Source organism: Triturus cristatus, chromosome 4_2 (genome assembly GCF_964204655.1).
Source record: "Triturus cristatus chromosome 4_2, aTriCri1.1, whole genome shotgun sequence".
NCBI classification, from domain to species: Eukaryota; Metazoa; Chordata; class Amphibia; order Caudata; family Salamandridae; genus Triturus; species Triturus cristatus.
Genome location: NC_140586.1, coordinates 777,834,770 through 777,906,858, shown reverse-complemented (window position 1 = coordinate 777,906,858; position 72,089 = coordinate 777,834,770). Strand labels below are relative to the sequence as shown.

Sequence of the window (72,089 nt, the reverse complement as noted above, 5' to 3'; positions counted from 1 at the left end):
ATCTTCCAGCAATTTCTGGTTATAGATGATCCAGTAATGCATCTTATATATGATCTAGTCGAATTGCAAAATAATTTCTCAAAGGCTTATTCATGACTTTACCTACAATAAGAAAACCTCCACCATCCTGGTACCTGAATGTGGTGCTGGGACAGCTCATTAAAACACCATTTGTGTCCATTTACAAGGCAGACTTGAAGTACCTTACTTGAGAAACTGAACTGCTAGTGACTCTCACTTCTGCCAAACAGGTAAGTGACATTCACACCTTAACCTTCAAGGAACCTTTCCTACAATTCGAATCAGACAGTGTAATACTTTGAACCAATCCTGGGTTTATTTCCAAGGTGCCATCAGACTTCCACCTGAACTAGCCAGTGGTTCTATGAACATTCTTCCTCAAACGATTGCATAAAAATCTCTACATTCTCTTGATGTCAAACCATGTCTAAACTTTAGCTTGCACAGAACCCATCAAATCCATAGAGGGAACCAAATGTTTCTGGCTTACGGGGCATCAGAAAAGGTCCCCCAGTATCCAAACAGACCATCGCCAAATGGATTGCATCCACCATACAATTTTGTCACTCGCAAGCAGGAAAGCCATTGCAGGACAAAGTAAAGACCCATGGTACCAGAGCTATTTCCACATCTACAGCCCTTTTTGCTAGTGTGCCCATCCAGTATATCTGCCGAGCAGCATCGTGGTCCAGCAGGCATACATTTATGAAGCATTATTGCCTGGATGAGACTTATGCGGCTGTTGGAAAAGCAGTGTTAAGACATCTGTTCCAATAAGGTGTGCCTTTTTACCTTTTTTCTCACCGTTCACTAAATATATGATTATATGCTATTATTGTTCTTCTCTTGGTATACAGCTTATTATTCTGATTCAATGATGTGACTCTATGAAAGATCCAATATTGAAAATTAATTACTTACCTGTAAATGTAGTTCTCCAGTATAAGTATCTTTCATACATTCACATGCGACCAGTGGTGGCTCCTTCGCTATGGCAGAGGAGCATCGCCCCAGTGCTTTCAACAGTGCTAGAAGCAAAAACATCAAATGATAATAACTTTCAGTTATTATCATTTTATGCTTCCTTTTGCGGGGCTGCTCTGCTAACGGAGCAGGGCAGGGAGGAGTGGTTTGCCCACTCCTAAGTGCACAAAGACTTCTTTGGTCGGCCCTCTGGGGCCACTCAAACCAGTCATGCGCACTTTCCCACTTCTCCATGCAGGCTGCATTATAGCCTGCATGGAGAACATGCCCACCCCTCCAGCCCCTTGCTGAGCGCCTTGTCACAATGATGCATTGCAGCATTGGGATTGGCTTAGGGGAGGGAGCCTGGCTGCCTGCTTCTTGTTCCAGATGTCGGAGCGGGAGATCAGGAGCAGAATGCGTGACCCGGTGGCGGAAAGGTAAGTGAATTTTGTTTTGTACTTCCACTTCAATCGCGACCCCCCCAGAACCCCCTCCCACGCTCGCCCTCCTACCCGCGAGCTATGCGAGCCGCAACTGCATGATACCCACCCTCCTTCCCTGAGAGGCTCCTCTCTGTACTTATATTTATTAAACTAGTGCTCGAATATCTGTGGGGTTCAGCCTCTCCTGGGAGTGTTCTAGAGGGGGCTGTCACCTGATTGGCTAAAGTTTGTAGTTTGGTCCTTCTTTAAACCTATGGTTCATTGCCCTCTGTCTATGATGGTAATATACATTGCTTTATTATAGTACCATGGATCTCCCACTTCGTAGACGGGAAATGATTCAACCATGTAAATCTATGAAAGATGCCAATACTGGAGAACTACAGTTACAGGTAAGTAACTAATTTTTTTACTCCCTAAAGAAAGAATGAGAAGTTGTGCAGTTATATGCTGCCATTCTGATTTTATTTGTAGAAGAATTTAAAAAAACGCTAATGTTTTTTAACAATGAACTTAAAAAAGAAACAAAACGTGCATTTCAGTGTCTTATTTTAACTGCTTTACTGTGAAATGACTGCAGACCCATTTCACAGATCAGTTAAAATAAGGCATTGGTGTGCACATTTTTTCTTGCCTTTGACGTGAATTTTTCACAATACTCAAGACCTGGTACTTCTTGTCCCTGCATCAACCCCTTTCTAGGCAATATCATCTTACTAGTCTACATAACACTGTTGTTGACATTTTAGAAACATAATACATGTACTACTTCACATTCAAAGCAATGTTCCCCAGGGGCGTCTCAGTTATTGTGTTTACTGGAGCCTACCCACAGGACACAGTGGTTTACCTGCTCGCAAGAGTGTAGGCATGAAGAAATATGTCTGATCCTACCTGGAGGGGAGTATTTTTAAAGCTTCCGCTAGGTGGGAGCAGACATGCCTTCCCTGCTCACAGGGACGTGGGCAGGGAAGGCTTGTCTGCTACAAGCCAGTGGAGGCTTTAAAAAGGCTTTTGTTTCCCTGTCCACACTCTTGTAGACAGGGAAGCACACATTGCTCCCGCCTGGTGGGAGCAAACACAAATAGCTGCTCCCACTGCTCCTCCAGCCTCCCTTAAGGTATTGTTTGGTGGGAATCCTGAGTGGGCACTGAGGTACTCACTGACAAGCATCTGAAGCCCCAGGGGATGTGGTCCCTGAGACCACTATAGGCACGAGAAGTGGGGCCGGATGGACCCTCACCTTTGTAAAAAAGAGAGGCCCAAGGAGGTGGGGAGCCTGGGGCCCATAGAGACTAAGGGAGGGGCGTTGTGCACCCCCATCCCCTAAAATATGTTTTCGCTCCTGGGGATGGGGTCCCTAGAGCTCCTATTGACTCGTGCCTCCCTTCCCTTTACTTGTAAAGTCCTTTTTCTATCTGCACATTGGGGTTTACTGCCTCAAGAGGGTTGCCTGCACGGTCTGTAGCCAATCCCGCTCCCCACAAGGCCATTGCCTGTGCGTAGAGTGGGGGTTGGCTTTACATAAGATGATAAAAATATTACTTTATGTTAAAGAAAACCGAGAACTTCACTGAAAAAAACGTATGTTATAGTTAGGTGAAATTTTCAGTGACAATGAAACATTTTAAACTAATTAAAAAAACACAGAAATTCACCTCAATATAAGTATCTCTAATAACTATAACTCATGTCCTAAGGTAACTATAACTCGCGCCCTCACCATGCACAGCTAACAACCCCACATATTACATCACTCATGACATGTTCTATAACATCATTCATAACAGCACTGCAACATTTTAAGTGAAATCAGTGATGAGAAGATTGTGCAAGGTGGGGGCGCAAGTTCAAGGGTAGACAGGGTGTCTGGGGTTACTGGGTAGAAAGGGGTTAATTGTCTCAAAATGTAACAATTAAAGCCTTTCACCACTGGAATCCTGTGACTTAATATTACTATCAAGTCCCAAAATGAGCATTAACTACAACCCTTTAGGACTTGGCCCTCAGGGTACTAAAGTCGAGTTGCCCAAGGCTTATTTAGGGAGAGATTAACAAACCAACCAATATCACTAAATAAATCAATGTTCAGTCAGTGCTTTCACTTATGAAAAAAAAGACCTTACTTCTTCAGAGGAAAAAGTAAAGAAAAAATACTTTATTTCAACTTCTGAGAGGATGTGTCTCTATGGTGAGAGTTGCCTACTTTGGACCTGGGGAACCAGGTTGGAGTTTCAACGTAGCCTCGACATCTTTTGATGCTGGGCAAATCACTTAATCTCACTGTGCCTAAAAAATGTATGTGACCTTGTGTAAGGTAACTAGACATAATATCGAAAAACAAATATCGAGTAGCCAGAATATCGAGTTTTTAATATCGAATGGACAGAATATCGACTTGCAAAAATATAGTGGTGAAGAATATCGAAAAACAGGTAAGAAATATCGATTGCAATAATATAGAAGTAAGTAATATCGACAGTCATAATATAGTTGTTAAAAATATCGCATTTTTTATAGTGTTTTAAGTGTTAGTATATGTGTTAAAAGTATGTATTAATATTGGAATGTATGTTTATTTTTAAATTAATTAATTTTATGTTTTTTTATTTTTTTGTAATTTAATTCCGTAGCGGGTTGTGGGTTTATAGGGGAGTAGGGTGGGAAGTAATTTAATTATAGTACATTAAATAATAATTTATAGGAATTATTAATTATTTTTAATTTAATTTTGCGTTTTACTTCTGTAGCGGGTTGTGGGTTTATAGGGGAATAGGGTGGGAAGTAATTTAATTATAGATTATTAAAAATTAATTTATAGGAATTATTTATTTTTAATTTAATTTTGCGTTTTACTTCTGTAGCGGGTTGTGGGTTTATAGGGGAATAGGGTGGGAAGTAATTTAATTGTTATTAGTTAATTATTAATTGGTATTGAAAATTAATTGGTTGTTGATGAATTATTAATTGGTAAATAATTAGTATTAATTGGTAATTAATTTGTATTAATTGTTTAATTGATAATTATGTTAATTGTATTCATTTAATATTTGTAGCGGGCAGTGTGTTTATAGGGGAATATGGTGGCAAGTAATATAATTGTAAATAAATAATTATTTAATTTATTTGTGTATATTGTTAATTAATATATCTTTAATTTAATTTTGCGTTTTACTTCTGTAGCGGGTTGTGGGTTTATAAGGGAATAGGGTGAGAAGTAATTTAATTGTTATTAGTTAATTATTAGTTAATTATTAATTGGTATTGCAAATTAATTGGTTGTTGATTAATTATTAATTGGTAAATAATTAGTATTAATTGGTAATTAATTAGTATTAATAGTTTAATTGATGATTATGTTAATTGTATTCAATTAATATTTGTAGCGGGTATTGTGTTTATAGGGGAATATGGTGGGCAGTAATATAATTGGACAAAAATAATTATTTAAATAATTTGTGTATATCCTTAATTAATATATTATAAATTAATTATTAATTGGTATTATTTGCATTTATTAATGTTTGTTATTGAAAAACAATTGTTTGTTAATTAATTATTAATAGTTAATTAATTAAACAAAAATGTATTGGTATTTATAAATGATCAATTCTTGTGTGATTGGTAATTAATTGTAATACTTGTTTTTGTATTAATAATTAATTAATTAAAAAAAAAATACATTTATTATTTTCTCTACTATTGCACTTACTTGAGTGGGAATAGTAATTTTTACCCCTACGCTATCCAATGCTTTCCCTATTATTGCACTCTCTGGAGTGTGAATAGTAATTTTTACCCTCCCGCTATCCAACACTTTCCCTACTGTTGCATTCTCTGGAGTGGGAATAGTAATTTTTACCCCTACGCTATCCAACGCTTTCTCTAGTGTTGCACTCACTGGAGTGGGAATAGTAAATTTGACCCTCCCGCTATCCAACCCTTTCCCTACTGTTGCACTCTCTGGAGTGGGAATAGTAATTTTTACCCCTACGCTATCCAACGCTTTCCCTACTGTTGCACTCTCTGGAGTGGGAATAGTAATTTTTACCCTACCGCTATCCAACGCTTTCCCTACTGTTGCAGTCACTGGAGTGGGAATAGTAAATTTGACCCTCCCCCTATCCAACGCTTTCCCTACTGTTGCACTCTCTGGAGTGGGAATAGTAATTTTTACCCCTACGCTATCCAATGCTTTCCCTACTGTTGCACTCTCTGGAGTGGGAATAGTAATTTTTACCCTACCGCTATCCAACGCTTTCCCTACTGTTGCAGTCACTGGAGTGGGAATAGTAAATTTGACACTCCCGCTATCCAACGCTTTCCCTACTGTTGCACTCACTGGAGTGGGAATAGTAAATGTTACCCTCCCGCTATCCAATGCTTTCCCAACTGTTGCACTCTCTGGAGTGGGAATAGTAATTTTTACCCCTACGCTATCCAACGCTTTCCCTACTGTTGCACTCACTGGAGTGGGAATAGTAAATGTTACCCTCCCGCTATCCAACGCTTTCCCTACTGTTGCACTCTCTGGAGTGGGAATAGTAATTTTTACCCCTACGCTATCCAACGCTTTCCCTACTGCTGCACTCACTGGAGTGGGAATAGTAAATGTTACCCTCCCACTATCCAACGCTTTCCCTACTGTTGCATTCTCTGGAGTGGGAATAGTAATTTTTACGCGCCCGCTATCCTATACAGAAAATATTGAATATTTTTAATTAATATCACGTTAAGATATATATATTAATTTTTTTTTTTACTTACTTTAATTATTCATTAAGTTTACTGTTATTTTAAGTATTTTTAAGTATGTGTCAGTTAATTATATGTATTATTTTATTAATTTAACATTACTTTTAAAACATTTAAAAAATTCGATATTTTGACTAACTATATTATTTACAACGATATTTTGGATTCAATATTTTTGTAATTTCCTGTTTGGAGATATTTTGGTATTCTATATTTTGGCATCGATATTTTTGTAAGTCTATATTTTTGTAGTCGATATTATGTCAGTGATCCCTTGTGTAATGCAATAAGTGCATTTAAAGCACTTTGATACATTTGGATTGAGTTTGCACTATAGAAAACTGCAAAAAAAATGTAAAAATCGAAAGCCCAATAGCAATACACAAAATCAGAGGGTACCTCTATAATTACACCTATTTCCCATGTAACAGTCACAGTGATTTTGTGAAACAGCCTATAATGTTTCTCTAGCACAGATATCAAGTGGCATCTCAATGGAAAAATTTGCCTTTCACCCTTTTTTTAGTTTTAAAAGAAAGTTTATTGAGATTTAAGTACAACAAAATTGTAATAGAACAACATGTGTAGATTCAAACTAAAATGCTATCATTGCCATAAGCGAGGGGAAGAAATAAAGAAAGAAAGGAAGGAAAAAGAAAGGGAAGGGAGTAAGGATGATCAATTAACAGAGCAAAACACATATGTTAAGAACGTAATCATTGGTATACAGAAATATGCAAAAAGAGTATACAGATATACTAAATGTACAAGAACTTCTCCAATAACAATGCACAAATAAATATAAAACACTCTATATGTATATATACTTGAAACCATCAGGAATATTTCACAGAGGTTTGGGAAGTTCTTCCGCAGAAGGAGTATGGAAGGGTAGAGATCGTGCAGCTACATTTAAAAAATGTGTGATTGGCACCAATAATAAGTCACGTTTAATAGCCAGTGTAATGGGGTAAACATAGGCCCTGTCTAACCTATGGTGATAACAGACCCCATACCACCAAGCTTGAAAAGAGACTTTTGAGGCATCCTTCCAAGATTTAGTGATTTGTTGAAACGCTACAGCTATAAGTAGATCAATAATGGAAGTACTAGTAGTGGAAGAGGACCATACGTCTGAGATACTGCCTAAGAAAATATGTGAAAAATTAAAGGGAAAATGTGTAGAAAAAATGTTGTTGATCTGTTGCCACACATCATTCCAAAATTTATAAATCACGGGGCATGTAAATAACATATGTTTAAGATCTGCCATTGAAGCTGAACAAGACCAGCAAGTGGAAGGAATAGAGGGGTCAATCATATTTAGTTTAGCAGGAGTAATCAAAAGTCTATTGTATATAAAAAATAATGTTTGAGTTGTATTAGCTGCTCTAGATGACTTCCTTATCTTAATCCAAATTTTTTGCCATGTGGAAACAGAAAAAGAGTCCTCTAAATCTGATTCCCAGTCTTTTTCTACTTTAGATTTATCTCGAGTGTTAGAAGTATCCCGTAACTTCTTGTAAACTTGGGAAGCAGAAGAAGAAGCAAGCAAATAAGGGAGAGGAAGAGGAGAAGAGTTGGTATGGGTGATGGAATCAGAAAGGGAATCATAACTATTTTGTGCAGCTGCACTCAGTAGGTTATATTTAAATTCAAAGGAAATTGGTAAAGAAAAACAGGATTGAAGAATAGAAAAGGAAGCACAAGTACCTTCGTGAAAAAGTTGGTGAGTCCAACTAAGACCAAGGTCCATCCAGTCCTCCCAAAAAAGCATCCTATTTCTTATTTTCATAAGGGGGTTATACCACAAGGAAGATTGCAAGAAACGAGAGCGATCATCTAAACCGTCCAGGAAAAGAGGAGAAAACATTTTCCGAGAGTTTTTAAGAATAGGAAGAGAGAATCTCTTGGGAATATGAGACAGTGATACAAATTCTTCAAAATTGAAGGGGTGAAAGAAAGAAGATTCAACGTCTACCCACAAAGGCTGAGAAGCGATATCAGACAACTGGGCAGATAATAGGGAAACAGAATGCTTAAGAAAAAATGAGATATGATAAGAAGCAAAATCCGGAAAATTAACTCCACCCAACTGCTTAGGACATTTAAGTTTTGCAAAAGACATCCTAGCTTTCTTCTGGTGCCATAAGAATTTTGATAAGATGGAGTAAATATTTTTATAGCAAGATTTAGGGATATTAATTGGAAGATTAGAAAGATAGAACAAGATTATTGGAACTAACATCATTTTAATAGAGTCCAGTCTGCCCCATCAGGATAAAAACAAGGGATGCCACCGAGTTGTAGAGTCTTTTAGAGTTGTTGATAGATTTTTAAGGTTTAGTGTTACAGTGTCCTTAACTGAGGATTGAAACCATAATCCTAAATATTTGATCTTAGAAGGGCTCCAATGAAAAGAGGAGGCCCAAAAATCTACATGGAGACAAAATTTATTTAGAGGGAGGATTTCACACTTATCAACATTAAGTTTATAACCTGATACTTTCGCAAATTCAGAGACTTCAGATAAAAATGATGGAATAGAGGATTGGGGGTTGGAAATAAATAAAAGTATATCGTCCGCATAGGCAGAAAGTGTCAAATGTTTATCCCCATAGGGAAAAGCGGTGATATCTTTATTCTCTCGGATTTTTGTCAAGAAGGGTTCTAATGCTAAAATAAAAAGAAGAGGAGAAAGGGGACACCCCTGTCGTACACCTCTAAAGAGGGGAAACGAAGAGGAGACAAGACCGTTAGCTAATATAAAGGACCTAGGAAAGGAGTACAGTAAAGAGATGTAGGCAAGGAATTTCGGGCCAAAACCAAACCAAACAAGGACTGCAAACATAAATTGCCAGTTAACCCTATCAAATGCTTTCTCGGCGTCTAATGCAATAGCAGCTAAAGAAGATTGGTAGGAGTGAGATTTACTTAGTACATTAAAAAAGAGTCGAGTGTTGTCAGAAAGGTGACGACCCTTAATGAAACCGCATTGTTCTCTACCAATTAATTTAGGTAAAATCTTGTCGAGACGAAGCGCTAGAATTTTTGCAAATATTTTGTAATCCAGATTGATTAGAGAAATAGGCCTATAGTTTTTACATAAAGTATGATCCTTATTTTCTTTAGGAAGGAGACAAATTAAGGCTTCCTGAAAGGAGCCCCCAGATTGTTTGGACGATATAAAGAATGAAAATAGCTGATGGAGTTTAGGAACAAGCAAATTGGAGAAATGTAAATAGAATTCTATCGTGAACCCATCTGGTCCAGGAGCCTTGCCTTTTTTAAGCACTTGAATAGATTCCAAAATGTCTTTAGGACCAACAGCTGCTTCTAAAGGGGCAAAATCGAGATCTGGAAAGGAAGGGGAAGGGATAGAGGATAAATAGTGATCAATGTCAGTTGACAGAGGAGGAGACTCCGGAGTATAAAGATTTTGATAAAAGTTAGTGAATTCCAGTAGAATATCTTCATCCTTATGAAGAGTGATATTAGATGAAGAAACAATAGATTCGATTCTAGTACATTCTCTTTTAACTTTAAGATATTTGGCAAGAAGATTACCTGCCTTATTTTGTGCAGAATAATACTTGGCACTGGATTTGAGTAAAAATAAATTTGCAGATTCCGTGGAGAGCTTATTAAAGGAGAATTTGGCTTTGAGAAGCTTATCCAAATCAGAATGAGACTTCGTTAAATAATAAGAATGTTCCAATTGCTTAATTTGCAAGTTAAACGATTGTAAGGAGTGAGAGGCAGCACGTTTTTTACGAGAGACAAATGAAATAATGAAGTCTCTAGAAGCAGCTTTAAAAGTGTCCCATAACACCTGAGGGGATATTGTAGGAGACTCATTTTCTGTAAAAAATAGGGATGAAAATTCAAGGAAGGCTGGGGTAAATTTGGGATCTAATAGGAGAGAGTTATTAAACCTCCACCTTCTAGTACCTTTTATGGGGGGGAGTAAATCCAGGCGTAAAGAAACTGGGGCATGATCAGAAATTAGAATAGAACTTATTTCAGAGTGGCGAATATGTTGAGTCAAGGCCTTAGAAATAAAAATGTAATCAATCCGGGATTGGGAAGAATGAACCGGTGAGTAGTATGTGTATTCCCTAAGTGTAGGATGGCAGAGTCTCCAGGAGTCAACAAGAAAACGTTGGGAAATAGTGGAAGTAAATTGAGTGTGCATGGAAGAGGGCGAGAAGTGGCAGTTGGACCTTCGATCTATAATAGGATCCACAATTGTGTTACAATCCCCCCCCCAAAATGAGATAGTCATCAGAAGATTGCATCAAAGATGTGAGCATCTGGGGCCAAAATAATTTATCCTGTATGGTAGGAGCATATACATTAAAAATAGTTATAGGGATATTATCAATCAACAAAGATACAGTCACCCACCTACCATCAGAGTCATTGGCTTGGCTTATAACTTTGATATTTAACTGTTTATGACAGAGAATAGCAACACCATTACGTTTCCCTGAACCAGGGGATGCGAAAACGTGACCCACCCAATTACGACGTAATTTGGTGATTTCGGCTTCTTTTATATGAATTTCCTGTAATAACACAATATCCCCCTGTAAACTTGCTAAATGGGATAAAACACGTTGCTGCTTAATGGGGGAACCCAAACCTTTAACATTCCAAGTAAGTATAGTTATCGACATCTAAAAAATATAACTTATATCAAAAAGTTGTGTGAGAATCAAATATGTACAAAGGCAATAAAATACAAAGCATCTTATAAAAACTTGAGAGAAAATGACATTGCTCTTAGAGGAGTAATAATAGAGTAAGGAAGAGAAATAGGAAATAAGAGAAATTCTTGGAGAAAAGAGATTGTTAGCAAAGAGGCATGAAAGAAATAAGTTGAGAGTTAGAAATAGGGAAGAAGAGAAACAACAGAGATAGAAAAAGGGCCAAAGGAAAGAGCAAAAAGAATAAATAATAAGTGGGAAGGGAAAGAAGAAACATGTAGTGCAAAAAATAAAAGTACAAAACGACAGACACAAGTGATGAGGAAATAAGATAACAAGTAGACATACCACAAAAAGGAATGAAGAACGGGGTTGGTGAAGCCACATAAGGAAGACGGGACACTGAAACGGGAGACTCCAGGACGACGGTAAGGAAGGGACATCAGCTAAGCAAGTTGAGGAGAACAAGGAACGACGAAGGACCACAAAAAAAAATCGCTACCTGATGGAGGAAAGAAGAAGGAACAAGTTAATCCGACAAAATGGTACAAAAGACATTAGGGGAGAAACTAAACATCACTAAAGGTGAAACAAACAGATACTACTACAATACATAAAGCCATCATGACTGAGGCACTTCCATGGACTCTGTTCTGCAGCTGTTCAGAAATTGCTGGAGTAACATTGGATCCTCATAACTGGTAGTTTTATTATTATGAGTCACTTTAAAAAGACAGGGATGGAATAAACCGTAGCGTGCGTTTATGCAGGTCTCTTCTCCAAGAACTTTTTCAGACGGTCAGCAGTCGCTTTAGCATAATCCTGGGCGAAGAAAAGAGTAGAACCATTCCAAGCAATTTTCCCTCGCTGTTTGGCAGCCTGAAGAACTCGGAGTAGATCCGTATACTCCAAAAAGTACAAAATGACTCCTCTCGGCTTAGTAGATGATGAGGGAGAAGAACGGGATAACGTACCTAAGCGATGTGCTCTTTGGATATTTAATGAGGGTGTTTCAGGAAGACCCAAAAGAGTTGGTAAAAAAGATTTGAAAAAAGAAATTGGGTTAGCACCTTCAAGGCCTTCAACTAATCCGTAAATGCGCAGATTATTGCGCCTATTTCGATTTTCCAAATTTTCAATCTGTTGCCTAAGTTGAACAACCTCCTTAGAAAGAAGAGGAACTTGAGCCGTGAGATTTTGAACAGAGTCCACCCGTACTTCTAGGTCTCCAACTCTCTTTTCAGTGAGAGACCAGTTGGCTTCCAGATTCTGAAGTCTGACGTTAGTTTCTTCCATATGCGGCTTGAGAGCGCGAATTTCGTCAAGAAGGAGCTCCATAGATATCGGGGATGAAGAATTGGTGGGAGAGGGTGGGTTAGCTTTTACCCGTTTGCCAGAAGTAGATGGTGACGCAGAAGGTATCTTGGAGCTTTGTTTAGCGCTTAAGCGAGGAGTAAGTGGTGCAGTAGATTTTGGAGCCACCAGAGTCTTTGATGCTATCCTCAGTATGCTCCTGTAAAATATCGAAAGGATTATAGATAGGCTGTCCGGTTTTAGGTTTAAACCTATAATAACTGATAAAACTCCACCGGAAGGGAAATAGCCCTCACGAGTATAAACATATAAACACTGAAAAAACCCCTGCACAACCACAAACGAAATGCTATTCGAAGAAAGGGAAAGGAGAGTGAAAGAGTAATTTTTATTTCTTACTGAAGGGGCCAATACAATGTAACTTTGTTATATAAGGTAGCAGTAAGAAAAACTGGGATAACGTTATTGCTTGAGTTTTGTTGTTTAGGGATGTCACTAAAATATTGTTACTCCTTCCTTTTTTCAGTTATGTTGTCTTTGGTCTAACGATATAAGGGTTTGAAGAATGTTTTAGGTGTTGTTTATTTATTTTATAAACTGTAGAGAATCAGGAACTATCAAACTCATATTAAATGTTTTGGCTACGTGTGAGTCTTTCACTGATGGGAAAAATGAAGGTTTCAGAAGAATCTTTCCCAATATGTACAATCACATTTACCCACAAAGAATGTGTAAAAATCCTTGATACATCAGCTCCCCCTTTCTAGTGAGTCAGGATCGATAGTATGTGAATTGCCAAACACCCCAGGCTTTAAACATTCATTGCAAGGTATAGTGACAAGTATATGTGAAGAGTGCAGTCACAAAGCATCTGAGATGCTGGTGAAAACATGACACCAGACTTTTGGAAAACATGCAACGCAGTGTCACTTGGAATGCTGCTGCAAAAAGTTCTTACCAAGTTCCACAATGATTGGAGTGATATTGTTTTAATTTGCACTGATTCAGCAACGTATATAAAAAGGTTGTGTGATGACCTGTAAAAATTGATACCTGAGCTGAAGTGCTTCCCTGTAAGAGATCCTTGCCACTTGTTAGATGGTAGGCTGAAAGCATCTTTCCAATTTTCAGAGTAAATGAAGAGTGCTATTGACTTTTTAGTCCATTCTGGTGCACTGTTTTGTTATGCACGGAAACTAAAACTCAAATATTTCTCATGTTGTCCTTTGTGTGGCATCAAAGAAACAGTCATCCCAACTGTGTCACTTAGCTGGTGGTTCTCAGTCCTAGAGACCATGAATGCTATATTATCCACATGGCAACCGTTTACTGAACTTTTGCTGAGTGATGATGCCAAAGGCAATAAATGTGAGGATCTTTGGTCACATATTGATAGTGATTTTAAAAAAAGTACACTCTACTGCATTCTTAGATTTTTACTGCTGTAGTGGACATAATAACAAAACTAAAGTCTGAAAACACCCTAATCTACCAAGTGTTCAGCATAATTGGTGTAGATGTGCAACATCTCCTGGAGAGTAGGCTGGGCGACACTTTTAGTGACTTTTGCACTGCAACATATTCCATGTTAGAGTGCTTGCCACTTGGTAAGCAAAGAAATGTTGAGGAGCAATTCAGGAACATTCATTTTACCATGTATGAGAAATAACCCTTCACCAACCATGGCATTTGAAGTCAAGGAAGCCTCACTGTGCTACTCTGCACAAGTTATAGATCCCTTCTGTAAAGGGAAATTTACTCCGGAGTTTCAAAAGTGCTGCCTCATTTTTTACAGCTTCAATAACTCTAAGGGTGTATGCGTCCAGTTCAATGCATATGTCACAGAGAATCACAATCTTCAGGTGCACCAGTATTGGCATGGAAAGCTATGTCAGTGGCCAGAGTTAGCAAATTGTGTACTGGCTATTTTGGTGTTGCCTGTCTCAAGTGACAATGTTGAGAGGGCCTTTTCACAGATAAAAGTTTACATGGGAAGGAAAGAGTGAGCGTGCATGACCAAAGACTCACTGAAGAAGTAATGTATGGTGTACTACGATAAGTTTGATTTGTAAAAATGTATTTGGACCTCCTGAACACTGTACGTACACTATCTATATACCATGCACTATCAGTGCAGAAAGCAAGCAATAATAAAAGCAAAAAGTTCCATAAACACCGGAAAAACACTGTTTCTGTTGTATTTAATGGCGCAAAGATGTGTAATCACTGATAACCACTGTATATTTAAGGTATTGAAATCACTTGAAAACACTGAAAAAACCCCACCAGAAATTACCAAAAATAGAAACTGAAAACAGGAAAGCCTAATTATAGACCTCTAAACTCGCCTCGGTGGAAGGACGAGCAACACTAGAGTTGCCGCGAGGCATGGTGATATTTAAAAAGACACTCAGAGTCCCTTGAAAATAAACCAAGTGAAGACTTGGGAAAAAATGCAAAGAAAGTGAAAAAACACCAGTCCAGACAAATGTCAAAAATAATGTTCCACAGTAACTGCAAGCATAGAGGAAATGGCAACGATGGAAGGAACACCAGAAGACCAAATAAAATAAGCGTTGCCCAAAAGAAAGAAAAACATAATGACAAAAAAGGGTAGCCAACTGTTAACCAGCATCGTCATGCAGCCCCAGGTGTGAAGCAAGGGGTCGATGAAAAAACAAAATGGCGGCCGCGACGGTGAGGGAACAGAAAAAACATTAAATTAGGCTTGCTAGGCTCACCCTTTGAAAAAATTAGTGGCAGCATTCCGACGAGCGGCAGTTCCGATTGCCGGAACAAGCAAGTCCGACGTTTTTTAGTGATGAAACATTGCCGGCAGAAGTCGCGGACCCTCACGTCTCGGCGGAGCTCCCGAGAACAGCGGCCATCTTCTGAGGCTCCGAAGCCACGCCCCTGCCTTTCACCCTTTTAAAGGTGTTTTAGGGAGGACCGTTCTCTCGCTGGCTGGTTAGCCCTTTGCCTAAGAGGGGCATTTATGCATGTTTCCCTTCGGTTCCAACGTCACAGCACCACTTATGTCCTTTTCGGTGTTCGTAAGGTGAAGATATTGGCGGTAGGGGGACAGCACTGCTCATGGTGGTGGGCATCCTCGTATGATGCACCAACCCGAGATTGCCAGGACTCTGCCCTGACTCGCAGTTTGGTGGATGTTGCTTTTGCTGGATGTTCCTTAGGCCCAGACATAAGTCTGGCACCCAAATAAAGCTAGGAGCACACCCTGGGTAGCAGCAGTGTTGTTAAGGCATCAACCAATGCATTCTCTGGCGGGGGGGACACCTTGGCACAGCACAGAATACTGCCACAATACTTTCATCATCTTGCACTTTTAGACACTAGGGGGCATATCATCAAGGGCACTATCGCCGCTTTAGCGGCACTTTTTGCCGCTAAAGCTGCAATATTTTTATCGCCCTATCAGCAAGCTGTCGCTAACAGCTGTTAGCGACAGTTTACTGGCAATGGCGCCCCTTGTCAGCACGCCTCCCATCGCATCGCTAATGAGATGCAAAGGAGGCGTGTCTGACAAGACTCCCTTGGGAAAGTATCGCTAACCCATATGTCATATTGACAAGGAGGGTTAGCGATATTTAAAATTACGTTACGTATGCCTTAACGCAGGAATTTAACGTCTGTTAAATTCCTGACTAAGGAATACCTAACATGGGGGATGGATTGTGTGGCTAACACCACAGGCCCTATCATCTAGGATATCGCCATTTTCCACCATGGAAAACGGCGATTTCCCCACTATCTCTGGAATTTTAATCGCCTCGGCAATGCGCGTTGTTGATAACGTGCTAACCGGGCGATAAATTCCAGAGATAGCCGGAGATAAATATGCAAGCGCAAAGTGCGCTTTGCGATATTTATCGCCGGACCTTGATAATATGCCCCCTAGACTGTTCCGCATAGCTACCTGTTAACCTGTGGACAGGGGAGGTGTCCCTACCAGTGTACAATGGAGCACAAAAAGAGAGGGGATCTTCAAAACGACTATCTGTTTCCTTTCCTCCTACACACTAAAGAGTCAGGTACTTTAAGAAAGGTCTTGTCGGTGCTTTGTACATCAAAAGTGTCAATTGAAGGATCGGGGCTAAGTGTGAGTTTGTAACAGCCGTAAGCCCTAAACAAAGGCATATAATTTACCCAGAGAAAAAGGAAAAACCACTCAGGTAAATCCACACGAGACAGGATTCAAAGTGTAAACCATGAAGGGCTATTCAAAAATCGAATCAATACAGAAGGCAGAAGGCAAAAGGCAATGTTTTTCAATCAAATTAGAATAATGCAAAATGTGAATATATGCGAATATCATTGGGTGCGGAAATTGAGCTCTACTCAAGTCAAAAACCAGCACATGGTAAATAATGAGCAAAATGTCGGAAGTACTGCACAGTTCAAGGCAAGAAAGAACATGAAAATAATTCTAACTGCAGATCGATAAATAGACCAACATAGAATCTGTTCTCTAAAGGGATCAGGAAGGACCCTTGGAAGGTGATAAGAGGTTTAACACAGGGTCTTTGTTGAAGAATTGCTAGGAAGAATCGTAGCTCACCTCTCAGATGGAGAGGTTTTATTAAGGGTGGGCGGAGTTTGTGGAGTGGCACTACTTGGAGCTCCACGGAATTGAAAAAAAACTCTGTGGAACTCCGCTCCGCTCCCCTCCACCTACAATAAAAATGTTAAATGTAGGAAATAAACACTTACCTACTCCGGCTTCTCTGGGCTGCCCTCCTCCTCGCCATGGTCTCCTCCTCAACGTACCCATCCTCGCCAGTCACAAATCTTATACGTTGTGCATCTTGCGAGGACTGCGCATGCACGCATGCGTGCACATGCACAGTCCTCCCAAGATGTAAAAACAAGGGTTTGTGACCAGTGAGGATGGTAGACGGCGAGGAGGAGAGACCACGGCGAGAGGAGAGACCATGGCGAGGAGGAGGGCACGCCAGAGCAGGTAAGTGTTTATTTCCTACACTTTTATTGGGAGTGGGTGCAGGGGCTAAATCCACTCCGCCGCAGAATCAGATTTTTTGCCTGAACTACCATTCCCAAAGGAGTGCGAAGTTGGCAAAACTCCGCTAGTGGAGCAGAGTTTGACGACCAGTGCTACTTTTTTTACTTTTTTCAGCCGAGATACCATACAGCCACTGTAGTGAGACAAAGAAAGTTACATTTCTAAATACAATAGTAAAACAGAAAACACATCACATGGTGTGAATGTCTTTTGGTCTGCATCTAATAAATATGCTGTAGCATGCCTTACATAGAAAAAATAGGCATATTAAAAAACCATAAACAGCACCTCCATTCAACTGAGGAAGTGGCCTTCATTTGTTTACAGTTGTAAATCCGTCCTTTTCTGGAACCTCAGTACCAGAAAAGTAATAAATTTTTATAAATGTATTAGAGCCAACTAGACCATTGAGCTAACAGCATTTTGAATATGTAATACGTTAGTGAAGGTCGTATCTGAGACGCTCTGTGCCCAGGCAGAGAAAGAGAATAACAAAATATTGTTAAACTATGTGCAGCGGTGCTGCGCAATTAAAATGAAACTACGACTAGGCCCACTCAGGCTAAGTTAAGCACTTCAACACATTAAAACTAAATACAAACAATAAATGTATGTATAATTAATCTTAATTACAGCAAAATAATATCAATTTTAGAATTCTCACCCAGAACTTTCACCCTCTGATGGTAAATCTTCATCACAAAACCAGGCTACAAACCCAATTCATAATTTTTGCATTGCTTTTTCTGTCTTGAATTCTCCAGTCCTTGCAATTCATCAAATACCTCAGCCTTGATATCTTCCAATTCATATTCAGACTTCTCCCTCTTTTTATCAGTCCCTATTTCTACATTCTTAATCTCACGTTGAAATGTTTTCTACAAAATACTACTCCAAAGAACTTAAGAAAAAGTAATACATCTATTATGCACAAGACAATTATGATTAGTGGAGTTAAATCTTTTCTCAACAAGCCACCTGCAATATCACCAAACCAATTGCAACAACACTCAATTGATCATCTTCTGATTAATCTTGGTTAAAGCTCCAGCTGTGTTAGTTGCAGGTCGATCCACCAACATCTACAGCTTTCTAATCGTCATATCATTCAAAGCAATACCAATATGAGGAATCAATACACTAATTATATCCATAAGAATGTGTACAAAACTACATTTTACTCTCTGGAGTCCACTTTCACTCATGTCATTCATGTGATACACTCAAGGGAACACCAAAGCATTCACCCACCTAATTTCAAGATAAGTTAAAATAAGCTGTTTACCACACACATAATAAATGCCTCTATAAATGAGTTCTATACCTTTCAAGAGTTCACTATCAGCCATAAAACTATAATTACACATGCACTTTTCAACACTTTCATATGATTCCAGAGTGTCAGTCTTCTCAAATATCGTACACAAAACTAATTTTCTCTCTTGTTCAATTTTAAGCCTAGGACACAACTCTAAATTTCCAAATCTTCCATACGCTTAAATCTGCAACTCATTCTCATTTGCTTAATTCAATTTCCTACCAAATTGTACTCATCTCTCATTAAAATCTCTAATAAAATTCTGTTCAACACTACTCAATTTGCAATCACTCTTCTCATTGTTAGTATCAGTTACTCTAAAAGGATTATTTACTTTAATATGATCGGAAGCAGAATTAAAACCCACAACGATAGGTAATTTCTTTAAATGGAAATCTGCATCTACATCATTAATCTCCAGGAAGTCTTGATCACAAAGAATTTATATGAACATGACCCACGTGAGTCTGTAGATGAGTGGAAATTGCTTATATGTTACTCACTTTGTAACAGAAACAGAAAGATATGTATAAACAATACAATTTGTTGCATTCATCATCTGTAAATACTCTTTCAACAGACTAGCACATACATTCTCAGAATAGTCATTAATAAACATTTCATTATTAATTTATCTCTTATCTCTAGAAACATTAATACCAATATATGATCCAGTTCCAGATTTGAGTAAAGCATCTCCAACTGAAGAATAAAGGCTAACCAGGATACCTATCAGAATTAGTATCCGGAACACCACAGAAAATATTTTCAAAACTATACAAGAACTCTTTCTAATTTTGGTCATGACTCCTTTCTATAAAAACCTAATAAAATCAAAATCCAAACCAAAAATCTAATCTTTTACTATATATATATATATATATATAAAGATTACCTACTGGCGGTCGCCAGTAGGTAGTTATAGTTAGAACCTAGTTTACATAGGTAACTCATTTTTTGTTTTCCCAATAACTTTGGTGCTGGTTGACGAATCTTCGCGAAATTTTCAAAACTTATGGCCCGCTCCGGTCATCTCCTATGCTTAAAGTTTCGGGGTGATTCACTAAGCGGGGGCCGAGAGAAAAGGGGGGTCCCAAAACATGTTTTCTCCATGTTATTTCCCATAGAAAACTTTAGACACGACTACAGCCCGAACTGCTAAACAGAATTACACCAAATTTAGCAAAAAGATAGCCCTTGGCTCAGAAAGAGACCTTTTTGTTAAATGGTGTAAATCCGTTCTATAGTTCCTGAGAAATTCAAAAAATAGAGGTAAAAAAATGCATTTCCCATAAGAAACTTTAGCTACAGCTCGAACTGCTGAACAGAATTACACCAAATTTGGCAAAAAGGTAGTGCTTGGTTTAGAAAGCGCCCTTTTTTTAAAATGGTGTAAATCCATTCAGAAGTTGCTGAGAAAATCAAAAAATAAAGGTTTCGATATCTATGGCCGTGGAGGATCCGCGGACCTTCCCGACCACGAGCTTTATTCTAATTGACTGTCAACACTCCAATCCACGAAGTGTTGGCAGCCATTTTGTGACTCAGTAGAAGCAACTCAGAAGAAAACAGGGAAACTAAGGTGAAAAAAAAAGAAAAGGGGGTAGGGTAGAAACACCCTGACCCCCTAGGCTTGCTCAGGGGATCCCAGGATTTTTGTTTAAAAAACAGTAGAATGCATGCTAGGTGTGCGGATTCGAATGAAAAATTCTAAAAAATGAAGAAAGGGCTTTCTCGCTTTGTTATTTTTAACCTCCCGGGTGGGCCAGGTGCTGGGGCGATTTGGCAAATATAAAGCGAGGGGCCCGCAAGGGCCCCTGCAGCCTCGGTGACCGCCACCTCCCCGGGGCTCTGTTTTTTAAATAAAAAAATGTGGGGGGGGGGCTCGAGCCCCCCCACATGCCCCGGGGACCACCACCTCCCCGGAGCACTAACTGTTAAAAGGCGGGGGTCCATTTTGGAACCCCGGGGACCACCACCTCCCTGGGGCTTTGCAAAAGTTGGGAGGGGGCCCGTGGGGCCCCCCTCCTGGAGCCTTTGATGGCTCTGGGGACCGCCACCCCCCAAGGCTGGCTCCTGCAGTGTCCCGGGGTGTCCACCCCGGGACACTGCTGTTTGCTATGGTAGGGCGGGAGCACGTCTCCCACCCTACCGTAGCAAACTCTGGTTTGGATTTTGGAAGAAAGAGCAGGGAAACCTGCTCTCTCTTCCAAAATCTAAACCAGAATTGCTTTTCCACATGAGGAGCTGCATGTCAGCAGCTCCCCATGTGGAAAAGCAGTGCCGGCTCTCGCAGGACGCGGAGAGACGGGACCGTGGGGGCATTGGGGCTCCCCCCACGGTCCCCATTGAAGTGTATAGGTCCCGGGGGATGGGGTCCCTGGGGCGAATATAAATTAGTGGTAGAAGCCTGGGTTTTTTTGTCGAAAAATTTGGAGTCGTGACCCTAGTGCGGCACTCAGCGCAGCCGCTGGTGTGAACGCGAGGGGTGCGCGGCTCCCAGCACGGCCCCCTGGTGTGAGTGCAAGGGGTGCGTGACTCCCAGCGCAGCCCCCTGGTGTGAACACAAGGGGTGCGTGACTCCCAGCGAGGCACCCTGGTGTGAACACGAGGGGTGCGCGACTCCCAGTGCGATTCCCTGGTGTGAACGCGAGGGGATCGTGACTCCTATTCATGCTGGGTGCGAGAATCCCAGAAAAAAAATGTTTTTTTAATTATAAACCTAGGTTATATGTTTGGATCTTAGGTGACTCTAAAAAGAGCCCTTGTGTTTATTGGGAAAATTAGGCAACTGGATGTAAGTGCTGATGCAGAGTCTAAAGTTGTTGAGAAGGACTCTGTTTCCCTCATCTGTGAAATGTACACCATCTCTCCTGTAGATGCCATTCATATTAAAACGCAGATTGTTGTTGTATATGGAGCCCATACTATGTTCTCTGAGATAAGCAGAAACTGCTTTATTGACATTGTTTCTTGCTTTCTCAATCTGTGGAAAAAATTGATTGGACCAGTTCCATTTCTGTCTTTGGCATATGTTAGAGTAGACAAAGGCAGTTTTGTGGAAAAGTAACATCAATTCTGCAAAGGTGTCCTTCATTAGCATTTCCAGACTCACCCCAGTCAATGTGCCTAGGTCATTGCCACCACAGTGCACAATCATGAGGTCAGGGGCTTGGAGATGTAAAAAGGTTTTAACCAAAGGCATCAATTGGTGGTACTTTAATCCTCTTTGTCCAATCCATTTAATGTCCACATTTTGCAAAGCTAGATCTTTGTCAATACCTCTGTGTTCAGCATATCTTTTGCACCATAAAAAATATCTGTGTCCCACAATCCACAATCTAAGCATCTTGAAGGGAAGTCTGGATGCACTGAAAAGATGTCTGTAGGTGAAGTAGGCAGTTTGTAGAATAAGAGGTATCTGAAATGGTGGATAAGATGCAGTTTAAAAAAAAAGAGAAATGATTGGCTTTTTAAGATTATTATATAAAGTTGGCTACTTACCAACTTGTTTCCAAATGAAAATATAGTTCCTGTAAAAATATACAAAAAAATTGCAGAAAATAAATCTATAATCTGCCTAATGCCAACACTGCGAGAGTGTTCTACATTCAATGAAGAACTTTTAAAGCTGGAAAATGAACACATAATAAAAATGGAAGCCATTGATAAAATAGAGCATGAAGGAATTACTATTATTTTGACGGAAAAATTGAAAACAAAATTGGATTCTTTAGAAAAATCTATATCGAAAACTGCTGGTTTAGAAAAGAATTTATATGCATGTGTAAACTGTCGGGTTATTTTATGGTGTAATTTGGATGTGGAAAAAGGTTTAGTAAATGGAGCAATGGGAAAAGTTGTTGATTTTGTTAGTTATCAAAAAAAAGATAGAATTGAATGTTTGAAAATCAAATTTGATCAGATTGAAGAAGTAAAACAAATTGCTTTGTTGTTCTGCTAGTTTTTTGCTTTTTAAAGATTTGTATGTTCGTAAAAAACAGTTTCCTCTTTCTTTGGCATATGCGGTGACTATTCATAAATCTCAAGGTTTAAGTGTAGACAGTGCTTTGGTAACCATTGGAAGTACCGTATTTAAAGAGGATATGGCATATGTTGCTTTGTCCCCAGTCAGAACTTTATCTGGATTGCATTTGATTGATTTTGATGAGAGAAAGAGTAGTGCAGATGTAAATTGTGTAAGAGAGTATAATCGGTTAAGGAAACTGTATGCTCCCAATTTAGGTGAATATCCTGTATATGAAAAGTGTGTAGTAGGTTGAAAAAGAAGGTATGAGAATATCTGTAGTGAAGTTAAAGAGAAGAAAAAAAATCAAGATAATGTTGAGATTCCAAGCATAAAGAAAAAGGACACTATTGAATAGATTGTCAGATATCAGTTAGAAAATAGTTCAGGTATCAACTGCTATGCTAATGTAGTGAAAAAAGGTTGTATTTTTTCTGGAAAATCTGCAACAGCAAATTATGGAGAAACAAGAAAAAAGGTTTTGTTCCTTGTTGCATTCTATTTTTGAAAAATTGAAAACTGATAAAAGTAAAATCCAAAGTGTTTCTGATATTCAGAATCTTCTGGATATATGTTCTAGTTCTATGCAATTTACACAGAATGTGCAACAAGATGCTCAGGAATTTCTAATGTATATTCTTGCAGTATTAGAAGATGAAGGAATACAAATTGAAAATCTATTTGGACGTCGTTATAAATGGGAACATGAATGTGAAAATTGTAGGTTTACTTCCACCACGAACATAGACACTGAAAGATTCATATATTTAACAATACCAGACTGTAAAACAGTGTCTTTCAACAAATTAGTTAGAGCAGCATATCAAAACATGGAGTGTAGCCAATGGAAATCAGAAATGTTATCAACACTATTTATACAAAAATTTGGACAATATATAATTTTAATGATACAACATTGTACAGCTGATGGAAGAAAATTGGAAACTTGAATTAAAATTTTGTAGCAAGTCAACTATCAATATCACGAAGAACTTTTGTAGCAGTAGCAATTATTTTCCACGATGGTCCTTCTACAACATCTGGATAATACACTGTCTATTTAAAATGTAATAAAGGATGGACATATTTTAATGATACTCATTTGGTTTTTAGATATTGTTACCAAATTCATACCTAATAATTGTGAAGCCAAAGTTCTAAGAACATAATTCGGCCTATTGGGAATATGTTAAAATGTATTAATACGATTACTTTGGACAATTACAGTATAAAGGATTGCAGGAATATCATTTGGCCTAGAGGAAAGATATTAATATGAATTAAGCACTTTTTCTGGGATATTCTGACAGCATATATTTTAAGAACATCATTTAGAGTATATAGAAATTATAAAGAATTGTTGATTGAATTATTGTTTCGGTTCTTTCATTTTGTAGTAACAAAATTCTCTTACAAAGAAACATTTTATATGTGTGATTTTTATGAAATGCCATGTTATTGAAGATGTTATTTTTATGCAATGTGCAGAGATAGTTGACTATGTTGAAAATATTTTTGACACAGATTTGTTTTTTTTAAACAATCTTATTGATTGTTTTTTTTTTCCCGCTGTTATGTGATGAGTAACATTGAAATCGATATTTATAGTGAAATTCAATATATTCTGAGAACAGCAAAAAAGCCAAACAAAATAATTTATATTATATTATGCTTAAATTATGCTGTGTTTATAAAATTATAATATTATATATTATAACTGTATTTTTTCTTCTCTTTCACAGATCCTATTTCTAAAGTTCGAAATTAAAAAAAACTTAAATTATAAAAAACAACTGCAAAAAATATTTAGAATATTTTTATATCTACTACTGTAAAGGTAAGATGAAGTAATACAAACACTATCCATGCACTACTACATTCAGCTGTGCCCTATCTATATAAACCTCTAACCAGCTACTTACTAAGGTACTACCCATGCAGCCTAGAAATCTCCCTGTCTGTTCCATGCACTTCTACAATCACCCATCCAGCACTATTTACTTATCCTATCACTTTCCTAATACCTAAGCACTTATAAATTCACCATGCACTCTGTTTTCACCACTGTAATAATTCTAGTTTCTAGTCATGTACTTATGGAATGGCTTAGCCACTAACACAAGTACACCTACAATATTCTATGCACTATGCTTGCAGACTTCTAAGCACGTACATACTATTGATACACTCTTGCAAACACCCATTTTCTACCCATGCAGCTTACCAATCCACCTGTCACTCCCATGTATTTCCTCAATCACCCATCCACCACTATCTTCTTATCCTATCACTCCGCCAATACCAAAGCACTTGTAAATTCACCATACACTACTAATGCATACTTTCAGTCAATCATGCTCTACACATATATTCTACCAAACTTTCAAACATTACCATGCAATTATAGTTCTTTTTTTAACCAGATAAGGTAGTTCTGACAAGAACTTTTTTATCTTCTTTTTTTGTTTTGTATTTTTTTTGTAGTTTTTGAACAATTTTGTACTTTTTTGGTGTTTTTTAAAACTTGAACAAAAAAGGAACTAAGTAAACAGTTAGGTTTTAGCATTAAACATCATTCCAAAAACAAAAAAATAAAAGAAAATTAGCATTTATGGTCCTACTGTGCTGCACACACAGCAACCACTGACCGTTCACCATAGCAGATGATGGCTTTGCACTTAGTGCAGTGCTGCTGGAAAAAAGCCAATTCTCGGTGAATGTTAATTGGAGGTGCTGATGTGGATGCTCCGGAGGTGCTAGCAATGCCTGGTGGTGTATTTTTTGCTACAAGTATCATTTCTTCTCGTGCCAGATTCCGGGGTTGAATGGTCTGCAGATGTTTATACATACTCGCTGTTCCACAGGAGTAATTTCTTGTCACTGCCTCACGACAGGACCCTGTCACACAGCATGTGACTTTTCTTGCATTCACCTTCTTTTCTCTGGCAGGAAAGGTGAAAAATGTCCATACCACAGATTCAGGCCTTTGCTTAGGTAGATCTTCCTCCAAGATATCTTCATCTGAAGAATGATGAGGAGCTTGTGAACCAGATGCCATTGCTCCAATGCAATTTTTTAAAAACACCAAAAGATTTTTAAAAACCAGCTCTGGAAGGAGAAGAGATGTCTCTCATCAATTGCTCCAAACAGAATGATTAAAATGGGTGGGGTCCTTCAACTGTTGCAATGGGAAATGTTATCAACCAATCAAATCCTTTTTTTTGAGGTGACATGTGAATCGTGCACCCTACGCTCACGAAGAACGCACCCAACGCGACTCTGTGAAAATATATTTAACAATAATATAAGTTTATTACAAGAAAAAATATATTATTTTTATTAATATCTTAGATACTCTCTTGCCCTAATATGTACATTAAAGACATATACATATCATTTTAGAATATAAAATATTTTACGGGAGTCGCGCGCCCCTGCATGTATATGACGTCACGCGGGGCCCACCACCGCACAAACGCCGTGTACCTTAATGCGCATGTGTCACGAATAAGCGGGAGAAGGAGTCGCTCATCAGTCGCATACCTATCGCGCATACCACGTGAGATACGTATATGACGTAACTGTAAGCCACGCACCCGTCGCAGACCGTACGGGGATTCTTCACAACTTTTCCAAAATGGCAGCTTAAACACGCACACCCACCGTGTTAGGTGCGCTTCGGGTGCGCGACTTCCCAATACATTTTGGAAAAAATATATATAATTTTAAAAAAATTGACATTACATAATTGTATTAAAATAAAAACAAAAATAATTATACGATATAACACTTTTATAAAAAAAAAAAGAATTGCAATTTCCAGAAAAGTATATCATATTGTTTAATAAATATTATATTTCCAAGTTAACAGTTAAAAAACTCTAGAAATTTAGTAAAGAAACATAGGTATAACGACTAATGTACTTGAAAATTATCATTTAAAAAACCTTTTGAAATTCAGTGAAAAAACCATAGGTTTCAGGGTTGTTATAGTTAGAAATTAGCATTTAAATAACCTTTGAAATTCACTGAAAAAACCATAGGTTTCAGATACGTTACAGTTAGAAATTAGCATTTAAAAAACCTTAGAAATTCACTGAAAAAAACCATAGGTTTCAGGCACATTATAGTTAGAAATTAGCATTTAAAAAATCTTAGAAATTCACTGAAAAAAACATAGGTTTCAGGGGCGTTATAGTTAGTTGGACATTTCACTCGTACAAAACCATTGCAATTCCCCCGTTATAGTTAGTTCAGGTAACTATAACTTGCGCACCCGCAATGCACTGCTGATGACATCACATATTACATCACTGATGACATGGTCAGTGACATCACTGATGACATCACTGATGACTTCTCAAATGACATCACTGATGACATCATCCAGTGACGGTGTGTTTCTGTAAAGTTTAAATATGTTCAATATATATAGGGAAAGGTGTATTGAAGAATGAGTGGGTGTATAAGTGTCTGAATGGATAATTTAGTAGGTGCGTGACTGACTGTTTATGTGAGTGATTAAACGTATCTTAGTGACTAAACTGTGTGAATGTCTCTATCCGTCTGTCTGTTGGTGTGTAAGAGTCTGCATGGGTTTGTGAATAGCTATATGAGTGTCTATATGAGTTATTGATTGGTTGTCTGAGTATCTGTATAGGTGTTTGAGTGTTTGTGTGGGTGGTGTGTGTGTGACTCTGTGCATAGATGTGTGACTGGGTGATTCACTGGGTGCATGGTTTGAAGACTACATCTGTGATGGACTGTATGGGTGGGTGAGTGTGTGTGTGTGGGTGTGTTAGTGAGTGAATGCATATCTCAGTGGTACATGTGTGAGTAACTACATATGTGAAAGGTAGTATATATGTGTGTTAGAGTATTTAAATGGCTATAACTGAGAGTGTGTGATAGTGAGAGTGGTTGTATGGATGAGTGTGTGCTTGTCTCAGCGATTGTATAAGAGAGTAAGAATGTGCTAGTATTTGTATGAGTAAGTGAGCTGGTGTGTTTACACCAATACCTAAGGACTTATTAATTCACCATGCACTCTGTTTGGACCACTGTAATCATTCCGGTTACTACTCATGTACGTATGAAATGGCCGAGCCACTAACACAAGTACAGGTACAATATTCTGTGCAGTATACATACAGATCTGTAACCACATACATACCATTGATACACTCTTGCAAACACCCAGTTACTACCCATGCAGCCTAGCAATCCACCTGTCAGTCCCATACACTTCTCCAATCACCCATCCAGCACTATCTACTTATACTATCACTCCGCCAATACCTAAGCACTTATTAATTCACCATGCACTCTGTTTGCACCACTGTAATCCTTCCAGTTACTTCTCATGTACTTATGGAAAAGCCTAGCCACTAACACAAGTACAGGTACAATAGTCTGTGTAGCATACATACAGAGCTATAACCACATGCATACTATTGCTACACTCTTGCAAACACCCTGTTAGTACCCATGCAGGCTAGGAATCCTCCTGTCAGTCCCATACCCTTCTCCAATCACCCATCCAGCACGATCTACTTATCCTATCACTCCGCCAATACCTAAGCACTTATAAATTCACCATACACTCTATTTACACCACTGTAATCATTCCAGTTACTACTGATGTACTTATGGAATGGCCAAGCCACTAACACAAGTACAGGTAAAATATTCTGTACAGTATACATACAGACCTGTAACCACATACATACTATTGATACACTCTTGCAAACACCCAGTTAGTACCCATGCAGCCTAGTAATCCACCTGTCAGTCCCATGCACTTCTCCAATCACCTACCCAGCACTATCTACTTATCCTATCACTCCGCCAATACCTAAGCACTTATAAATTCACCATGCACTCTGTTTGCACCACTGTAATCATTCCAGTTGCTACTCATGTACTTATGGAAAAGCCTAGCCACTAACACAAGTATAGGTACAATATTCTGTGTAGCATACATACAGAGCTGTAACCACATACATACTATTGATACACTCTTGCAAAGACCCAGTTAGTACCCATGCAGGCTAGGAATCCCCCTGTCAGTCCCATGCCCTTCTCCAATAACACAATCCAGCACTATCTACTTATCCTATCACTCGCAAATACCTAAGCACTTATAAATTCACCTTGCACTCTGTTTGCACCACTGTAATCATTCCAGTTACTAGTCATGTACTTATGGAATGGCCGAGCCACTAACACAAGTACAGGTACAATATTCTGTGCAGTAAACAGACAGACCTGTAACCCCATACATACTATTGATACACTCTTGAAAACACCCAGTTAGTACCCATGCAGGCTAGGAATCCTCCTGTAAGTCCCATGCACTTGTCCAATCACCCATCCAGCACTATCTACTTATCCTATTACTCCGCCAATGCCTAAGCACTTATAAATTCACCATGCACTCTGTTTGCACCACTGTAATCATTCCAGTTACTAGTTATGTACTTATGGAATGGCCTAGTCACTAACACAAGTACAGGTACAATATTCTGTGCAGTATACATACAGAGCTATAACCACATAAATACTATTGATACACTCTTGCAAACACCCAGTTAGTACCCATGCAGCCTAGCAATCCACCTGTCACTCCCATGCATTTCCTCAATCACCCATCCACCACTATCTTCTTATCCTATCACTCCGCCAACACCTAAGCACTTATAAATTCACCATACACTACTAATACTTTCTTGCAGTCAATCATGCTCTACACATATATTCAAGCAAACTTTCAGACATTACCATGCAATTATCTTTCTTTTTTTTAAATCAGATAAGGTAGTTCTGACAAGAACTTTTTTTTTCTTCTTTTTTCTTTTGTATTTCTTTTTCTTTTTTTCTTTTTTTTAAAGTTTTTTGGTGTTTTTGAAAAAACTGACAAAAAAAGGAACAAAATAAACAGGTAACTTTTGGAATTAGTTATCATTTCAAAAACAAACAAAAAAACAAATTAACAGCGGTAGTTGCGTTTGGCAGTACAAACAGCATCCACCGACTGCTCTCCATAGCAGATGATTTTTTTGCACTTCACACAGTGCTGCTCCAAAAAGGCAAATTCCGCCCTTATGTCCAAAGCAGGTGTAGGTTGTGAGGCGCCAGAGGTGCTTGCAACTGCTGGTGGTGGATTTTCTGCAGCTCTCCTCATTTCTTCCTGAGCAAGATTGCGAGGATGTATGGTACGCAAATGTTTGTACATGCTGGCAGTGCCGCATGAATACTTTTTGTTATATCCTCTTGAGAGGATCCTCCTGCAAATCTTGCATGTCCCTTTTGTTGCATTCACTTTTTTTTCACCTTCGGGAAAAGTGAAGAACTTCCAGACTACAGATTCTGGTCTCTTTTTGGGTGGGTCTTCCTCTAACAGTTCTTCTTCTGAAGATAGTTGCACCTGCTGCTACTCTCCAGATGCCATTTCTGTTCACAGTTCTCAAAAAACACCCAAAAAAACCAAATAGGTTCAAGTTGGAGAAGAGCTGTTTCTCTGAAGATGCTCCGAGAAGAATGATAAAAATGGGTGGGGTCCTTCAATAGTTACAGTGGGAAATGTTGTGAACCAATCAAATCCTTTTTTTTTAGGTCACATGGGAATCATGCACCCAGCGCGCACGGAGAACGAACCCGACGCGACTTCGCGAAAACATATTTAACAACAATAGAAGTTTATTACAAGTAGAAATATATTATTTTTATGAATAGTTTAGGTAATCTCTTGCCCTAATATGTACATTAAAGACACATACATATATTTTAGAATATAAAAACTTTTACGAGAATCGCGCACCCAGCGCGCCCCAGCACGTATTTGATGCCACGCGTGGCCCACCACCGCAAAAGCGTCGCGTACCGTAATGCGCATGTCTCGCGAATACGCGGGAGAAAGAGTTGCGCATGCATAGCAATCGCGCACCATATGTATATGACGTAACTGGAAGCCACGCACCCGTCGCACACCGTACGCGGATCCTTCACGACTTTTCCAAAATGGCGGCTAGGATACGCATACCAGCCGTGTTAGGTGCGCTTTGGGTGCGCAAATCCCCCAAAAAATAAAAAAAAAATAGAATTTGTAAAAAAAAATCCATTACATAATTATATTAAATTAAAAAAATAAAGCAAAATAATTATAAATATTACACTTTAAAAAAAAAAATTAAATTGCCATTTCGAGAAAAGTATATAATATTGTTTAATAAATATAACATTTACAAATTAACAGTTAAAAAACTCTACATATTCAGTAAAAAAAAGGTATAACAACTATTATACTTAAAAATTAGCATTTTAAAAACCTTTGAAATTCACTTAAAAAACCAAAGGTTTCATATACGTTATAGTTAGAAATGAGCATTTAAAAACCGTTGAGATTCACTAAAAAACCATAGATTTCAAGCATGTGATAGTAAGAAATTAGCATTTAAAAAACCTTAGAAATCCACTGAAAAAACCATAGGTTTCAGTGGCGTTATAGTTAGTTGGACATTTCACTCATACAAAATCATTGAAATTCCCCCGTTATAGTTAGTTCAGCTAACTATAACTTGCGCCCCCGCAATACACTGCTTATGACGTCACATATTACATCACTCATGACATAGTCAGTGACATCACTGATGACATCACTGATGACATCTCAAATAACATCACGGATGACATCATCCAGTGACTGTGTGTTTCTGTAAAGTTTGAATATGTTTAATATATATAGGGAAAGGCATACTGAAGAATGAGTGGGTGTATAAGTGTCTGAATGGATGATTTAGTAGGTGCATGGCTGAATGTATAAGTGAGTGATTAAACGTATCTTACTAAATGCATGGGTTAGTGACTAAACTGCGTGAATGTCTCAATCCATCTGTCTGTTAGTGTGTAATCGGCTGCAAGTGTTTGTGAATAGCTATATGAGTGTCTATATGAGTTATTGATTGGTTTTCGGAGTATCTGTATGGGTGTCTGAGTGTTTGTGTGGGTGGGGTGTGCGTGACTCTGTGCATAGATGTGTGACTGGGTTATTCACTGGGTGCATGGTTTGAAGACTACATCTGTGATTGACTGTATGGGTGGGTGAGTGTGGGTATGGGTGTGTTAGTGAGTGAATGTATATCTCAATGGTACATGTGTGAGTAACTAAATATGTGAAAGGTAGTATATATGTGTGTTAGAGTATTTAAATGGTTATAAGTGAGAGTGTGTTATTGTGAGAGTGGCTGTATGTATGAGTGTGTGCTTGTATCAGTGAATGTATAAGAGCGTAGGAATGTGCTAGTATTTGTATGAGTAAGTGAGCTGGTGTGTTTATAACTGTATAGGTGAGTAAAATGGAGTGTGATTAATTATTTGCATGACTGACTAGCTGTGTGAGTACCTCTATGGATGAGTGACGTGTGAGTGTTTATAGAGGTGTATGAGTGCATACGATAGTCTTGTACTGAGTGATCGTAAGTATGAGTGACTGTACGGGTGAGTGAGTGGATGTGTGTGTAGACCTAAGAATCAGTGAGCGGGTATGTAGTTATAGTTCTTGGAGTGCCTGTGATTTTGAGAATGGCAGTCTGTAATTTAGAGTGGGTGTATCAAAAGTTATATTAGGGTGTGAGAAGATGCATAAAATTATCACATGGATGATGTCATCAGTGATGTCATTTGAGATGTCATCAGTGATGTCACTGACCATGTCATGAGTGATGTAATATGTGACATCATCAGCTCTGCATTGCGAGGGCGCAAGTTATAGTTAGCTGAACTAACTATAACAGGGGAATTTCAATGGTTTTGTATGAGTGAAATTTCCAATTAACTATAACACCCCTGAAACCTATGTTTTTTTCAGTGAATTTCTAAGGTTTTTTAAAGGCTAATTTCTAACTATAACGTGCCTGAAACCTATGTTTTTTTCAATGACTATATATATATATATATTATATATATATATATATATATATATATATATATATATATATATATATATATATATATATATATATATATATATATATATATATATGTATATAGTCACTGAAAAAAACCATAGGTTTCAGGCCCGATATAGTTAGGAATTAGCATTTAAAAAACCTTAGAAATTCACTGAAAAAACAATAGGTTTTAGGGGTGTTCTAGTTAGTTGAAATTCCTCCGATATAGTTAGTTGTACTATTTACATCTCGCGCGCCCGCAATCCACTGCTGATGATGTCACATATTACATCATTCATGACATGGTCAGTGACATCACTGATGACATCTCAAATGACATCACTGATGACATCACTGATGACATCATCTAGTGAATGTGGTTTGGTTCATTATTTAAATATGTATTATATATATATAGCAATTTGCATTGAAGAATGAGTCGATATATTAATATAAATATCTGGATGGAGGATTTAGTAGCAGTGTGATTGACTGTTTACTTGACTAATTTATAGTGTCTCACTAAATATATTTGATAGTGACTAAACTGTGTGAATATCTGTATCACTTTGTCAGTTGTTGTGTAAACTGCTGCACCAGTTGGTTACTAGCTACGTGAAAGTCTATATTAGTTATTGATTAGTTAACTGAGTATTTGTATGGGAGAGTGAATGTGTGTGTGGTTCGGTGGGGGGTGTGAATGCCCAAAGATGTGTGAATAGTTGATTCAGTAGGTATATGAAGTTAAAACTACATGTTATAACAGTTGTTTGGGTGAGTGAATATCTTTATGGGTGTGGTGATGAGCCAATATATGTCTCAATGGTACATGTCCAACAAACTAGAAAAATAAAAGCCAGTGTATGTGTCAGTTGTTGTATATAAATAAGTATACATAAGACTCAGTGATTGTATGAGTGACTGTATCGATAACTGTATACTTGTAATAGTGTTTTTATAACACACTAAGTATGAGTTATTATCTATATGAATAGATGAAGTGGTGTTTTTATAAGTGTATAGCTAAGTAAAAGTAAGTATGATCCATTGTTTGCATAAGTGAGTAGGATGACTTCATAAGGGATTAGGATGTGTGCTGGTGTGTAATGTCGATATAGGTGTATAAGTATATTTGATAGTGTTCTATTGATCATTGACAGCATGTATGAGTGAATCTATAGGTAAGTGATTAGATGTGTGTATAGATCAAGGAATCACTGAGTGGGTGTTTAGAAACTTGTATTGGTGTGTCAATGGTTTTAAATCTGGCACTGTATTTTACAGTGAGTGATGAAAGGTTATACTAGTGTATGATGAGGTGTATCTGATTGTCACATGGATGATGTCATCAGTGATGTCATCAGTGATGTCATTTGAGATGTCATCAGCGATGTCACTGACCATGTCATGAATGCTGTAATATGTGACATCATCAGCAGTGGATTGTGGGCGCGTGAGATGTAGTTAGTACATCTAACTATAACGGAGGAATTTCAATGGATTTAATCCATGGTTTTTTGTCCAGCTTACTATAACACCCCTAAAACCTATTGTTTTTTCAGTGAATTTCTAAGGTTTTTTAAATGCTAATTCCTAACTATATCAGGCCTGAAACCTATGGTTTTTTCAGTGAATTTCAAAGGTTTTTTAAATGCTAATTCCTAACTATATCAGGACTGAAACCTATGTTTTTTTCAGTGAATTTCAAAGGTTTTGTAAATGACAATTTTTTATTTATTAATTGTTATACTGAATTTTTTTTATACTGATTTACTACATTTTTTAAACTATTTATTTTTAGATATTTTTTTTTCATTACATTATAATTACATTATACATTACAATACAAAATATACTTTCTCAGAATGAATTACTTTAGTTTAAATACTTTGCAAATAGGCAATAGACTTTTAAGTACAGTAGTTACAGTTGTTGCAATGGGCAACACAATTTCAAACACAATGCAACATTGAACTCAATGTGAATTTCTAGTCAAATGCAATTTGTTACTTTATTGATTACTTTTCTAACCACAGGACTGGATCCTAGATTCAGTCCTTGGACATCTCCTGTATACAGTTGAGTAAAAGCGTTTTGGTTACAGTAGTGATTTTTAAGGAATATTAAGTTGACACAGAAATTTTTTCACATAGAATCACCAATGTTATCCTATGGCAGAAAATTCACTTAGCAGGTAAGTAGTGTTATCATTACTTTTTTATAATCAGTGGTGGATCCTGGATCCAGCACTGATGAATCTCCTTTAAACAGTTGAAAGAATGTGTTTAAGTCATACAGACGATTTTTTAGGAATATTTTTAGTTTGTGAAAATAGACAATTAGAAACTTTTCTGCTGAAAACTACACAATGGATTCCTATGGAAGGAAATACAAGTTACTGGTAAGTACGGTTAGAATTACTTCCCAGGATCAGTGCTGGGCTAAAAGATGTAGCACTGGGTTCTCGCCTGATAACAGGTGAGTAAATTGGAATTCGTAGTTCGACTGATTTTAGAGGAATATTTGTACGTTTCAAAAATGGACACAGAACTTTTCTGCTGAAAACCACACAATGGATTCCTATGGAAGGAAATACAAGTTACTGGTACTATGCTTAGAATTACTTTTCAGGGTCAGTGCTGGGCTAAAAGATGCAGCACTGGGTTCTCTCCTGATAACAGGTGAGTAAATCGGAATTCGTAGTTCGGCTGATTTTAGAGGAATATTTGCACAATGGTGAAGGAAGGGGCGGGGCCTGAGGTGATATGTGTGCAAACACGCCCTGTGGCGCGTTTTAAGTTGGGGAATTAATTCCTCCTCAATCCTGAGGTCGCCTGGGGGCCAACTAGTCCACCAGGTACCTCTAGTATGCGCCAGGGAGCTGGGTTGCAGAGAGGTGTTCAGAGGCCACGCCCCTTTTTACAACACTCTGCAACGCAGCTCCGTGGCACTTACGGAGGTACCTGGTGGGCTAGTTGTCCCCCAGGGGACCTCAGGATTGAAGAGGAATTAATCCCCCAACTTAAAACGCGCCACAGGGCGTGTTTGCACACATATCACCTCAGTCCCACCCCCTACCTTCACCATTGTGCAAACGTGCCCCGTGGCGCGATTTAAGTTGGGGGATTAAATCCCTTTGAATCCTGAGGGTCCCTGGGGTCCAACTAGCCCACCAGGTACCTCCAGTAAGCGCCACAATGCTGCGTTACAGAGATGTAAAAAGGGCCGTGGCCTGGAGCACCTCTCTGCAACGCAGCCCTGTGGAGCTTACTGGAGGTACCTGGTGGGCTAGTTGGCCCCCAGGGACCCCCAGTATTGAAGGGGAATTAATTCCCCAATTTAAAATGCGCTACAGGGCGCGTTTGCGGAGTGTACTTGTGAGGGGGTGGGACCTAGGGATAATTGCGACTTTTTTTTCTTCTTTTTCTTAAGGGGGGCTGTGTGGTCCCCCCTTCCTTTTACTTTTTGGTGGCCCTGGGGACCCCGTCCCCCAGGGCCTCACCCCCACATTAAAATTCTTTTAAAAAATTTACTGGAAGGGGGCTGCGTGGCCCCCCTCCCGTGGCCAATTCTGGGCCCCGGGGACCCCATCCCCCGCGGCATGGCCAGCTTTTAAAATATTTTTATGGAGGAGGGCTGCGTAGCCCCCCGCCTCTGGCCACTTAAGGCCCCGGGGACCCCATCCTCTGGGGCCGGCTATTGATTTTTTCTTTTTAATTATTTTTTGATTAATGGGGAGGGGGGCCACTAATGGCCCCGGGGACCCCATCTCCCGGGGCGTGGTTCTCGTTGGGGACCGTGGGGGGTCCCCAATCCCCCCACGGTCCCAGCCGGCTCCCCGTCTCCTGCGGGAGCCGGCATTGCTTTTCCACATGGGTAGCATCTCACATGCTGCTCCCCATGTGGAAAAGCAATCTGCTTTGCTTCATTGAAGCAAGAGCAGGTTTCCCTGCTCTCGCTTCAATGAAGCAAAGCAGATTGCAATGGCAGGGTGGGAGCTGCGAGGCTCCCGCCCTGCCATTGCATACAGCAGGGTCCCGGGGGTGGGCACCCCAGGACACTGCAGGAGCCGGCCCTGGGGGATGGTGGTCCCCAGAGCCTGTACAAGGCTCCAGGAGGGGGGCCGTGCGGCCCCCCTCCCATATTTTAAAGTTACCCTGTGGGGTGGCAGTCCCTGGGGCTGGGGGGCCTGAGACCCCCCACCCATTTTAAAGTTTCCCTGTGGGTGGCAGTCCACGGGGCTGGGGGGGGCCGTGAGCCCCCCTGCCTATTTTATGTTAGTGCCCCGGGGGTGGTGTTCCCCGGGGCAGTGTGGGGGATTGGACATTGCACTGGCACTTTAAATATTCAGGCTTTGACCTACAGCGTCATGTGATCAAGGCCTCTGGTAGGCCGAAACGCGTCATGGCGGTGGTGCATTTATGCTGGACTGAATAAAAGAAAATTTGCACTTATCGATGGGTCCGTGTTTGTCTCTTGTACGAGGATTTTTGCAAGCTGTGAGACGATTTCTGTGGCATTTCATTCACCGCGAGGCTTCTACGGTGTGTCACGGACCCCTTCTTCCACTACGGGCCGAGCAGCAGGAAGCACTCTTCTGGTAACCCAGAAGTTCAATTCAAGTTCCCAGTCGGAGCAACTGCAGTAGCCCCCAAGCAGCCGGAACCATCTCTACCGTCAGCCAGAGGCAAGCCTGCTCGGAATTGCAGGCGGCCGTGAAGACTGCGAAGGTAGGATTTGTGGCGCATAGCTCGGTGAAGAAGTGTCCTAGTCACCCAGCGTGCATCGCTATTGAGCGTTGTCAAGTTGTACATGACGTTATTTAAAGTATTCCAACATAGACGCGCCATGGCCGCCAGCGCTGCAAGAAGTGGCGAGGAGGCGGCATCGGAAATGTTTGACGACTCCCCAGCAACAGAGCCAGCTGTCTAAACAATAGCTATTTTTTGTCCCAGAACTCAATATTTCAACAGTTGAGAGGTGTGGCGATGGGGGCTTGCTTTTCCCCAAGCTACGCGTGTTTACACATGGGCATGTGGGAGGAGCAAGTCCTCCACAATCGTTTCACGAAAGTCATGGCTGAAAACATCATTGTATGGTATAGTTATATTGACAATATGTAATAAATAAATCCAATTCCAAAATTAGAGGTAGGAATCTTTACTGGCATCAATCTTCATGTCAACCTCCAGCATTACACTGATACTGGCTCAAGTTAGAACATTGGATTACTATAGCTCCATTGCATCATAACCTGAACATTCTGTTCCAACATCATCACACATCTCCCCCCTATAGGCAATTAAACAATGCAATCTACAAATAAACATGCATATTTTCCTTTGCTATTTTTGAAACACTTTAACAAAACTAAAATTTCATTAATGGAAAACTTTACGTAAATCCCCTTCATAACATTACACAAATGGAATATTTTACATAAATCCCCTTCATAACATTTCATAAATGGGATACTTTACATAAATCTCCCACACTCCTCTTCTTTCCATCCTCAAGAAGAGCTACAGAACCTTCCACCGATATAATTTTGCATGGTTGAGAAAATTTGCTTTCACCTTTCTTTATAAAACCAAACCTCCTTACCACCACCCAGTCACCTTTGTTAAAGACCAATTCCTTAACTGCCTTCCTTTGATCATACTCCATTTTATTCCGCTTTTGACTTTCTTGCACTCTTAACTTCATTCCTTCTCTATCAATCCAAACCTGCTTTTTATCCTGCAACCACATTGGTGACTCTTTCGTTCCAGGCTCCCTTCCCCTTAACGCAACAAAAGGAGAAACTCCTGTCACTGTGTGAGGAGTAATCCTATGACCCCACATCATTCTCCGTAACTCATCTTTCCAGGACAATCCATTTGCTAATGAAAGTTGAATAATTTCCATAATCATGCGATTTACCCTCTCCACCAACCCATTAGCCTGAGGATGGAACAAAGCAACCTTTTCATGGCAGACTCCTATATTTTTCAAGTAGTTCTCCATTTCCACTGAAACTAATTGAACACCATTGTCAGTCAGAAGCGTCTTAGGCACCCCTTCTTCAAGAAAAACTTCCTTCAAAAATATTATCACATTCCTTGAAGTCACATCTGTCATAGATTTGCACGTGAACCACTTACTATGGTAATCTACCAACACCACCAAGTATCGGTTATTACTCCCCAATTTATCAACTGGGCCTAAAATATCCAAACCTACTTTTTCCCATGGTTTCATTGGATGCTCCATGCACCTAAAAGGAGGATTCCTAGTAATCTTCATCTTGTCACTATTGCTACATGCATAACACTCTTTCACCAAGCTTTCCACATCCTTGTCCATCCCTGGCCACCAAAACGACTCTCTCAATCTCCGCTTGGTTAAACTTCTTCCAAGATGTCCCTCATGTACAATCTTTAATATCTTAAGTCTCAACACATTTGGCGGAATAATCCTACTTCTACGCAAAATTCTATCATTTTGTAGACTCAATTCATCTTTAACTTGTAAATAATGTTTGTACTTATGCAACACATCAGACTCACCCCAGCAATTCATGATGACCTCTCTCAATCCTTTATATTCCTCATCTTTTTCCACCGCTTCCTTCCATTCATCTCGGCTTATGGCAAATTCACCATCAACTTCTACAACCAATTCCTCCACATCTACAACACCAGAATCTCCTTCCACTGGCATTCTGGACAAACAATCAGCCAACACATTTTTTTCTCCCCGCACATACTCTACAATAAAATTGTAATCAAATACTGATGTCAACCACCTAGAAATTCGGGGAGTCACACTACCGTCTAAACCCCGACCACCCTTGAATAAATGGATCAAAGGTTTATGGTCTGTCTTAAGTACAAAAGGTATACCCCACAGATAATACCTGTAATGCGCTATAGCCCAACAACAGGCAAGCGCTTCTTTCTCAATTGTGGAATAACTCCTCTCTGCACCCTGCAATCTCCTGGAAGCAAAACCTATAATTTTCTCTTCCCCATCAGACATCTGTAACAATACAGCTCCAATTCCCACATTACTCGCATCACTCACCACAATAGTTCTTTTCCTATAATCAAAATGCCCCAACGCAGGTGCCCCTGCGAGATAAGACTTCAAATTTCCAAATGCTCTTTCACAATCCAAGTTCCAATCAAAAACAACTCCCTTTTTCAACAAAAGTCTCATAGGTTCCACTATCTCACTGAAATTGGGAACAAACTTTGAACAATATTCCGCCAATCCCAGAAAAGATTTCAACTGCTCTTTATTGATCGGAGAAGGTGCATCTTTAACTGCTTTCACAATACTATTTTTAGGTCTTATACCTTCCGCCGATATCTGATGCCCCAGATAATTAACCATTCCCAATCTAACTTGACACTTTCTTTCTTTATCGTCAATCCACACTTCTCAACCCTACATAAAACCTCCTCCATAATCTCATCATGCCCTTTGTGTGATCTCCCCACTATCAAGATGTCGTCCTGGAAACACATCACTCTCTCCAAACCCTTCAATATGTTCTGCATCACTCTCTGGAAAACTGCGGAAGCCGATGCCAAACCGAATGGCATCCTCCGATAACGAAATGCCCCTAGTGGTGTGACAAATAAGGTCAAATGTCGTGAATCTGGATGTAAATTTACCTGATGGTACGCCGATGACATATCCAGAACACTGAAAACACAACCCCCACCCATCATACTTAACATTTCTCCAATATTGGGCAAAGGTTGCCTGTCTACCCATATGTTTTTGTTTAAGTCTCATAAGTCAATGCACAAACGAATATTATTACCCTCCTTAGGAGCTACGACAATCGGAGATAACCACTCTGAAGACTCAATCGGTTCAATAATCTTGGCTTGCAATAATTTTTCCAATTCTTTTTGCAAGGCTTCCTTCATCATGTAAGGTACAGACCTTACAATTCAAACAAACACACAGAACCCCTGTAAGAGAAATAGTCAATCTATCCCACAGAATACAAAAAGTCTACTATAACATTCTTTTTTTGTGTTTTATTATAAAAATATATAGAGTTATGTATTAATTTTTTCTTTTTAGATAGATCATTTCATTTTTCTATTCAGAAACATAATCAAACTAAGAGCGACGAAGCAATGCAGTTATTGAAAAACAAAACATAACATCAAGACTCAAAAAATTAGTGTTATGTACACAAGGGTGAACAGTTCAGTGAAATCATACAAAACAGGGAATACAATTACAGAAACAATACAGAAAAACATAAGAAGAACACAAATGCGCCGACGCGCGTTTCGGAGTCTTCCTTCCTCAGGGCGCTGATGGCATATCCAACCGGTGAAGACTCAATATAATTTGATATGCTAGGCTAAGTCAAGACAATCAAGCATTCAATTGAATAGATTTTCTTTTATGCCTCGTCAGTCTCATCTGTGGGAATAGTGTTAGCTAAATTACATTTTTATCACATAATACTGAGTAAAAACACAGTAAGCAAAACTTAAAAAGTGCTGAAATGGAGAGAGAGATATCTGGAAAACTTCACCAGGATATACTAATGACAGAGAAAACCAATAAGAAGGTATCTTAAGACACAGAAGTCCATAAGTGAAAAGAGGGAAAAAGAACAAATTAAGTGCTCCCATAAGTGAGTATAAAAATTCTAGTAAATACGCACTTGTAGAATCAAAAGGCGACTTCGGATAAAATGTGATCCCAAGAAATTCAGGATCAATCTCAGTGTAGTATCAACAGCAGGAAGACAAAAATCATCCAGAAGTAATGTACACTCATGTACCAAAAAGGAGGACAATGCCGTTAATTCCAGGTCTCTGATCGGATTTAACCAAACTAAATCCAAAGTGCATCAAAAGTAGCTGCAGGGAGAGAGTATAATGTCAATTATCTATAGAACTTTGGTCCTGACTACACTGGGGGTAAAAACCCCCGATAGTAACAAAGTAATTTAACATGAGCACTCAGATAGCTTAGTGCGGTTTAGCTAGGATCGCTGTGGTAACAACTGTATCAAGTCTACAATATATCTACAAAAATAAGCACCTTTGCTCTTAATTCAAACTGCAAGTAGAACTCATTTGAACGAGTCATGCAAGTCCAGAAGACTATAGAGAATTAAAAAACACTTACTAGATGGCAATACATTTTCATAAAGAGGGTAATTTCTCTCGCTCCCTTTTGTGGGGATCAGAAAACGGCCAGCGGTCATTATACGGCTTCCATACCCATGGGCAAAATCTATAGCAAAAGAAGAATAGACTCTTTATAAAATCTCATAGAGTTTAAATGAGGAATAACTCAAAAGTAACCACCAAAACCAAGAAGGCACAAAATACGTGGCCCCCAGGTAGTTTAAAACTAACCCGCTCGAGAATTACCATGAGGCTCATATGAAGAAGGCATATATGGTGTTCAAGAGAACCACTGCAAGTAGAGCCTCTACAAAGTGTATAACAGCCGCTCTAGAATTACCAGAAGGCTCGTAAAGAGGAGGCATATATAGTGCTCAAAAGAACAACTGTAAATAGAGCCTCTACAAGATGTATCACAGCATAGTAATTTACAGAAGTAAAGATACTCCTTCTAAGTAATCAGTCAATAGTCTAAAAAGCTATAGCCCCAAATACTATTGAGCCCTCAATTTAAATCCAAAACAAATATATAAAGATACAGAAAATAAAGCCGTTTAAAGGAAAATAAGGTAAAAAGTAGAATTAGAACCCACATACTATGTCTACTTTCCGAGCCATACAATACGAACAAAGACAGCAACCTGCTCAACGTACTTACTTCTTTTAACGACACAGGCTCACATAAACTGGAATCTCCTGCCACAAACGCGGAGGCTCGCTGCCTCTGAATAATCGTGAATCTCGACTTAACACCATTTAAATAGTAGTGGGTTAATTGAACATGAGAGGGAAACAAGTCTCACCTGGAAGCGGGTGAGGACGTCAAAACGTCGACGCCATCTTAGGATGGGCAGTTCGAAGTAAAAATAAAAAAAATGAAATACAAGCTCTAATTCTATGCGGAACTGGTAACGTGACCGGAGGCTTTAGAAAAATAAATCTAGGGAATAGAATACAGATACCTAATGGAGCATAGAACAGTCATCGCCATCTTGGAACGGGTGAGGAAGGTAAAGTGGCCGGGAGCCAAAATAGTAAATAAAGAGAGCAGGCTTACCATCTTAGATAAGGGTGATTAAGCAGTCTTAGAGACATTGCAGAGGGAAAAATAGTAATATCAGTTCTAATCAAGCATCAGGTGACCAATTAGTACAAAAGTAGAATATATATATATATGTAGTCAGACAGTATTGCGAAAAAAGTGGCAACGCGTCCAAAGCATGGAAAGGGAATCAAGTCAGATGAAAAATGACTGGGCCTCAGAGAATCGCATTTTCCCAGGGGAGAGATTCGTTCAGTCCATCATCACAAGTCTTGAGAGTGAACATCCAGAACACTTCTCTTTTCTTTCTAAGTGCATCTTTGTTACCATCCTTGGGAGTGTGCACGCGTTCCAGGATCAGCCATTCCAGGTCTTTACTTGAATGTTGCTTCTCTAGCCAATGTTTAACCAGAGGAGCTCCCACACGTTTATTGTTGATAGAAGATTTGTGTTCGCTGAATCGAACTCGCATCTCTCTACTGGTCTCCCCCACGTAGCCTTTGCCACAGGGGCATAGAATCAGATAGATCACATTAGAGGTCCTACAGTTCATTATTTCTTTGAAAGAAAAAGTCCTTTTCCCCCATTTTAATGTGGGGGTGGTTTTAACGAAGTCACACGCATGGCAGCCGCCACATTTATGCGTACCAAAAACAGGTGAGTCGCCAAAAATTGAGCGCTGGACCATAGGGTTTTTCACTGGTAGTATAGATTTGACCAGTATATTTTTCAAATTTCTGTTTCTGCGGAAAGCAAAAATGGGTTTAGGCAAATTCTGAGAGGAACCCGAATTCAAGATGTGCCATGAGGAATTAATCGCTTGGCGAAGTTTGTTATTGAAGTACAGACCTTACTTTATGTACCACAGGTTTCGCATTATTTTTCAACACAATCTTGTGTGTGAAACCCTTCAACATGCCAAGATTTTCAGCAAACACTTTGGAGTACTTATTCATTATTTTTTCACCCCAATCATTTTTTGCATTTCCATCACAAGACTTGCTCCCAACATTGTTCTCCACTGTCATTACTGGTTCTGGCGCATTAGGATTTAAAATTATTCCCAAATCTTTCTGGTGTCTCCACCCGAGCAAATTAGATCCCTCATCCATGATATAGACCCTTCCATATACCCCTCTTTGTTCAAAAATAATGCTTGTCCATTGCATTCCTAAAATGTTGATTTTAGAACCCCCGTATCCCACTGCCTTTACATCCGGGGTTGTAAGTTCACACATTTCTCCACCTAAGTTCCCTACAAAAGCATCTTTTGAAATAAGAGTGAATAAACTCCCTGAATCCACCAATAATTTCACAATACCATTTCCCACAGTAATTTCACAATGCGGCTTTTCCAGTTTTTCTGTACTTTCCATTTTTAAGTTCATCGGATTTTTACTGACTTTCGAAACCACATCTACATTATCTTTCTCGCCTGCCTCCATCAATTGGCGATCTCCTAGTTCAATTCCATCAACAGTTAAAACTATCTCTCCACAATTTTCCTCTTCATTTTCTATTTCTTTCACACTTGTTGTCGGAACACTCCCTTTGGACCTACATGCCTTAGCCAAGTGACCCCTTTTTCCACAAGACCTGCACGTAGCATTCCTAGCACCGCATGCAAAGCTTGAACTTATATGCCCAGGACATCCACACCTGTAGCAGATTATTGGCCTTCGCTCTACCTGTTTCATCGGTGCGTTTCCATACCCCTTATATATTGTTTTCTTAACATCTTTTTTCATATCTTTTACTTCAGCTGCTATTTCCTTTACCGTCACTGTTGACGGACTTTCTGAAACTTTTTTCTCTCTATCTATTTCTTTGATCCAATGGTCTGTATCTTCCATGCTTCTAGCGATCTGAATAGCCTCTTCTAAAGTAGGATTCTTTGATAGTAATTTTTCTCTAACCTTCTTATTATTCGTGCATCTGACTATTTGATCTCTTATTAACGAATCACACAATGTTCCAAATTCACACGTGACAGCTAACCCTCGAAGAGTTGCTACATAAGATACAACGCCCTCATCAGCAGTGGCGGCTGGTGGAATTTTAAACTGGTGGGGCGTATTTCAAAAGGCATGAATGTACGGGAGCGAGCGAGCGTAGCGAGCGAGCCCGACGGCAATAAGGGGGGTTCGGGGGGGTTCTCCCCCCGTGAAGAAATTTTTTAAAAATTGGCATTTTTTGGTGCAATTTTCAGCACTATTTATGTGATAAATGGACTGAAAAATCAGTTCTTCTAGGCATTCATAAAAGAAAACTCATACATAATTTCAGAGAATTTCTGTGTTGCCAAGCAAGTCTGACTTCTGAAGATGGCTAGGGGTACTAAGCAAAACCGCTTTGTCTCTACCCATTCCAATAGAAAACACCTAACATAGGTGCATAAACATCCGCAAAGAAACACACTTGTAATTTTGTTCCTACCCGAAATGAAGGCTGGCCACTTCCTTTTCTGCATCAGCTATTCAATGTTGATTGCCCAGTAATCTTCATGACATTAAATAGCTACAAGTATAAGAAATATCCATTCGAAACAAACATTTAATTCTTAGCAAGTCAGCAAAAGCTTTGCATTTTTGAGCGAGGCAATTTTGCAAAATGAAGTAAATATTGTACTTAAAATAGTTCATATAGCGCTCTGAGGCCCTTGGGTCCATCAGTATTTTAGAAAACCACTAAATAAAAATGAGTTATGAAATGAGTGTAATATGCATTGCTTAAAATATAAGAAATATCCATCAACAATCTTTAATTTATTTTAGAAAGAAACAACACAAACTTTATATGTATAAGCAGGCTTGGTAAAAACGTTTTACTTTATTTTTAAATACTTTGCATGCCACTCTCAGTCCCTTGTGCCTGTCAGTACAGTAGAAAATGGCTACATAAAATAAAATATGAAAATAAATAAATGTATATTTTAAGAAATATCCCTTCAAAACCAATATGATATTTGTAAACACAAACACAATTATTTTAAATAATACTATATAAATTCTTTGCATGCCACACTCAGGTCCTTGTGCTCTTCAGCCAGCACAGCAGAAAAAATTGAATTAAAAGAAATTATGAAAATAAATAAATGTACATTTTAAGAACTTTCAAAACCAATATGATATTTTTAAACAATTAAAAAAATAATAATAATATTGAAATACTTTGCATGTCAATCACAGGTAGAAGGGTTCTTGTCCCTGTTAGTACAGTAGAAAACAGTTAAATAAAAATAAATTACGAAAATAACTAAATGTTGTACATATAAAGACATATACCCTCAAAACCAACATATTAGACACTAACAACAAAAATATTTTAAAAAATAATAAAATATGAAAACAAATATCTATAAATTCACAGATACATAAACACACATATATAAACACATATCAACTGTACAGGAGTTTTATGAATATTAAATGGAATGAGTACATGTCCAACAGTACTTCCTAATGTTATCAAACAAAACAAACCGAGCTATAAACACCTGAAACTATGATTACACATCAGATTAATATTTTCTATTTATATAGAAAGTTTGCTCGTCGATCTTTAATATGAACAAACTTTTCAATTGTTCTTTTGTTGAATTCTGGTATTTCCTTTATTAGCTCCTTTTCCATTGACAGCATAGCCAATGCATTAAGTCTAGCTTGAGTCATAGTGTTTCGCAAAAACGTTTTTACCCTCTTTAGTGCGGAAAAACATCTCTCAGACTCTGCTGTTGTCATGGGTGTAGTAATGACAACTCTTAAAAGCTTTATGGTCTCAGAAAAAGATTTCTCTAAGTTGTTTTCACACAAAAAGCTAAATAAAGCCATGGCACCACCAGTAGTTTGACGGAAGTCACGTCTTCCATACAGGACCGAAAGTTCTGTACGCAATCTAGCCTTGTCTAACATAGGATAGGCTTCTATCGTTTCTGCGAGTGCCTCAGCTGGGAAAGATTTGTCATGTCTTTCAAAAAGGTCACTTCGCAATAGTGTTGCACTTACAAGATGCTTTGTGAATGCAAAGCGCTCTCTGGCATGGACCACAATAATGTCACAGACTTCTTTTGCTTCTTGGGTCAAAGTATTTATTTGCAGTCTTCGGTTTACAAATGTACATTCTTGTGGCAGTGTAGAATCCAAACTGTCAATGGATTCCCGTACTTTGGTGATGCTTGTCACAAAGTCTGTAGTAGCTTTCTGGACATATACAGTGTCAATGTCTCGCTTTTGCAATTGATTATATAAAATGTCTACCTGGGGCATTATACGGTGAAAAAGAAACAGAAAGAATATAAACTCTCTATCATCTAATGTTCTACTAAATCCCTTAGCTTCACATATAGTATTTGACTCAAAATCACCACTGTTTGCAATGGTTGACATGCATTCAAGAAGATCGTCTCTGTATTCATAAATTATCAATATTGCTCGAATATTGAAGTTCCAGCGAGTTGCAGACCCTCTTGGAAGTCTTCTTGAAACTATTTGTTCAAGAATATCAGTCCTTTTCGGGGAACGTGCAAAAAATGCTGTTATACCTCCAATCTCTGAAAAGAAAATTTTAACTCTAGATATTTTGGAGGAAGCCTGTTCCATAATTAGGTTAAGTTGGTGGGCATGGCAATGAATATAATGTGCATTTGGGTAAACATCCCTGATTTTCTTTTGCACCCCACCTGTTGCACCACGCATGACGCTGGCCCCATCGTAGCTTTGAGCAATTAGTTTTCCTTTAGCACATTGGTCAGGGAAAACAATGTTTAATTCATTAAGAATGGCTGAGGCAATTGTTTCTGCAGATGAGTCTTTTAGATGTGTGAAACAATAAAATCGTTCAGCTACCTTGCAATTTCCATCAATGTAGCGGAAGACTAGAACTGACTGTGTCTTAGTAGAGACATCAGTTGTATCGTCAGCTTGGATAGCTACATAATCAGTGCTTCTCAACTGCTGTGTAATATATTCTCTTATCACTTCCAGCATACAGTCCAGCAATTCATTCTGAATAGTTTTAGACGTGCCTTTAAACACTGTGGCTGTTCTTAAATGTGTTTCCATAGCACTGTCAATGCTGGAGACAAAATCAACAAGGCCCCCGAACACGCCAGGATTTAGAGACTCTTCAGTTTCATCATGGCCCCGTAATGCCAATTCAAAGGCACCACAAAAACGAATACAGTCAATCAATTTTGATAAAATGTATCGGTTTTTATCCACTTCTGCATTATGTTTTCTTACTCCCACACGGTATGCTTCGTTCAATTGCTGTACAATGTCCGATTTTCCGAAAAGAGATAATTTCAACATATTTGTCAAATGAGATTTACAGGAATCATGTTTTTTTATTTTTTCAGCCAGATGCTTTAGGTCAGTAACTCCTGTTTTTGTCCAGGCAACTTCACCTCCAAAAAGTAAGCAAGGGAAACAGAATAAAGCATTTTTAGAAGCGCTACCAGTAAGCCACTCTATCCTATCATACCATGTTCTGGTAAACCGACGTGTATAACCCTGTCCCCTATCTTTTGCAGACTGCTCAATTTTAATTTCAGGTTTATCAGCTCCTAATGTTTTCACTTGCAGTTTATCAGCATGTGTCAAGCCCAAAAAGGGGTGTACGAGTAAACTGTCAACTGTGTTCATTGTATCTAGCAATAGATCAGACTGGAAATAGAAATCCTAACCTGTTTTTAAATATTCCCTAGGTTGAAGACACAAAAACTATATCACGCAAAATAATGAATACACTAATATGAATTGTCATGCACACAATAGTAACAGCAATTAGTCATCCATCCTCATTCTGACAGGAATGCAACTGCAGCAGCACGTACAGCTGTCCCCCAAGCGGTATAGCCTTGTAACTAGTTCAGAATTCCTCCTGGGATCCTGTTAATAATTAAAATATGATGTAAGCTTTGAGGCTAGGTGCCATTGCATGCACAACACCAGTGGCGATTGAAAAGCTTAAGCATGTCAATTCAGTGATCTGCCTAGAATTTAAAGGGTATATTCCAATTATGGGGTCCTTGAATTACTATTAGAAGGATAAAATCAGTATATGTTAGGAGTAAACCTAAAACAAAGTACTTATACATTTGGACTTGACTTTAGATGGCAAATAATACAAAACATGTTGAAATTTTCTGTAAAAAGCATACGACTTGCATTTAGCAATACCCTTTAAAAGAGTTCTAGGCAGATCTCTGATATATCCAGCAGCCGTCTGTACCAAGCACAGCAAAATAAATGTATATTTTTCCAATTAAGAGTTTACCATTGCAGTTAGACTAGTATTTCCAAATTCAAAAAATATATGGATGGAGGTATTCTACACACAAGACAGACTATAATTACATCCTTTAGACAGTGCTAGTCATATCAGTGATCCTATTACTAAATGGACAGGAGTCACACTGTCACAACACATTAGATAGATTTTATATATCCTACTCACTGTACAAACTCTGGGGCAGATTTACAAGCCCTGTGCGCCACTTTTGCGCTGCCGTTGCATCACATTTGTGACGCAGCGGCGGCGCAAAGCTAGCGCCATGCTGCGACAGATTTGCAACGTGACGCATCTAGGGAGATGCGTCACGTTGTAAAGCCCTGCGCCACATTAAACCTGAGTCAGGTTTAATGTATGCAGGGTGGGCGTTACGTCGACAAAACCCTCGGAAAAGTGACGCAGTGAAATCTACGAGATTTCACGCAGTCACTTTTCCGACGCTGGTGCGTCAAATCCTTATGCCTGCTTCAAGCAGGCGTAAGACGTGACGCACCATGTTAGGGATAGGGCAGGTTGGAACAGTGCTGGAGTTGCGTCACGCTTGCGACACAACTTCAGCACTGCGCCAACCTTACGCCAGCAGATGCGTCACGCATCTGCTTGTCTTTGCGCCATGATGCACCACATTGCAAATGCGGCGCATCTGCAATAGCGCATGGGCAAACTTGCGTGACGCATCTTCCCTGGCGCATCCCTGCTGATTTGCAGGGATGCGCCAGGAAACGTAAATCTGCCCAATGGTACGGAAAAAGTAGACTGAAAAACATTGGTGTGAAAAACATTGTTGACTGAAAAAATAGAATGAAAATAAGTAGTGGCTTTCATGCATTATACAAGAAACATAAGTGTACTGGTAGCAGGGCTAAGGGCCATCCTCCCAAAGTAGACAGGAGCATCTAAAATAAGGGTCAGGAGACTAGCAATGAATTGTAATGATTCAGGTCAAGTTAGCGTTAATGGATAATTACGGGATTTTAGGGTAGCACTAAGGAGTAGTTCAGGGCTATTATGAATCAGGGTAGCATTAAAGAGTAGTCCATTTATTATGCATCAAGAAACGACAGAATTTATGGGCAGTTTGGGGTTTAATATCTTTAGGGACGGTAAGCATTAAGGGATAGTAAGGGATTATTAGGCTAGTTAGATAAATGAAAGAGAGCATACAATAATAAAAGATTTAAAAATCAACATTTTTGAACTTCTCATAGTTAATCATGAAAAAACACAAAATTATCCCCTTACAATTCAACCTCATACTCTCTGCACTGTTTTGCTAGGATAAACCAACAGGCCTCCACACCTAAAGACCACACACTTGGCACCCATACATAGCTGAATGTGGACCTTTGCGGGAAATACAAAAGCATGTCCTACCTTCTGGCCTGAGGTCTAGGACCAGGAAGCTGAGTTTCGATAAAGGTTCTGTCGCCGCAGGGCCGGAGCCACCACGTGTCTTCTTTCGATATCTCGCAGTACCGATCTTGAATGTGATTATATTACGATCAGTCTTAACTCCAATTTCTCATGTGCTAAAAGAATTAAAACAAGAATTATTACCAACAATTACTGCACTGTATTCATGTAATGTTTCTAGCAAATGTGCTACCTGTACAATACTCTTTTACACAAAACAAATAAACACAAACATTTAAGATAATAAATTCAGGTGGTTTTAATAGAATGTGCATGAGTGCAAGTGAGATCCTGGGTCTCTGCAAGCATTGTGATTTGTGTAATTTTGTGTAAAGTTGCTGGTTTCTGCAAAGAAGTGCATACACGTTTAAACGAATATATGTGAAACAATGTGTGTGTATGTTTTAGTATGTGTGCATTGCAGTGAGTGCCTGTGGTGCTGTGCATGAACTCTAGAATCCTGTTGGTTTAGTGAGCAGAGTCATGGGAACACCTCATGTGACTCTACTGTGGCTGAACCCTAGCCCTGCCTGCCTCTGTGCCTCTTACCAACATTGGCTCCATGTGTGAGGCCTTCCAACACAGCAGGATGGGGCCATAGACCTGACTGTGCTCCTTCGGCCATGCTGGTACCCAACTCAACTTCCCGCCCCGTGGACTCCGTGTGCGAGACCACAGACAGCCAGAGCAGCGACTCCAAGCCCCAGGTACTCTCTCGAGGGCCCACGGCCTGACTTCAACCCCCATTGCATTGAAGACCTTTCCGAGGCGGAGGTGACCAGTGGACTCATTTGAGGATACTATGTTACCATGACTCCCTCAAAGGGAGCACCTGCATCTTTGCTTTGTGATGGCCCTGGAGAATGAGCAATTAACTTTACTACTGGCATAATTCTTAATACACTTATTAGACTGTTGTCCTTTAGGCTTAGCTTTAATTAGATAAAGATGGCCTCTTTTTCTACAACTGGTGTGAAGTTTTTTTGTGGTGTCTTTTACTGTGTTACTTTACTATGTGTTGCACTAATACTTTACACATTGCCTCTTTGATAAGCCTGCCTGCTCTTCGCCAAGCTACCAGATGATGACCAGAGGTAATCTTACACGTGTATCTGAATTAATCTGACTATAATGGTGGGTTATTGCTGGATTAGGTGTATACCCTAGCCAACCAAAATCCCCATTTGTAAGAGGTACACATTCAGCAGCGTCTCCAGGTTGTCTGCTTTCATTCCAAGCAGCAACGTGCAAAGGGGGTGGGGGGGCTTATCAGATTCTATCAGGCCAAATTTAAAGGGCCATTGGCATTCTTTTGTTCCAGGGAGCTATCTAGAGCTTCACACCTAGATGCAAATGCCTCGACCGAGGCGAAGCAGCTGCCCTTATCCTCCTGGACCTCTCAGCCTCCTTCAACACCGTTTCCCACCAAACCCTCTGAGCAAGACTCCACGTCGCTGGCATCCGCGATAAAGCCCTGGATGGATCAACTCCTTCACCGGCCGAACATAGAGAGTCAGACTTCCACCATTAAACTCAAAACCCACTGAGATCAGCTGCAAAGGGCCTCAGGGATCCTCCCTGAGCCTCACCCTCTTCAGCATCTACAGGGCTCCACTTGCAGCCATCATCAGAAACCGCAGTCTCAACATTGTCTCCTATATCGACAATACTTAGCTGATTCTCTCCCTCACAGAAGAACCCACAGCCACCAAGAGCAACTTCCACAAGGAGATAAAGCAGTCTCCACCTGGATGAAGGACAGCTGCCTCAAGCTTAGCTCAAACAAGACCTAAGGGGCTCATTATGATGGTTTTGACCACCCGCCAGACGTGCGGCAGTCCCACCAGTGCAATTAGGATGTGTCAGCCATACTGCGGGTGCATCCTGGCCTTTTAACATTGCGGACGGTGCTGCTGGCTGCAGCACCGTCTGCAATGTCAAAAGAGCATGCCCAGCATATCCCTGCACCACGTGGCAGGCACCGTGCAGTGCCTGCCATTTGGTGCATGGAACTCATGGTACCCCCCAGTGCACCTCCCTATACACACAGAGGGGGCCCACAATGACCACTACCCACTGACCACGCGCAAAACCCTGGCATCTTCCTGGACTCCTCGCTCTCAATAAACCCCCAAATCAACGCCGTTTCAACCTCCTATTTCCGCACGCTCCATCAACTTCATAAGATCTTGCAGTGCATCCCCACCATGACTTAGAGATCCGGGACAAGGCCCTCGACTGGATCCACTCTTTCCTCTCCGGCAGAACACAGCGGATCAGACTCCTACCTTTCGTCTCGGACCCTACACCAACCACCTGCGGAGTCCCCCAGGAGTCCTCCCTCAGCCCAAGGCTCTTCAACGTTTAGATAGCTCCGCTCGCCCCATCGTCAGAACCCATGGACTTAACATTGTTTCATACACAGACGACACCCAACTCATTCTATCCCTATCCAGCGAACCCAATGCAGCCAAACACAACTTTCAAGAAGGCATGAAAGCTGTTGCAAAATGGATGAAAAGCAGCTGCCTACAACTCAACACTGACAAATCAGAAGTACTCATCATGGGCCCACACCCCGACGCCTGGAACGACACCTAGTGGCTCCCGCCCTCAGAAGCCCACCCACCCATGGACCACGCACGCAACCTTGGGATCATCCTGGACTCCGAGCTCAAAATGGACCACCAGGTCAACTCCGTTGCATTCTCCTTTCACACCCTCTGCCTCCTATCTAAGACCTTCAAATAGATCCCCCTCAAGCACAGAAATACCGTCACTCACGCCCTCATCACCAGCAGATACTACTACGGCAACGCACTCTACGCCGGAATAAACAAAAACCTTTCCCGCAAACTATAAAACATCTAGAATGCCGCCGCAAGATTGGTCCTCAACCTGCCAAGACACTGCCATATCTCCCAGCACCTGCTCACACTCCACTGTCTCCCCATCGAGGCTAGAATCACCTTCAAGATTCTCACCTACGCACATAAAGCCCGCCACAACACCGGACCAGCATACCTAAACAGCCGACTCAAATTCCACTCACCCAAAAGTGCCCTACGATCAGCCCAGCTCTCCTACGCCATTGTCCCCCGTGCTAGAAAAACCAGATCGGGAAGCCGCTCCTTCTTCTTCCTCGCGGCCAGAGCCTGGAATGCCTTACCGCTCCACCTTAGACACTATCACTCCCATCTTCACGCGAAACCTAAAAATCTTGGCTTTTCGACAGACCCCCTCCTTGATGGACTGGAACCTGCACATCCCCTCCTCCTTGAGACCCTTACTGGTGAGTAGTCGCGTTTAACAAACACATGATGGATTGATACCTCAACAACCACTTCTCCTTCTACACATACACCAGACATCTCCACTCCATCCAACTGGGCCAGGCCACCATACCACGTATCAGCAAGACCACTGCTGGAGAAAGATCCTTCTCCTAACTCCTGGAACTCCCTGCCTGTCCACTTCCGGCAATCACCATTACGTCCGCAATTCAGGAAGGACCAATTCAGGAAGGACCTCAAGACCTGGCTCTTCGACTGAACCGCAGCTCCTCTCACCCGCTCCCCTCACCCCCAAACTGCTTGAAACACTTATGGGTAAGGAGTTGCACTTTATGAAAATGAGTGTGTAAATGAATGTACAGGTTGTGTTACATAAGTGAGTGAGGGACACAAGGTGTAAGAGTTGCATGTTGTTTATAGCTCACTGTGCTATATTAGAAGGATTACGATTTATGAACTGTCGATAACAACTATCTCTGTGTTAAAAGCAGTGACCCACTTATCTGGCAACATAAAGTAAAAATATTGTCACCTGCATATTACATGATCCGCTTTGCATCAGACATAGGGGCAGATTTATGTTCCCTGGCGCATCCCTGCAAATCAGCATGGATGCGCCAGGGAAGATGCGTCACGCAAGTTTGCCCATGCGCCACCGCAGATGCGCCGCATTTACAATGCGGTGCATCGTGGCGCAAGGGCAAGCAGATACGTGACGCATCTGCCAGCGTAAGGTTGGCGCAGTGATGAGGTTGCGTCGCAAGCGCGACGCAACTCCAGCACTGTTCCAACCTACCCTATCCCTAACATGGTGCGTCAAGCCTTACGCCTGCTTCAAGCAGGTGCAGGGTTTTGACGCATCAGCGTTGGGAAAGTGACTCAGTGAAATCTTATAGATTTCGCTGAGTCACTTTTCAGGGGCGTTCCTGCGACGGAACGCCCCCCCCTGAGTCGAAACGCCCACGTGAAACCTGACGCAGGTTTCACGTGGCGCAGGGCTTTACACCGTGATGCATCTCCATAGATGCGTCACGATGTAAATGTGGCGCAACGTGGCGCAGGGTTTACGCCGCCGCTGCAGCGGCGTAAAAGGGGCGCAAGTCCCTCATAAATCTGCCCCATAGAGTGCATTTAAAAAACTTGCAAGGGTTAATATCAAATTTAACCCTTGCTATATTTTTTTAATGCACTCATGAGCATTATACTAGACCTGGTCAACCAACTGGGCAATATGCTAAAATAATTATATAAAGCAGCATATTTAAACAATGCAAACATTGCACAAAAAATTAAAAGTACAAAATTATTATTTCACACTTACCTTATCAGGCAGCTGCTTCTGTCTTAGTCAGCTAGTTGATGGCCTCGATGCTGGTTGCTGTGTGCTTTGTGCGTCTCTGGACCTGCTCCTGCCACCTTCAAATCAGAGCTGCTGCTGGTTCAGTGGAACTGAAAGTGAAAGCAGCATGTATCATGTGACTCCACCTCACAGGGTCATGAGTCAAGTCTCATGACTCTGTGACACAAGGAAATGTGTGTGAGTTTATTATTTTTTTAATCACTTTATATTAAGTTATTACAATAATGCTGGAAATCATTATTGTAATAACGAAAAATAAAAAAAACCCTACCTTTCCCAACTCGTCATAGAGATGGGTGGGATCAGTTATGCTTGACCCCACCCCATCCAGTGACGACTGGTGAAAGGGAGGGGTGAGGCAGGGCAACGTGGTGACTAATGCAGCCTCGGGCTTATACAGTACCCGCCCGAGGCTGCTCTGGAATTGACACCTTACTGGCGTCATAAGTGGGAGGGGCCGCGGGCCCTAACTGGGCTGTCAATATAACTACCGGGCTGACATTATGTCCGCCCGGTAGATCGAAAGTTTCTTTTTGTGACACATGCGCAGAGCGCATGTGTCACAAACTTGCCCCACACACTGCATGAATTCTGTGCCTGCCCTGCTGCCTGGCCTGCGTGATGCAATGACGCTGGAGTCTGACTCCGAGCGTCGCAAGCAGGCAGCAGCAGGACTTCGATGTAATTGACTGTGCTGGCACTGGCAGGTAGGCTGGGCGCGTGCGCACCGTTCCGCTTGTGATTCATTTTAAATTGAAATGCAGCGCAGCTGCCGAGCGAGGCGACGGGCGGGCAGCGATCACGAAAGGGAGGGCGCCGCCCGCCCGCCCGTTACAGAAAACCGCCGCTGCTCATCAGACTTTTGTCCTCTGGAAAAAAACTTATGTCTTTCAAACACAACATACATTTTTGGCAAGAAGTGTTTTTCCAGCATCTGCAATGACATTTCATAAATGTTTACCGGCTGCCCATCACCCATCCCCAGAGAAATTTCTGGCAAATCATCATAAATGCGCCTCCCTTCAACGCCTAAATGATGTAATAATATGGCTTGTCTCCTAACAGGCCCATATTTATCTCCACCAATGGCTAATAAATAAGTGAAAAAAATATTATTCCATCTTTTCCATGGGATAATGGGATCACCAGGCACCGGCAAAAATTTTGGTGGAGCTGACATAGAATCGTCAGACATTTTCTAAGTTTGAATAGAAATAAAATATAACTAAAATAATTGACTGAAATAATTAATTAAAACAATTAATCAAAACAATTAATTAAAATAATTAACTAAAACAACCAATCATGATAGTCACTGTATACACTCCAACTTGAATCTCTGTTTTCTTTCCTCTTGGCACTTTGCACGCAAGTCCTTTTTCAGTTTCTGAAATATCTGGATTCTTCTTGTTAGTCCTTCTGCTGTTTCCACGGACCTACACATTTTGTTGTTTCCACCAGCCTTGTTGTTTCCACCTGAATTCTCCCGAAATTTCACCGATCTTGCACCCGTCCACAATAAGGTAATTATCCAATTCTTCTTTAAGTGAATGCCGCTATGAATTTCTTAACGCGCGCACTGTTGCCATGCGCTGAGTTCCTTCAATCGAGAATATTGCCAAACACGCGCCGCGTTAACTCGCGCTATGTTTACTTTTGAAGACACGGCTTGACTCGCGCTAATCCACTTTAATTGACAATATTGGCAAACACGCGCACTGTCATCACGCGGTTTGTTTACTTTTAAACACACGACTTGCACTACTCCGTAAGCCCTTGTCGTGTTCACTTTTAAATACGGCCCGTATTACACTGCTCCACAACTTTCCCGCACCGTCTTGTTTCAGGCCTGAGGCACATTTAAAAGTTCACGAAGCACCAAACTTGCGTTCAAACGATCAACCGTCCCTGAAACAATAACTTCTGTATATCTCTCCAACAACTGCTCAAATCAAGATATGCATTCTTCCAGTGGCAATAAATTTGGCTATTAATTGCTGGACAGGTTAAAATCGTCAGTTTACCTCCTTCTTCTTCAATGTCAACAGCTCAGCTCAGGCTCTTGTCTTGGTCGCGTTAAAATCTTTTCAATAGCACTGATTCCCAAATCAGTGTCGTTCCAGGGATGAAGGTTGCTTACTTGTTCCCTGCACAAGTTCGCCCGTCGCCAATATGTAATAAATAAATCCAATTCCAAAATTAGAGGTAGGAATATTTACTGGCATCAATCTTCATGTCAACCTCCAGCATTACACTGATACTGGCTCAAGTTAGAACATTGGATTACTATAGCTCCATTGCATCATAACCTGAACATTCTGTTCCAACATCATCACACAATCTATTTTTAATTTGGAAGGGTTCAGATTCAGCAGCTCTTAGGTTCATTCAAGAAATTAATATCAACCAATTGAATTTACAGTTCACAGCCCAAATGAGTCAAAAGAGTGTTAACTTTCTAGATGTAGAAGTCTTTATTCTAAATGGTAGACTTGAGACCAAACTACATCGCAAAGCGACTGCTGGAAACACAGTGCTCCATGCAAACAGTCATCATCCTGAACATCTCATCCGCAGCATCCCCTACGGTGAGATGCTGCGCATCAGGCGCATATGTAGTATTGATGACGATTGCTGGATAGCACAAGAGGAAAGCAAAATGAGGTTTCTGGCCAGGGGTTACATACCATCAGTGATTGACAAAGCTATCTCAAAAACTAGATCTATACCCAGACCCAAAGCGTTGTGCCAGAGGTCAGATACGAAGTCAGTCACCAGCTTTGTACAACCCTGGCAGATCCACCTAGACTAATCATAACATTTAGCCGACAGCAAGAGGTCTTGCGCAAAACTTTTAAGAAGAATTGGGCACTCATACGCAATGACCCGGTAATAGGTGACTCGTTGCCAAATGCCCCTGACATTACGTTCCGGAAAGCACGCTCCATGAGCGATGTGCTGGTGAAAAGCAGCCCAGAGATTGGTAAGAACAAAAGCAATTGGCTGCAAACCACCAAGGGGTTTATCAAATGCTCTACCTGCAAAGCCTGCACATTGGGTAAAAACACCACATTATACATATCCCCATTCTCTGAAACCCCACTTAAGATTACAAAGAAGAAGTTAACCTGCAAAACTGATTTTGCAGTGTATGTGCTGGAGTGTACTTGTGGCCTGCACTACATTGGTAGCACCAAATTGCAGGCTCACAAACGTATACTCCGGCACATGAGGGCTATCACCAATCAAGACTCATCCTACCCAGTAGCTAGACACTTCAAGGAGAAGCATAACAGCAGCTTAGAACATCTTAGCTACTTTGTCATTGACACAATTCCACCACTCAGACGAGGAGGGGATCGAGAAGTTTTATTAAGGAGATTAGAGACACGATATATTCTTGAGCTAGATTCAAAAACACTGAACGGATTAAGCTCTAGTGAAGATTTCTATACGTGTCTGTGAGATAGGTCATAAGCACCTTATAGAATCAGTTTCAAGGCGCAGACCCGTTATATTAGTCAAACTAGATGACAGGCCTTCTCAAAACCTGTACAGATATATTTTAAACATTTTTTTAGATAAACTTTACATATGTTTTAAGCACGAGCACTTTCTTATGGAAATAGGCATAGGATTTACACACTAGGAACAAGGGAAAGATATACAAGTTAAAGATGAGGGTAAGAAAATCGGCTTACCTAAAATTAGATTTTGACATTTATGAGGTAATTAATTAATTTTTTCAGGGTCCTTTGTTTTCCCAAACCAGGGTATTTGTACAAGGACATTTCAAAAGGGACAAGCTTATGAATTTTGCTTTGTACAACTTTTTAACATTTATGATGATATTTAATAAATGTTTGCATAAACTTTTAGATGAAAGACGCATAGAGGGTTCAACCAGGTTGACCGTGCTCAGTCTTTCTCTTTCAATGATTCAATGACCTAATGATTAGGACAGAACCATGTGTCGGCATGAGGCCTAGAGCATAATCATGATGATCTTTTTAAATTTGCAGTTCCCTCTGTTTCCTTATTCTTATTCTTTTACTTTCTCTTGCGTAGATGCTTCCCTTGAATTTTTGTAGGTTTCCATTAAGAGCAATTTGTGGTTCCCTATGCTATACAGCAGGAGATGTAAGCAACATAAAAATTAACACAGAACAATTCGTTCCGGAGGGATTAACCCTGCACAAACTTAGGAGACAATAGGACAAACCATAGTATTAAGGTATATCACGGTAAATGTCTTAGGCTCTACACACTGTGATGGAAGGAAAATTCCAACCTGGTCAGGTTCGATTTAGTTTACACGGCGACACACACCCACTCGGGTCTTAGTAGATGCTCAATATGTAAATTGTCAGCCACATTTCAGTTTTATCAAAATTGATTGTAGTCCTGAGATAAGTGTCGCAGATTTACAAACGTAAACATTTTTAAACATATTTATACATGTTTATATAGATATATTTTTATATATTCGCATGTATTTATTGTAAAACACCTATCAAAATGTCCCCTGTCTTATTATGAAGTCTGTAAAACCATCAATGTTGCTTTTACACATTTGTGTGATTATGTTATTTATTCGGTCCAGTCTTAGGTTACACATATCCAGAATTATATGCATTATGCAGTTAAACAGTGTATCCTTCATTGGCTCCGCTATTACAGTAATGATTTTTTCTATGTCTATTTGCTAACGTTTGCACGTGACATTGCACTGGCACTTTAAATATTCAGGCTTCGACCTACAGCGTCATGTGATCAAGGCCTCTGGTAGGCCGAAACGCGTCATGGCGGTGGTGCGTTTATGCTGGACTGAATAAAGGAAAATTTGCACTTATCAATGGGTCCATGTTCGTCTCTTGTACGAGGATTTTTGCAAGCTGTGAGACGATTTCTGTGGCATATATATATATTATTATATATATATATATATTCACTGAAAAAACCATATGTTTCAGGGGTGTTATAGTTAGCTGGACTTTTCACTTGTACAAAACCATTGAAATTCCCCCGTTATAGTTAGTTCAGCTAACTATAACTCGCGCGCCCGCAATGCACTGCTGATGACGTCACATATTACATCACTCATGACATGGTCAGTGACATCACTCATGACATCACTGATGACATCACTCATGACATCATCCAGTGAATGTGTGTTTTTCTGAAAATTAAATATGTTTTATATATGTATATCTCAAGGTCGACGGAAGAATAAATGGGTATATAAGTATCTAAATGGATGATTTGTTTTTGAAAAATTGATTGTGTAACTGACTGATTAAGTGTATCATAGTGAATACATGGCTTAGTGAGTAATGTTTAAATATGTAAATATCTGTATCAGTCTCTCACTTTGTGTATAAGTGGCTGCATGGGTTGGTGAGTAGCTACATGGGTGTCTATATAGGTTATTAGTTGTTTTTTTGAGTATCAGTCTGAGTGTCTGCATGGTTCGGTGGGGGGTATTACGTAGTGCATAGTTGCATGAATGAGTGACTCATTGTTTGTATGTGTTGAAGACAGCATGTGTGCAGGACTGTATGGGTGGATGAGTGTGTGTATGGGTGTGTTAGTGAGTGAATGACTCAATAGTGTCTTTATGAGTAACTACATATGTTTTAAACTAGTATATGTGACTATTGGTGTATATAAGTGAGTATATGTGAGAGTGAGAGATTGAAAGAGTTCCTGTATGAATAAGTATGTGTTTCTATAAGTGATTGTTTAAAAGACTAAGTATGTGTAAGTTTCCGTAGAAGTAAGTGTGGTGGTGTGTGTATAACTGTATATGCAAGTAAATGTATGTTTGATTCTTTATTAGCATGAGTGACTATGTGTGACTCTATGGATGAGTGGCATTGTGTAACAGGATGTATAGGTGTATGAGTACATATGATGAGTGAGTACATGTATGAGTGACTGTATAGGACTGTTGGTGAATGAGTGGATGTGTCTGTGGATCTTAGAATTACTGAAGAGGTTGTTGTAACTGGTATTGGTATGTCCATTGTTTTGAAAATTGTAGTCTCTATTTTTGAATGTGTGTATCACAGGTTATATTAGGGTGAGAGGAGGTCTGCCACTCTATCACAAGGATGATGTCATCAGTGATGTCATCAGTGATGTCATTTGAGATGTCATCAGTGATGTCATGAGTGATGTCACTGACCATGTCATGAGTGATCTAATATGTGACATCATCAGCAGTGCATTGCGGGCGCGCGAGTTATAGTTAGCTGAACTAACTATAACGGGGGAATTTCAATGGTTTTGTACAAGTGAAAAGTCCAGCTAACTATAACACCCCTGAAACCTATGGTTTTTTCAGTGAATTTCTGAGGTTTTTTAAATGCTAATTCCTAACTATAACGTGCCTGAAACCTATGGTTTTTCTGTGAATTTCAAAGGTTTTTTAAATGCTAATTTCTAACTATGGTCCAACTAGCCCACTAGGTACCTCCAGTAAGTGCCACAGAGCTGCATTGCAGAGAGGTGTAAAAAGTGGCACGGCCTGGACCACCTCTCTGCAATGTAGCTCAGTGGCGCTTACTGGAAGCACTTGGTGGGCTAGTTAGCCCCCAGGGGCCCTCAGTATTGAAGGGAAATTATATCCCCAATTTAAAACGTGCCATAATGCGTGTTTGCACACGTCACCTCAGGCCCCGTCCCCTCCCTTCACCACTGTGTAAACGCGCCCTGTGTCTGTTCTAAATTGAGAGATTAAGTCGCCTGAATCCCAAGGGTCCCTAGGGTCAAACTAGACCACCAGGTACCTCCAGTAAGCGCCACAGAGCTGCGTTGCAGAGAGGTGTAAAAAGGGGCTTGGCCTCAGAACACCTGTCTGCAGCGCAGCTCCCTGGCGTATACTGGAGCTGCCTGTTGGGCTAGTTGGCCCTCAGGGACTCTCAGTATTGAAGAGGAATTAATTCCCCAACTTACAACTTGCCAGGGGGCGCGTTTGCAGAGTGCTGCTAGGAGGGGGCGTGGCCTCCGGCACGATGCCAGTCTTTTATTTATTTTAATTTTTTAAGAAGGGGGGCTGTGTGGTTCCTCTTCTTATTCTAATTTATTGGCCCTGATAACCCCATCCCCCAGGGCCTGTCTCCTAATTATATTTTTTTGACCCCAATCCCCAGGGCCGGCCACTGTTTTTTATTATTTTTAAAAAATATATATTTATAGACACACCTAGGACATGCTGGACAAACCGTACGTACCTATCACCATGACGATTTGCGTGATATTCATTTAAAGGCGACTATGCATACAATGAATCCACGTGGAATGTATTTACACCACTAGTGAAGCTGTGACATGTCTGATGCCCTACCGTGCCTAATCCCGGTAGACACCCTTGCCGTTTATTTATACAAACATGGGTAGCTATTGACGGGCACATTTAATACACATGCACACCAAGCCATTCAAAGGGGATTCGACAAAAATTCGACCAAAACTATGCAAGAAACCCCCCTCACGGTTAATAAAACACACATCCACTGCCGGATGTGTAATACTTTTTATTTTACTCTCTGGAAAGGGGACGAACATCACTTGAGAGTCACAGCGCGCTCCTGGCAGAGCCCAATGCTGTGTTACACCCACCATTGCCTGCCGAGTGCCACACACCTCTGTGTTGTATTCCACCAGCTAGTGCATATGCTATGACACTCTCTAGCCCATGTGCACTGTAACACCACCCCGTGAATATGTCATGCCACACTTGTCTTCACATGGGTTATATTGCCCCATCTAATGTGCCTTCCTCGATGCCTATGTTATAACGCACAGTGCTATGCCATACATATTACAATCTGGGATCCATATCTTTGTCACAGTGCATATGCAATGTTACACTCCCCAGCACATATTTTATATTACAACTTTAGAGACTAGTTAGGTTACACAACACTGCCCTGTGCATATTACACTCCAAGGCGCATATCGCATAGCACGCGCTAGTGCCTGTGCTATCTCGCGCTCTCCAATGAATCTGTCATTGCGCACAATGTATTGCATATTATATTTCACGCCCGGTTCATCTTATATCACACTTTTTGGTGCATAGTTTATACCATACACTATATCTAGTTTTCATTTTCAATCGTTCTATATAACACTGTGTTCACCTACCCTTTTCACGGGCATTACATTTTGCGATAGGGGGTGGAGGGTCAGGGGGTGTTTCTGCCAAGTGAGCCCGGAGTCACAGTCACCAACGTCCTCTTCTTCCTAAATAAAAGTGAGATTATGCTGCATACTTGTTCATATTTTAAGTAGTTTGCACAGACACACGTTTTAAAAACAATAAAGTTCCTAATACCCACCTTCTCTGAACAGTTAGCTTGCTGCCCCATCCCCCTCCTCCCTATCCTCTGTTGTGTGAATCCATGGACTAGCCTCCTCCCTCCTGCCATGTATGGTTTGATGTGCTGCCACTGCCCTCCCACTGCCCTCAATTTAGTATGATGTACCAGTCCACTCCTCCTGCCCTCCATTGCCCAATTCTATGCCCCATCATTGACCTCCGGCTTAAACTCTGTGCTTAGCTTGCTGCCCCTATTCTCCTTCCCCCTGCCCTCCGATGTCTTTGTGCATGCCCCTGTGTGGAAATTTAGCTTGCAAACTGAACATTATCTGCGCCATCTTGCCTCTCCCCAGCGCCACGCACAGCGAATGCACGGCCGCCATTTTAGGCACCCCACTCTCTCCCCACTCATTGTCAATCGCCAGCGCGGTCCCCTTGGCGCTGCGAGCATCCCCCGCGCGCTGGCCACCCCCGCTCTCTCATACAGGCCATAAACCCTCTCCTTCTGCGCGACCTTGCTACGGAACCACTTCCGACCGACATCCCATACATGGTCATGCCTCTCCTTTGATAACCCCCTTCCTCTGCGGCCCATTGTCTGAACTGGTCCCAGGCCATCACCTAGCCCTGCGGATGCAGTTTATTGCCCCTACTGTAAGGGAAACACCCCACATCAAAGGGATTACAGTAGATCAAAGCCCCTACCCCCTGAGACCCGACCGGTCACACACACCCCCGGGAATTGACGGAATACCCTGCTGCGCAATAGCCATCTCCTACTGTGGGTGGGGTGGGAACTTCTACTGTATCTATGTATGGGATCGGATCTGAACCGGGGCTTCAGGGGATATTCCCCCATGCATCAAGGGAATCTCAAGAATGTACTATGTGTAATAAAGCAATAAACCAGTGTATAAGAGACCAGGTCTCAGAGATGCAGTTAGAGCACCTCGTGACGATACTTTGCTGTCTGATCTGATGTGTTCTGCTCCGACGGAATAAAACTTTGTTTCCTGCCTTCCAGTCTCCGGCGCCTGCCTCTTTCATTGGTAAATTATCGAGTGGTATAAGAGGCGATTACCGCCGGGCAAATACTTGAAAGGTTATCGACTGAAACTGCCGCTACCATTTAACAATTGGCGTCCCAAATGTGGGGCCCATCAGCGACACGTGGATCCAGTGGGAGAGGTCCCGACGACAGAGTGAACGACTGCAACGATCGGGAGAGCTCCTGCCCGATAGACCCTCGTCTGGCAGCCGATCATCCGAACTTCACTGATTCCGAGCAGACCTCTCTCGAGTGATCTACGGTCCTGACTGGGAACCATCAGGAGTGCCGCGGCAAATACGGAGAGTAGAGGACGATCGGGCGCTGGAGGCGGAAGACGAGAAACTGTCCACGCGGTCCGGGTAAGGTCGTGATACACGACAAATTGAGAAATAATTGATTGATTGTTTGAAGCTTTGGAAATACTAGTATTGCTCATTGATTGTTCTTTTTGAGATATTCGCTGTCTACAAACGGGGAGGAGTAGAAATACTCTCTCTCTCTCCCTTTGCAGATAGTGAAGGGTAGGTAACGCAGACTTTTGTCCCCGTTGAAACCCGTCGTGCCTATCTTTATCTCCCCATTGATTAATTGTCCGAACATTGATTGTTTTGAAGAATAGTGCTTTTTGAGATATTCTCTGTTTGCAAATAACGTAGAATAGGAATATTCTGTCTAGTCTTTGCAAATAGTGAAGGGTAGGTAACGCAGACTTTTGTCCCCGTTGAAACCCGTCGTGCCTATCTTTATCTCCCCATTGATTGATTGATTGATTGTCCGAACACTAGTTGTTCGATATTGGTTCTTTGGAGGTATTCTCTGCTTGCAAATAACGAAGAATAGAGATATTCTGTCTAGTCTTTGCAAGCAGTGAAAAGATAGGTAGTGCTGACTTTTGTCCCCGTTGAAACCCGTCATGCCTATCTTCTCCCCACTGATTGGTAGTTGGTTCTGCCCGGACCGCTTATTAGAGGTGAACCACCCGGCTCCACTGGAAGGCACCCCTAATAAGGACATGTTCACTAAATATGGACTAGTCGCCGTAGCTTATAGCAAGCTGTGGCATAAATATACCAAGAAGGACCCCGAAAGTCAGTGGCCACTGATGGGATCCTTCGACGACCATAAGATAGAAGCGCTAGAAATAGCTCTGCGTAGCAATAAGACGACGCCTACTATGCTTGACAGTATCGGCATGTGGCGCAAAGAAGCAACGCAACGGAAAAAGAGGGAAGAAGTAAAAGCAGAAAAGGAATTACGAAAGGCAGCTCACCTTGCCGCTAGAAAGTTAGAAGAAGACATAAAGGAGAGAAGGGAAACTAAACTAAGACAGGAGCCCGAAACCTCAGGCCAGTACGCTGTTAGGACCCCTTCATTGCACTACCCTGAGTTGTCCTCCAAGCAGCGAACGAATGACGAATTACTGTTAGGTCCCCCGATCATTTACATGCCCCCTCCGTATGCACCCTCCCAATCAGTAGTGCAACACCCACAACCCCCGAACACGAGCGAAAGCAGTACAGGGGCCTCGGCCCTCACGGTCTCCGCGCCGGCTGAGCCTCTTGTGCCGAACCCAACGTCGACTACAACGCTAGACGACCATGAGATAGGAAAGAAGGAGTCCACCAGAATGAATCGATTAACTAAGGATGAACGAGCAGGAATTGACAAGATAGTAGGGACGCTGGTGGAGCGAAAAGAAAGTGAGGAGTATATAACAGACGTGTATAACTCGTATGCCGACAGCCGCAGACGACACTTCGTCGTACGGCTCTGTTATCACGCCCTGAATGCATATGAGGATAGGTACCACGATAGAGGTCCCGAAGGCTTAGCGGCCCTATATAGGAAGGTAGACATTGGGGAAGAAAGAGAGGGCGATGTAACGAACCTCTTCACTCATACACTCGAGGTCTACCGACACCTTAAAGAACATGGACAAACCCCCAAAACAGAAACCCCCATAGCAACTAAACCCCAGGGAGGAAGGGCTGATGCCATGATGCCCATCAAAGAAGCTGCCCCCTACTGGGTCCCCCCACGGGGTCAGGGAACACACGACGACATCAACCACCAAGATGCGAAGGGAAGGGTTGTATATAACTGGGTCTACCAGCCGTGGGACCGGCAAGATATTTTGACCTTTAGAAAGACTCTACCCGACTTGAGAAAGAACCCGACTGCCTTCTACACTGAATTGGGTACAGCCTTAGGCTCAACGATAATGACGTTAGCAGATATCGACTTGTTCTTTGGGCTATGCCTGCCGGCTGATGTGTGGAAACAAATCCGGAGAGTTGACCACGCTGAGCCGTTCGGATATACCTGGGTGCAACTCGATACCATAGATAAACAGCGAGAACCAGGACAGAAACCCCCGAAAGCCATCTTAGAGCTCCCAGACAAGATTGTACAAAAGCTGAAGACTCTAATCCCAGAAAGAAAGGTAGACTGGTCGATAGTGACGGCTTGCCGTCAGAAACCCCAGGAAGATGTGTCTGAATACTTCTCCCGATTCGAGACTGTGTTTTCCGATTACAGTGGCCAAGACATGACCACCGCAACCGGACACCACCTCTTTGTCCAGAATTATGTAAAGGGTCTGTCACAAGAAGTTTCCCAGAAGCTACAGACCAGCGAGAGTAGTTGGGCAGCCTCCAAACCCGCAGCAATTCTCCAGATGGCCCAATACTACGAAAACCAGAAAAACGAGAACGATAGGGCGTCAGAGAAGAAGAAAAAGGAATTAAAGGAGAGGGTGATGATAGCACAGTTGCAAGGGGTGACCATAGGAAGGGAACCCCCAAAAGAGAATTACCAACCAACCGCCCCTAGAAAGCTACCCCCTAGAGACCATACACCTACACCCAACAACGGACGGAGAGACTTAGATGGGAATCAATGTGCGTTCTGTAGAGGGTTCGGACACTGGAAATCCCAGTGCCCGGTCCTTTTGGAACTGAACAAAAATAGGGACCCCAATAGACACAACCGGAAGTTTGTTGATACCCACCATCAACGTCACCACACTTGATTAGGATCACGTGCAATCGAACAACGCCATTTTCCGAATACGCTAACTAGATCGCTGATACGTACAACGCTCCAACAAAATAGTATGGTCAAACATTTTTAATAACTTATAAGTAAACCAACATTCCGACAAGATGAACAGGTTAAAACATGTTTTGAACAACTATTTACATGACAGTCTGCTGCAACCTGCATCCCAAAGCATTTACGTCCACGTGACACCGTCCTCGCCTCTCCTTCCTCGAAGTTGCAACATTGGCCTGTTTTGGGCGGTCCCTTTTAGTTGACTTTGGGCTATAAAAGCCATGCAAAAATCCCTTGACATCAGTGGCGGGCGATTGTGCGAATAGGCCGGAGGCTATACGAAGCGCCGAAGTTCTGGCAACACCAAGGCGGAGCCCGCCATGCTGTGCGGGCCTACCCGTTTTCTTTCTTCTTTCTTCAATAATGGCTGACGCCCTGGCGGGGGGGGGCGACGCGGACGGGCCTCCCCCACCTCCCCAGGTGGAGGCTTGCCAGGAGACGAGGGCACCCCAGCCATCTATTTCATCGGCCTGCTGAATTTCACCCTGGCACGCTGTGCGGATCTCCCCATTCTCTTCTTCTTTCGTTAATAAGGGCTGGTGCCCTGGCGGGGGGAGGCGACGCGGACGGGCCTCCCCCACCTCCCCAGGTGGAGGCTCGCCAGCAGATGAGGGCACCCCAAACGTCTTTAATTCACCGACCAGCTGAGCTGCACCCTGCCGCTGCACACGACCGCCAGGCAACCGCCCAAGCACGGGTTCACCAGGACTGCCGCTAGCACCCGACGCGGGGAGTGGGCCCCCGCAGCCGAGTAAGCAGGGGCCCACTCCGGTGGTGATACCATCCAAACTGCTGTCGTCGCTGCTACTGGAACCACTCCGGTGGTGATACCATCCAAACTGCTGTCGTCGCTGCTACTGGAACCACTCCGGTGGCAATACCATCTGAACTGCCGCTGTAGCTGCTGTTGGCCCCTCTCCGATAGCCGTACCGAAGAGCTGCTGCTACTGCTGCCCTTGAACTCCGGCGGTTGACCCCTCCGGTTCCAGGCCTGGCCCACCGTGAGACAATTCTGGACTCGAAAGCTTGTTTGCTTGGGCATGGGCCCCACCCTTGACAGAACGCTCCCCTCAGCCTTGCAGAATTGGTTGGAGTCATTTGACATTCGACTCCTGCGGACTTCCGGTAAGGACAAAACCACCACCATTGCTCTTTTGTCCCTCCCCCGGGCGGCGGCCACCTTGCCTCCGCTTGGTGCAGTGAAAAAGTAAAACATCGGCGGAAGAACCCGCCTGCCGCCCCGCCCTAAGAACGAACCATGGCATTGCTACAAGGTTGCAGTGACGCCATGCGGACGCAAAGTTGACGCTAACGAAAGTTCTCGAACTACCGAAAGGAATTCTGGTTCAACAGCTAATTCATGGAAAGACTTAGACTGTGCACTGGCCCGACCCCGCCCCAAGATGGCGCTGATGTAGGAGTGGCCTACAACTCCTTGTGGCGTTCCAGTCACGTGACATTTGTGTTAAAAAGAGATATATATATATATGTACTCGATGCTTTCACATATGATGGTGGGGGAAAGGGGGGAACCGATTTTTATGTTAATATAGTGTTGCTCATGTTGCTCGACGCCTCTCACACCGTGGCCGGCCTATAGCGGCTGTAGGCCCGTATTTCTACACTGACATTGTTTTAAATAAAGGGCTTCTTAAAAAGGAATTACGGAATCAGTGTCATGACTAATCATCTGGGTTGTTGAAGGTTTCTCTTTTAAATAAAAGATTGTCACTCCTAAGCGAAAGCATACAGATAATACAGACTCAATTTGCCTAAAATATTTTTGTTTAACGGAATTTGTACCCATCACGCCTGCCCTTTTTCCAAGAATTGTCAAATCAATAATCAACTATAACTTAAGGTATATGTCGCACGCAAGGTATGGTATCTTGCACCATAATACACGACCAATTGAGAAATACATGTACGACCAGGGAACCCGAATTTAGGAGATGAATGAACTAGAGCATCTTTGCCTCGAACTAAAGAATAATAGGTCCGTGGTATTACCCACCCCTGCGGCTAGCCTGGTGCATGGTAGGTAGAACCTTTTCGTGTCTGCGCGCGCTGGGGTATTTTGAATACTGCACCTCCCCTCCCCTCTTTTTCCCCTCTATAGGTCACAACGAAGTTCCGACTGGAGAGTGGAGTGGACATGGACCGCACCGAGTTCAATATCAGGGAAAACATAGACAAACGTTGTGAGATAGTGCGTAAAATTACAGACCACCATTGGGGACATGAAAAACTGTATGATATGATTGTGCGTGTGTACTACGACTACACGGCATGAATGTGTATGCATTTTATATTTGGGTCACTTGAAGAGAGCGTCACTGTATGATTGAAGCGCTCGTCCACCGATCAAAGGGAGGAGAATAAAGGGTCAGACACCCCCTAAGATAAACTACAAAATACTAAGGTACGCAGCATGCATAGGAATAGAGGACAGGAAAGGAGAGGTCCCCATGCTCAACGCAGCCCTGAGTCTCCGTCTTGATGCATGTACTGTCACACCCTGCCCGGCATTTGTGTTCACGTGATCACCGAATTTATGTCTTTTCCCCGCCTGTGTTTTCTTACATGGAACAAACCCATGCTACTCCATGTTGTGTGTGCACCAAGTGGCCTATTATCTTACCCATGTCTCTCTCTCTCTCGTCTTGTGTCGTATGTATGCCAAATAGCCTACTTGATGCACACGTCTCTCTCTCTCTCTCTCTCTCTCTCTCTCTCTCTCTCTCTCTCTCTCTCTCTCTCTCCCCCTCCCTCTCAAAAAGGGCTCTTCCTTGCTCTCTCTCTCTCTTTTTGAATAAATTAACGACACATACCTCTTCGGTAAGTGTATAATTGGCCTGAACACAGTGGTGTTCGAACAAATTGACAGAAACAAAAACGACCATACTTTACCACGTTACTACCTCTCCTTTTTGCAAACGTTAAGCCTAATCGGCTGAGAAGGAAAGGACAGGTAAGACGACTGATGTCTCCCAATCTGACCCTCAACACGGGGACTATATGTCAGTGGTTTTTGTTCTTAAAGGATACCATCTCCACCACCCAGAATTACCCCTGACCAATTAGCCCGAAATAGAATGTCTAAAGCACCCTGCTCTCCCAAAAATAACCCCAGCCCTATACTAGCCGTCTCAGAGTATTTCGAACGAAACGGCTGATGGCCCTATTTTCTAATAATCCATCGCCTAAACTGATACAAGGTTACCTATTGTCCCCAACAAAGATAATGCTTAGCTTATGTTCCTCCCCGAAAGGGATACTCGTGAACGCATGACAGTAGCACCTCGCACTTACTTTTTCATAAACTTAGTAGTCCTCGGAGGAAGATGTGTACTACCAAACCTTATGTTGAGGCGAATGAGCCTCCACCGGAGAAGCCGGTTCGAATTTTTAATAAACCAGAAAGTTGACAGATGTCAGGCTTCCTGCAACGATTATAGGGCGCAGAAACCGACACCTAGAAGGCCAGACGATGGACAGGGACACCCACAGAACCCTGCACCACAGCAGTAATTAATAGATTTGTAACACGCACATTAACATCAGAATTAATAGACACCAATCATATAGTAACAGATAAGAGCATTTCCGCAACTACTCGGTGGTTGGGAGAGAGGATGAAGTATGTAAATGTCTTCCCTGCCAAAATCTCTAAGACTTTCGTTTCTTATAACCCATTCAAAGATAACCTGCAGCCATCGGAAGAGAGGGGTCGGACGTGACGCGCAGCCTGGCTGCGGATCATAAAGCATCTATGACATCGACCAAGGGGGAAGCGACGAAGCAAAAAGGGCGTGAGACGAGACACCATTATCAGAACGATAAGCGCGAAGGGCTACATCGAGGCCCCTGCTCACTGACCAGCGTGCCTGAAGTCTCAACCCGTCGGGCCCGATTGATGGGCCCAGTGCTGAAAGATTCTGCTCTCCTTGGTCCACATTTTTGATCCGATCCCACGCCACCCCCTTCTCTCTTCCTCTTTCATTTGGACTATGACTTTGACCTACTACCGAAGAACAAAAGGCAGGCACCCTGTCTCAAAGTACCTGTGGTGAACTGTGTTAAGGAACAGGACTGTGATCAGAGAACAGTGAGTGGTCACACCCTGCCACGTGAGAAATCGGATTTGAGCTGGACCTTAGCTCCACCGCCGGTGCTCAACAGTGCCAACGAAAGAAGAACAACAACAAGAGCTTACCAGTGATGGCTCTTTATAATAGGACACTGGAAAGAAGAACCTATGTTAAGTAGAAAATCCTCTCCCAACCACCTTTTTTTAACTATCTTCCTATTGAGTTTTCATGATGCTGCATCAAACACTTCCGACTATACACTGGGACAGTATCCTATTCATACTCGAACACACTCGCCTGGGCCTGACCTGCGGCACAGCTAATGTAATTTTGAATGTACCTCCTCCTCGCCTACTTTATCAAACTGTATGAGACAATGTACAAAAGTGTCAGATTACTCCTGCCTGCCCTAAAG

The 72,089-nt window shown here is 41.3% G+C and overlaps 1 protein-coding gene across 1 annotated transcript; it reads right to left on the bottom strand.

Moving 5' to 3' along the window:
• Positions 1–39,999: 39,999 nt before the first annotated feature.
• On the bottom strand, positions 40,000–48,044 carry LOC146835024 (zinc finger MYM-type protein 1-like). Its single transcript, XM_085599954.1, has 2 exons — positions 46,312–48,044; positions 40,000–40,150 (listed from the first exon to the last, which is right to left on the bottom strand). The coding sequence occupies exons 1-2, from the start codon at positions 48,042–48,044 to the stop codon at positions 40,000–40,002; spliced, it is 1,884 nt and encodes a 627-aa protein (XP_085456080.1).
• Between the last annotated feature and the right edge of the window lie 24,045 nt (positions 48,045–72,089).

Bases quoted from the DNA above. Each gene is read 5' to 3' on its own strand.
- LOC146835024 (XM_085599954.1), bottom strand. From the start codon at position 48,044: ATGTTGAAATTATCTCTTTTCGGAAAATCGGACATTGTACAGCAATTG. The intron at 40,151-46,311 runs GTTTGTTCATAT...TCACACCACTAG, and splicing joins AACAAAAGAACAATTGAAAA to GGGCATTTCGTTATCGGAGG.